The sequence below is a fragment of the Terrapene carolina genome, unplaced genomic scaffold (assembly GCF_002925995.2).
Source record: "Terrapene carolina triunguis isolate 2854851 unplaced genomic scaffold, T_m_triunguis-2.0 Scaffold580, whole genome shotgun sequence".
Classification (NCBI taxonomy): Eukaryota; Metazoa; Chordata; order Testudines; family Emydidae; genus Terrapene; species Terrapene triunguis.
The window spans coordinates 5,325,796-5,391,170 of NW_020664931.1; the positions used below are offsets into that span (position 1 = coordinate 5,325,796).

Below are 65,375 nucleotides of genomic sequence, written 5' to 3' on the forward strand. Positions count from 1 at the left end.
GGTATTGGCCTCCGGGAGCTATCCCACAGTGCACCATTGTGACTGCTCTGGACAGCAATCTGAACTCGGATGCACTGGCCAGGTAGACAGGAAAAGCTCCGCGAACTTTTGAATTTCATTTCCTGTTTGCCCAGCGTGGAGAGCTGATCAGCAGAGGTAACCATGCAGAGCTCATCAGCACAGGTGACCATGCAGTCCCAGAATCTAAAAAGAGCTCCAGCATGGACTGTAGGGGAGGTACTGGATCTGATCGCTGTATGGGGAGACGAATCCATGCTATCAGAACTCCGTTCCAAAAGACGGAATGCCAAAACATTTGAAAAAAATCTCCAAGGCCATGATGGACAGAGGCCACAACAGGGACTCAACACAGTGCCACATGAAACTTAAGGAGCTGAGACAAGCGTACCAGAAAGCCAAAGAATCAAACGGACGCTCCGGGACAGAGCCGCAGACATGCCGCTTCTACGCAGAGCTGCAGGCAACTCTAGGGGGGGCCGCCACCACTACCCCACCCCTGTCCGTGGACTCCAATGATGGGGTACTCTCAGTCACCATGCCTGAGGATTTTGCGGACGGGGAAGATGAGGAGGAGAAGGAGGAGGTTGAGGAGACCACACAGCACACCTTTCTCCCCAACTGCCAGAATCTTTTTCTCACCCTGACTGAAATACCCTCCCAACCCTCCCAAGGCAGTATCCCAGACCATGAAGCTGTAGAAGGGACCTCTGCTGAGTGTACCTTTGTAAATATAAAACATGGTTTAAAAGCAAGCGTTCTTTAATAATTAATTTGCCCTGAGGACTTGGGATGCATTCGTGGCCAGTCCAGCTACTGGAAAAGTCTGTTAATGTGTCTGGGGATGGAGCGGAAATCCTCCAAGGACATCTCCATGAAGCTCTCCTGGAGGTACGCTAAAAGCCTTTGCAGAAGGTTTCTGGGGTGAGCAGCCTTATTTCATCCTCCGTGGTAGGACACTTTACCATGCCATGCTAGTACAAATAATCTGGTATCATTGCATGACAAAGCCTGGCAGTGTATGGTCCCGGTGTTTGCTGGCATTCAAGCAACATCCGTTCTTTATCTCTCTGTGTTATCCTCAGGAGAGTGATATCGTTCATGGTAACCTGGTTGAAATACGTTAATTTAATTAAGGGGACATTCATAGGTGGCCGTTCCTACTGGGCTGTTTGCCTGTGGCTGAAAAGAAATCCTCCCCGCAGTTAGCCAAGCGGGGGGGGGGGGGGGGGGAAGCCCATTGGTGCTGAGCTGTTTGCGTTTGGCTAGCAGGGATCTTCCCTGATACCAGCCATGCGGTTGGGGAAGGGTTAAAGCGATTATCGCAGAGAAAAGGATGGGGGGGGCTTCACGCTGAGCTGTTTGCATTTGGCTAGCAGGGATCTTCCCTGATACCAGCCATGTGGTGCAGTGGGGGGAGGGTTAAAGCGGTCATCCCAGAGAAAAGGACGGGGGGTGTTAGTTTGGTTTCTGCTGCTGCTCGTTAACACGAAAACTGCAGCCCTAAATGCACAACTCAATGGGCGGATTTTGCTTGGTATGGGAAAGGAGGGCACTGCTGTTATGAAGGTTGCAGAAGCCAAAAGACTATGGCTTACCATGGCCGCCTGCAAGCCAAATTCTGTTGCCCGGCGTGTTTGATGTCTAAATACCAAAGCCGCAGGCACTCAATATAAGATGCAAAAAATGACCTTGTACCGAAATCACATGTGCTATGTAATGTGAATAGTGTTGTTCACAGTGAAAGAGTATACCCACTGTTCTGTAAAATGTATCTTTTTAAATACTTCTCTCCCTTTTTTTCCTCCTGCAGCTGCAAATGTTTCAAGCCTCCTTCCTCCGTCCCAAAGGCTCTCTCAGATAAGGCTGCGAAAAAAAATGCACACACGATGAAATGTTCTCTGAGCTCATGCAGGCGTCCCCACACTGAAAGAGCTGAGCACAAAGGGTGGAGGGACACAATAGCACAGGACAGGAAAGCGGCCAGTGAACATGAGGAGAGGTGGCAGCAGGAAGATCAGAGGATGCATGAAGCAACGCTGGGGCTACTGTGAGAACAAGCGGACATGATCCGGCGTCTGTGGAGGTTCAGGAACGTCAGCTGGAGAGACTGCTGCTGCAGCCCGTTTAACCGCCCTCCCTCCTCCCCATGTTCCATAGCTGCCTCCTCACCCAGATGCCCAAGAATGCGGGGGGGGGGGAGGATAGGCTCCAGGCACCCAACCACTCCACCCCAGTGGACAGAAGGCTGCCATTCAACAAGTATTGAAGTGGCCTCTTCCTTCCCTCCTCCCCCACCCCACCCGGGCTACCTTATCTCCCTGTTTTTATAATCAATTAATAAAGAATACATGGTTTTTAAATTATAGTGACTCTATTTCCAATCTGTGATCGAAGGGGGGAGAGCGGTTAGCTTACAGGGAATTTTAGAGTCAACCAAGGGGGCGGGTTTTCATCAAGGAGAAACAAATAGAACTGTCACACCGTAGCCTGGCCAGTCATGAAACTGGTTTTCAAAGCTTCTCTGATGTGCAGCACTTCCTGATGTGCTCTTCTAATTGCCCTGGTGTCTGGCTGAGCATAATCGGCCGCCAGGCGATTTGCCTCAACCTCCCACCCGCCATAAACGTCTCCCCCTTACTCTCACAGAGATTGTGGAGCACACAGCAAGCAGCAATAACAATGGGGATATTGGTTTCGCTGAGGTCTGAGCGAGTCAGTAAATTGCGCCAGTGACCCTTCAAATGTCCAAATGCACACTCTACCACCATTCTGCACTTGCTCAGCCTATAGTTGAACAGCTCCTTACTACTGTCCAGCGTGCCTGTGTATGGCTTCATGAGCCAGGGCATTAAGGGGTAGGCTGGGTCCCCAAGGATAACTGTAGGCATTTCAACATCCCCAACAGTTATTTTCTGGTCTGGGAAGTAAATCCCTTCCTGCAGCCATTTAAACAGACCAGAATTCCTGAAGACGCGAGCGTCATGAACTGTTCCCAGCCATCCCACATTGATGTTGGTGAAACATCCCTTGTGATCCACCAGTGCTTGCAGCAACATTGAAAAGTACCCCTTGCGGTTTATGTACTGGCTGCCTTGGTGGTCCGGTCCCAAGATAGGGATATGCGTTCCGTCTATCGCCCCACCACAGTTAGGCAATCCCATTGCAGCAAAGCCATCTACTATGACCTGCACATTTCCCAGGGTCACTACCCTTGATAGCCGCAGCTCAGTGATTGCATTGGCTACTTGGATCACAGCAGCCCCCATGGTAGATTTACCCACTCTAAATTGATCTCCGACTGACCGGTAGCTGTCTGGCATTGCAAGCTTCCAGAGGGCTATCGCCACTCTCTTGTGAACTGTAAGGGCTGTTCTCATCTTGGTATTCTTGCGCTTCAGGGCAGGGGAAAGCAAGTCACAAAGTTCCATGAAAGTGTCCTTACGCATGCGAAAGTTTCGCAGCCACTGGGAATCATCCCAGACCTGCAACACTATGTGATCCCAACAGTCTGTGCTTGTTTCCCGGGCCCAGAATCGGCGTTCCACGGCATGAACCTGCCCCCTTAACACCATGATGTCCACATTGCCGGGGCCCGCACTTTGAGATAAGTCTGTGTCCATGTCCTCATCACTATCGTGATCGCGCTGTCATCGCCTCCTTGCCTGCTTTTGCAGGTTCTTCACATACTACAGGATAATGTGCGAGGTGTTTACAATGCTCATAACTGCTGCCATGAGCTGAACGGGCTCCATGCTTGCTGTGCTATGGCGTCTGCACGGAAAAAAGGTGCGAAACGATTGTCTGCAGTTGCTCTAACAGAGGGAGGGGCGACTAATGACTAGCTATCCCACAGTTCCCGCAGTCTCCACCAACCATTTGAATTCTGGGTTGAGCTCCCAATGCCTGATGTGGCAAAAACATTGTTGCGGGTAGTTCTGGGTACATGTCGTCAGGCCCCCCCCCCTCCCCTCCGTGAAAGCAACAGGAAAAATTTGTTTCTCGCCTTTTTTCACTGTCACCGTATTTCTACTGGATGCTGCTGGCAGACGTGGTACTGCAGCGCTAAACAGCAGCATCCCCTTGCCTTGCGGACGGCAGATGGTGCAGTATGACTGGTATCCGTCATCGTCGTCCTGTGGGTGCTGCTGGCTGGCCTCGGTGAGGTCGATCGGAGGCGCTTGGGCAGACGTGGGTGCTCCTGGCCAGCCTCGGTGAGGTCGGTCGGGGGTGCCTGGAAAAAAAAAGGGAATGACTTTAGGTCATTCTCTCTTTAAGTTCTGTGTAATGGAGATTCAGTCCTGCCTGGAATATCATGCCAGCTGGAGGCTTCTGCCTCAGGCTGCTCTCCCAGGCGGCAGCACCGCGCGGTCGCACCTACCCCAGCCTACCCCTTGCTCCCATGGCTCATGAAGCCTGGACAGTAGTAAGGAGCAGTCCAACTATAGGCTGAGCAAGTGCAGAATGGTGGTTCACTCTACTTCCCTGTAAGCCAACCGCCCTCCCATCCCCCCTTTGATCTCTGCTTGCAGAGGCAATAAAGTCAGTGTTGTTTCCAATTCATGCATTCTTTATTACAGGGGTAGGCAACCTTTCAGAAGTGGTGTGCCGATTCTTCATTTATTCACTCTAATTTAAGGTTTTGCGTGCCGGTAATACATTAACGTTTTTAGAAGGTTTCTTTCTATAAGTCTATATTATATAACTAAACTATTGTATGTAAAGTAAACAAGGTTTTCAAAATGTTTAAGAAGCGTCATTTAAAATTAAATTAAAATGCTGATCTTACGCCCCCAGCCTGCTCAGCTCGCTGCCAGCCTGGGGTTCTGTTCACCTAGGCCGGCAGCGGGCTGAGCAGAACCTATGGCCAGGACCCCAAACATGGGGGGGGGGTGTTTCTGGGGTCAGGGCAGAAGGCTGGGGTGGGGTGGGGTTCAGGGATAAGGGCAGAGGGCTGGGGGGTGCAGGGCAGAAGGCTGGGTGTGTGTTGGGGTGGAGGTTCAGGGCAGAGAGCTGGGTGTGGGGGGACATTCAAGGGTCAGGGCAGAGGGCTGGGGGTATAGGGGTGCAGAGCAGAAGGCTGGGTGTGGGGGTGGTTGAAGGGTCAGGGCAGAGGGCTGAGTGTGTGGGGGGGTTCAGGGCAGAGGGATGGGGCTGTGGGGGTGCAGGGCAGAAGGCTGGTTGTGTGTTGGGGTGGGGGATTCAGGGCAGAGGGTGTGGGGGGTGCAGGGCAGAAGGCTGGAGTGTGGTGGGGGTTCAGGGATAAGGGCAGAGGGCTGTGGGGGTGCAGGGCAGAAGGCTGGGTGTGTGTTGGGGTGGGGGTTCAGGGCAGAGGGCTGGGTGTGGGGGGACATTCAAGGGTCAGGGCAGAGGGCTGGGGGTATAGGGGTGCAGAGCAGAAGGCTGAGTGTGTAGGGGGGCTTCAGGGCAGAAGGCTGGGTGTGTGTTGGGGTGGGGGGGTTCAGGGCAGAAGGCTGGGGTGCTCGCCTTGTGGGGGTGCTCCCAGGGCAGGGGGCTGGAAGGGATATGCCCTGTTCCACCCCCTTCCCCCAGTCTCCATCCCTACCTCTCTCTGCCTCCTCTACGGAGCTGTGTGCATGCTGCTGCTCTTCCCCCTCCCCCTCGCTAGGGCCATCAGCTGATTGGCGCAGGGAAGGAAGGGAGGAGGGGCAGGGAAGAAGCGGGGGAGGGGGGGAAGCTTGGCTGCCGCAGAACCAAGCTTCTGCCTCCTGCCCCCGCAGGGGAGAGCGGTGGGCGGGGGGGCTGAGTGGGGCTGGGGGCCGAGACCGCAGCAGGGAGCTGCGTGCCACTCAAAATCAGCTCGTGTGCTGTGTTTGGCATGCATGCTGTAGGTTGCCAACCCCTGCTTTATTACTTCATCACACAAATGGGGGGATAACTGCCAAGGTAGCCCGGGAGGGGTAGGGGAGCAGAGAAGCAATGGGTGGGGTTGTAGTACAGGCACTCCCTAGAATGGCATGCAGCTCATCATTTCTGTGGGATGTCTGGGGCTCTGACCCGGAGCGGTCATTTGCATCTGTGGTTCTTTAGTAGGCTTGCCTGACATTCTAGGCAGCACTGAATCTCCATTAGACAAAACTTAAAGAAGAGAAGGACCTGGGGAGTCATTCCCATTTTTGTCCAGGTGCCCCCAACCGACCTCACACAGGCCGGCCAGGAGCACCCATGTCTACCTAAGCGCCCCCGACCGACCTCACTAAGGCCGGCCAGGAGTACCCATGACAGCAGCAGACGGTACAGTATGACTGGTAACCATCTTTGCTAACTTGCAAAGGCAAGGAGCTGAGCTGCTGCTGTGTAGCACTGGAGTACCGCATCTGTCAGCAGCATCCAGTAAACATACGGTGACAGTGAAAAAAGGCTGAATGGGCTCCATGCTTGCCGTGCTATGGCGTCTGCTCAGGCAATGCAGGGAAAAGGGCGCGAAATGATTGTCTGCCATTGCTTTCACGGAGGGAGGGTTGACTGATGACATTTACCCATAACCACTCGTGACAAATTTTGGCCCCATCAGGCATTGGAAGCTCCACCCAGAATTCCAATGGGCAGTGGGGACTGCGGGAACTGTGGGATAGCTACCACAGTGCACTGCTCCAAAAGTCGATGCTTGCCACGGTACTATGGATGCACACCGCCGAATTAATGTGCTTAGCGTGGACGCATGCACTCGACTTTATATAATCTGTTCCCAAAAATCGACTTCTGTAAAATCAGAGTAAGTTCATAGTGTAGACATACCCCAAGAGTGGAATCTGAGTGGGCAATCACTTAAACAAGAAAGAGCAGTTAGAATAGCTGTGGTTCTTCAAAATGCGTTGTCCACAAATATTCCACAACCTACCCTCCTTCCCCATTTATTCAGGGTCCTGTTCCTATGGGATACTGCATTAGTGAAGGAACCGAGTGGTGATTGAGCACACTCTGCCCTTTACGCCCTTAGTCATGGGGTCACCAAGACATCCAATGCACAGGGCAGAGTCGTAAGAATCTAGGAGTCAGTATAGAAACGCAGGGTCTCCCCAGAGGAAGGCATCTGTGCCTGCAGAGGTTCTCAAGGGCTCTGCAGTGTGTAGAGGCTGAGAACCAATGTTCCCTCTAATTTTTCCCCAGTGTGGGAAATGAATTTTGTTATGTGCACCAATATCGAGGTATGTGCGCCACAAGTCGAAACAAAAAAACCTAGACATAATATATATATTTTTAAAAGTTACCATTGGGATAATTACCCCAGTTTAGGCATTTTAGAACTCACTAGTCAAAGAATTAAATTTAAACATAAGAGAGAAATAAAAATTATGAAATGCATAGACCAGTCAAAACACTACAATAACACACTTTGAAAGAATAAAATTACAGAGAATATATGTGCATTGCAGGAAGTACCAAGAAGTAAAAACAACAACAATACAAGTATATGTTGGGAGGTGAGCGTGAAAGAGTGTGTGTGTGTGTGTGTGTGTGTGTGTGTGTGTGTGAGAGAGATACAGTGACAGTGTGTATATGTGTGTGAGAGACAGTGTGTGCGCGCACTGGCTGTTGGGGAAGTCTATGAGAGACTGTGCGCTGTCTCTTTAAGGTACTCACTCACCACCGGAAGGCTCGTTCAGACTTTAGACCACAGCAGCTCTCCTGCTCCTGAGCCCTGTTCCCCCTCCCCCACTCTGTGGAGATGGGGTACTTAGGGGAGGTAGCGGGGGAGGGGGACACCCTGACATCAGCGCTTCCCTTCTCTCTCCACTCTGCACAGCAAGCAGGAGGCTCCTGGGAGCAGCTGGCCAAGGATTCCAAGGCATAGGGCAGGAGCAACACGGCTGCAAAGCAGCGGGGGAAGGGGCACCTGAACACATGCTGCTGGATGTGTGCGGCTCTGCTAATGAAGTATGCGGCACTTGATTCACTCCTGGGTGGCCGGGCAACCACGCAGATTAGAGCAGGGGTGGGCAAACTATGGCCCAGGGGTCGCATCCATCTCTCCAGATGTTTTAATCCAGACCTCAAGCTCCGGCTGGGGAGTGGGGTCTGGGGCTTGACCCGCTCCAGCCAGGGAGTGGAGTAGGAGGCTTGCCCCACTCCACATGGCTCCCAGAAGCAGTGGCATGACCCACTCCAGCTCCTACACATAGGAGCAGTCAAGAGGCTCCACATGCTGCCCCTGCAGTGCCCACTGGCTGGGAACCATGGCCCATGAGAGCTGCAGGGGCGGCGCCTGCAGTCAGGGTGGCGTGCAGAGCCGGCTGGCCACGCCTCCATGTAGAAGCCAGAGGGGGAACATGCTGCTGCTTCTTGGAGGTGCTTGAGGTAAGCGTCGCCCAGAACCTGCACCCCGAACCACTCCTGCATCCCAACCCCCTACCTCAGCCCTGATCTCCCTCCCTCCCTCTGAACCCCTCAGTCCCAGCCCAGAGCACCCTCCTGCACCCCCAACTCCTCATCCCCAGCCAGAGCCCTCACCTCCCCCCGCACCCACCCCCAATTTCGTGAGCAGTCATGGCCCGCCATAAAATTTTGATACCCAGTTGTGGCCCTCGGGCCAAAAGATTTGCCCACTCCTGGCTTAGAGGGAACACAGCTGAGAATCCCTGGTTCTTCCATGCGCCACCCACACAGATTTTCACATGGAAAAGTACTATTAAAGCATGTTTCATCAGTGGGGGGGGGGGGGATGTCTAGCAACAGCAGAAGCAACTTTACCAACGTTATATAATCAATTAACCTAATTACTGAAGCTATTTACCTTCAGATGGCTTTCTTTGCGATCATACTCCTGCCTTGCTCCTTCTGTAGCCAATAGCCCTGTGCAACATGAGTGTAAAACACTACCAAATCAGAATGGTAGCATTTTGTACATACTTTGCACAGGAGTAAATGATGCCACAAGGAGCAAGGCAGTGGAGAATCAGACCCATACTTTATTTTTGTTGTAGTCTGGTATTAATCTAGGTTGCAAAGTGCATCTGCTGTTCTTTTTCAGGCAGCAAATCACAGTTAATTAAGGGCACGTCTTCACTACCCGACGGATAGCAATCAATCTATTGGGGATAGACTTATCACGTCTAGTGAAGACGCGATAAAATCGATCCACGATGGCTCTGCCGTCGACTCCGGAAATCCACCGCGGCAAGAGGCAGAAGCGGAGTCGACGGCGGCGCGGCAGCGGTCGACTCGCCGCCATCCTCACAGCGAGGTAAGTCGACCTAAAATACGCAACTTCAGCTATGCTATTCACGTAGCTGAAGTTGCGTATCTTAGGTCAACCCCCCCACACACCCCCGTAGTGTAGACCTAGCCTAAGAAGATGAAATTGATGAAGCACAGTTAATGAAGACAAGTACAATTGAAATCATAGGAAAAAACAATATACATAAGTGTAAGAATAAGATAGGTATAGGGAAGTGGTTTCCTGCATTGTTCAGACTTATAGTCTTAGATTCTGCATACTTCACAACCTTATAGGGACCATTAGAAGCAAAGATGGAAAAACTTCCTACCCAGTTGTCCCATGTCATCGTCTTGGCATCCCAACAACAGATTGGATAGCCACATCTTTTTTTATACACCTTTTCCTATTCCACCTATATGTCCAGGATCATATTTGATAAGGTTTCAGCTGCTGCCCAAAGAAGTGTGGTTTTCCCTCCATACCAACAGGAAAACTCAGTCTATGGGGAAACCCCTATAGTTGGCAGGTCTGTGAACATGGTATTCAACCCCCTCAAGAACACAAACTTATGCTGACCATGCAGAGCAACTGAATCTGAGACATTTGCAAACTCCACCACCTGAAGTTTGGGTCACAGGAGTTCCCAAACTCTGCAGTGCAACTTAGTACCTATGCAAATTCCACCGGCCACACTGGCTGGATTGGAGGACTTTTTTTTTTTTTTAAATTACACCATGCTTATTTCCTGACTTTCAAACATTTGTTTTCTATATTACTATAACGTTCTAGTAAAGTTATTGCAAGTTAATGAGTTTCTATCTACAACCAGCCGTCTGTCAGGGTGATTTGCTTTTGTCTGTGCTATAGACATAGCAAGGGTTTCTCCATCATCCAGATACAGCATGGATTTCACTGCTGTTCCTCTAGAGAAATGCTTTTGTGTACAACAGACACATGTGTGTGTTAAACTGTATTGGCATTTGAGTCTACAATTGACATAATGTATGATCTAATTGTGGCTGTCCCTGATGTGAGAGTAACATAAATGACTTGTATTCTTTTTAGTTAGTGAAAGCCAAAACATTGTTCATTGCAATAACAGAGCACGTCTCAGTGGATCTAATAGTTGATGAACAATTTTTTCCCCCAACAATAAAAAGCTGCTATAACTGGCTCTATTATTCTTTAATCCTGCAGCAACTAGATATTTCATATTTGAATACCTTTACTTGGTTTAGTGTGGAAAATACTTTTCCCCTAGTATATCCACCAGTCACAGAAGAACATCATTATCTTTCCAGCTACTCTGCTCAGGAGTTGGGGGAGGGTACCTCAACACCCTCATCAAGGTCTCCAAACATTAGGCCTTACTGTTAAGAAATTTTCTTACATATTTTGAGCATAAGAAGGGGCATACTGGGTCAGACCAATGATTGATCTAGCCGAACATCCTGTCTTCTGATAAAAAGAACGAGGAGTACTTGTGGCACCTTAGAGACTAACACATTTATTTGAGCATAAGCTTTCATGGGCTAAAGCCCACTTCATCAGATGCATGCAGTGGAAAATACAGTAGGAAGATATATCTATCTACATGGATATATAGCTATAGATATATACACACACAGAGAGAGCATGAAAACATGGGTGTTGCCATACCAGCACTAATGAGACTAATTGATTAAGGTGGGCTATTATCAGCAGGAGAAAAAAAACTTTTGTACTAATAAAACAAAAGTTTTTTTTCCTCCTGCTGCTAATAGCCCACCTTAATCAATTAGTCTCATTACAGTTGGTATGGAAACACCCATTTTTTCCATTCTCTCTCTCTCTCTCTATATATATATTGTGGTAGCGCTCTGACCTTGTCCCCGTGGGTCCCGCGCTTCTAGGTGGTTTAGGCTAGCCTCAGTGGCTCACTGTGACCCTCCACATAGCCCTTCTCTCTCTAGTGCCAGGGTTACAGTCTACTGAGCCCTTTTCATCATAAGCCAGCAAGGAGGTTAGTGAGAGAACTCCCACAGTCTCTGTTGTCTCTAGGGCTTATTTCAGAACAGTTTAGCCTCCTGTCCTGACAGGGGCCTGTCTTCCCTTCCCAGGAGATGTTTCTGTAGTAGCAGGTTGAGGGGAACCCAGGCCCACCCTCTACTCCAGGTTCCGGTCCAGGGACCCTAATGGTAGCAGCTGTTGGCAGCCAACCTTTCACTGCCAGAGTTGCTACATTTCCCTGGGCCATTTCCCCACAGCTCTCCTGCTTCTCCCTTCTTCACCCTTACCTTAGGGCTCCCTTACCAATGGTTTGAGGGTGTCTTCATTAACCAGCCACACTTCCTCTCCTCTAGCTCCCTGGCTCTCCCCACCATGACTGAAGTGAGCCCTTTTATAGTATCAAAAGGGCCTTAACTAGAGTCAGGTGTTCACATTACCTTAATGGACTCACCTGACTCTTTGCAGGTTAATTGGAGTCAGATGTTCTCATTAGTCTGGAGCAGCCTCTGCTCTGGTCAGTCAGGGAACAGACACCTGCTTCTCCAGTGGCCAGTAGAGTATCTCTCTTTGACTCCTCTGCTGTAGAGGGAAGGAGGGAGAAGGCTGCTGTTGCTGTTCCTGCTGGGCCCTCACTACTGCTGTTGTTGCTGCTCCAGCTACTCCCCTAGCTGGGCTAGACACCTCCACCAACCACCTTTCTCTGTTACCTGCCTGCTAGCTGGCTAGTGGATGCCCCCCCCCCACACACACACACCCTTGGTTGCTGTCACTCTAACTACGGCTCCTTGGGGATGGGGGGGGCTGCTGGCTTGCTCCCCAGAGGAGGGGAGTGAGGGACCCCAGCTCCAGCCTTTGTTGCTGAGGACACCATCACAACCACCACCATCTGAGCGGGGTCCCTCCTGCCTGGCCACCAGACCACCACCACCTAGACCTGCTGTGTTTGCTGCTGGAACCCTGAGGAGGAGTAGAAGAGGACCACCCGCTGCTGAGGGAATGCATGGAGGCTTTGAAGACCACTGTGGAGGGGGCATTTCTGGACTGAGTATTTTTCAAACTGTGCTCTTGTGGTGGGGGTCTAGACTGTGTTTGTGGGGACACCGGGGGTGTGGCGTGGAGCCTGCCCCTGCTCTATCCGTGTCCCCCTTTACCCCCACCCCCACCATCGTTTGCCCCCTCCACCACTCCCACTGGCTGTTTTCCATCTGCCTTGTCCTCCTGCCTCTGGGACTGAGCTGCTCGCGTGGCTTGCCATGCCCACTTCCACCATTTGGGCCTGCAACAGCAGCCTGCCTAACATTGATTTTGCGTACAAGGGCTAGTGGGCCCACATCTCCCCCCCCCCCCACCCAGACTGACCCCCTCTCCTTTGCAACAAGCCCCCCCATCTTATCCCTTGCTGCCTACCCCATCTGCCCCTACAGCCTTTGCCCCTCCCCAGCCTCAGCTTCAGTTGGTTTGTCTGCCCCGCCTATTTCCCTCTGCAGCCCTGATTGTCCTGCCCCAGCCCCAAAGCTAGCCCCTTGGTCCCTCCGCCCCATTCCCAGCTCGATTCTTGTTCCCCCTACCCCGTAGTCCCCCCAGCTCTGATTAGTCCCCCCCTCGTGCGCCCATGCCCACTCCCATGCGCTTGTACCCCTCCCCTGTTTGAGTTTACCCTTGTTCACTGCACTCCCTTATGCTGTTATCACCCCCAATCCCCTAGTGCAGCTAGAGGAGCCAGAATTCCACTCTGAGTCAGTTACTGACACCCTCCCCCCCAAGTCCTTGATAGTTCCCCAAAACCCATTTAGCCCTCCCCTTCTGGCACCCTCCTCCCCTGCCCACAGCCTAGCGGGGAGGAGTGGTTGCCTCCTCTCCCTCCCCTCCCCTCCCCTCACTGTTTGTCCCCCTCCCCGCTCTCATTATGGCGGGGGACACGGCGGGGGGGACACGGCGGGGGGGACCCCTCACGATGATCTACCACCCCTCCTCCACCTGCCCCTGTGTCCATTCCCCAAGCCTCTACCTCAACCACCGCTGCCGACCCACCTGCTACCGCCGCTCCCCCCGCCCCCGCTGGGGCATCGGCAGCGGCAAGTACCGGGAAGACCTCCGCTGCTGCCTCGCCCCTTCCCATTTGGGGGGAGCCCCCCCAGCCGGCGGGAAAGGTCAGGGAAGAAAGAAGGGTAAGGGCCCCGCTAAAAAAACCGGGCCTTCCATGGCAGGGGCTACCCCCGCTGCTGCAGCCCTGCTACCGGTCGCGGCACCCCTCCCCGCTGCTCCCTCCACCAGCTCTGCAGGTGCCCCTCCCCCGGCCCCCAGGGCATACGCCCAGGTGGCGGCGGCCGCCCCGCCTGCTACTACTCCTCCGACCACCACCTCCACTACCATCTATAGCGGCCGGGGCCCCTTCCCCACCTTGACCAGGAAGCAAGGTGTCCGTTACCTCCTGGTGCCCGCCTCGCCCCACGTGGAGACCTATGTGCGGGCGTTGGCGAGGGTGGTGGGGCCCACGGTCATCGTGGCGGCCTCCAAAATGTATGGAAGGGTAGTCTTCTTCCTAGCATTGGAGGCCGCTGCCCAGGAGGCGGTAGAGACAGGCCTGGCGGTGGGGGGTGTGTTCATCCCCCTGGAGCCGTTGGAAGACCTGGGGGTCCGGTTAATCCCGACCTCCGTCCCTCCCTTCCTACCCAATGCCGCCCTGCTGCCTGCCCTTTCTACCCTGGGGCGACCTATCTCTGTTATCAGCCCTCTTCCGTTGGGCTGCAAAGACCCCGCCCCCTGCCTTTGTTTGATCCCGCATCCGCCTCCTTCGGGAGATGGATCGCGGCTCCCGCTTCTTCTACGCCCTGGAGAAAAAGAGGGGGGGGCCAAGAAGCACGTCACCTGCCTCCTGGCGGAGGACGGCTCCCCCCTCACGGATCCGGCAGAGATGTGCGGAAGGGCCAGGGCCTTCTACGCAAATCTTTTCTCCCCGGATCCGACCCATCCTAAAGCTTGCAGAGTGCTCTGGGACAGATTCCTGACGGTCAGCATGGGCGACCGTGACCGGCTAGAGCTGCCTCTCACTCTGGCCGAGTTCTCGGAAGCCCTCCATCGCATGCCCACCAATAAGTCTCTGGGCATGGACGGGCTGACTGTGGAGTTCTACCGCGTGTTCTGGGACGTCCTCGGCCCAGACCTAGTCACCATCTGGGCCGAGTCTTTGCAGAGCGAGGTCCTCCCTCTTTCGTGCAGGCGAGCCGTGCTCGCCTTATTGCCGAAGCGGGACCTCCGCAACTTACGGAATTGGCGTCCCATCTCGCTCCTCAGCACGGACTACAAAATCGTGGCAAAGGCCATCTCGATGCGGCTAGGGTCCGTGCTGGCGGACGTGATCCACCCAGACCAGACCTACACCGTCCCGGGCCGCACAATATTTGATAACCTGTATCTGGTCCGGGGCCTCCTGGAACTAGGGTGTAGGGATGGTCTGTCGTTCGCCCTCTTGTCCCTGGATCAGGAGAAGGCATTCGACAGGGTGGACCATGGGTATCTCCTGAGCACTCTGCAAGCGTTCGGCTTCGGACCCCAGTTTGTGGGTTTTCTCCAGGTGCTGTACGCTTCTGCAGTGTCTGGTCAGCCTCAACTGGACCCTGACCGAGCCGGTCAGCTTCGGGCAAGGACTACGGCAGGGGTGTCCCCTCTCGGGTCAGCTGTACCCTCTGGCGATCGAGCCCTTCTTCTGTCTCCTCCGTCGCAGGCTGACGGGGTTGGTGCTCCGAGAGCCAGAGCTGCGGCTGGTCCTGTCGGCATATGCCGACGATGTGCTCCTCGTGGTCCAGGACCTGGGCGACTTGGCGCGGGTGGAGGCTTGCCAGGCCATCTACTCGGCAGCCTCCTCCGCCTGGGTCAACTGGGTTAAGAGCTCTGGCCTGTTGGTCAGGGACGGGTGGCAGGCGAGCTCCCTCCCACCCACGCTTCAGGCCATCCGGTGGAGCGCGGGTCCGCTGCTCTATCTCGGCGTTTACCTTTCTGCCACACATCCGTCTCCGCCAGAGAACTGGCACGGCTTGGAGGGCAGGGTGACGGAGCGGCTCCGGAAATGGACAGGACTACTCCGGTGCCTCTCTCTTCGAGGGACAGCACTGGTGCTCAATCAACTAGTCCTGTCCATGCTCTGGTACCGGCTCAACACCCTGGTCCCGGCCCCGGGTTTCCTGGCCAACCTCCAGACAGCGATTCAGGAGTTCTTTTGGCCAGGAATGCACTGGGTCTCTGCAGGGGTCCTCCACCTGCCCCTGGAGGAGGGAGGACAGGGCCTGAAGTGCCTATACAGTCAGGTCCATGTCTTCCGCCTTCAGGCCCTGCAGAGGCTCCTGTATGGTGCAGGTAGTCCGACATGGAGAGTACTGGCGCACGCCTTCCTGCGCCGCTTCCGAGGGCTCCGATGCGACCGGCAGCTCCTTTATCTCCATCCGAGAGGTCTTCCGCGAGACCTCTCTGAGCTGCTGGTCTTCTACCACGATGTCCTCTGGACCTGGAAGCTGTTTTTAATGACCAGGTCCGTGGCGGCTGATCTCCTTGCAGAGCCCCTGCTACACAACCCTCAGCTTCGTGTGCAGGTGGCGGAGTCCCCCGTGGTGCACCAGAGGCTGGTCTTGGCAGAAGTCACCAGGGTCGGAGACCTCCTGGACTACGACCGGGGAGACTGGCTGGATCCTCTGACACTCGCTCAGCGCATGGGGATCTCCAGACCTCGCACTCCCCAGTGCATACTTCAGGAGGTGAAGGCTGCTTTACCGCCGGCTGCTCGGGCCTACCTCGATGGGGTCCTGCGAGAGGGCATGCCCCACCCACCCTCTACCCCAGGCCCAGTGGACCTTTTCATCGGGCCCCTGCCCCGTGGACCCAACCACCCCCCCCCGCCCTTCCACTGTGAGCCGGCTGCACGATCTGCAGCCGGTTCTGTTCCAGACCGCGCCAAAGAAGCATCTGTACACGCTCATGCTCCACACCCTTCACTTCCTCACTCTCGCGTCCTGCCCCGACACAAAGTGGCGGGACCTCCTGCCACCTCTCGAGGGTGAGAAACCCTGGTGGGTCTTCCTATACTCCACCCTGGTTCCAAGGCCCGCCAGGGATATCAGTTGGCGGCTCCTTCACGGGGCCGTGAGCACGGTCGTGTACTTAGCGCGGTTTACCCCTATCCCAAACACCTGCCCCTTTTGCGGCATGAAGGAAACCCTGGCGCACATTTATCTAGAGTGCGCCAGATTGCAGCCCCTATTCCGGCTCCTCTTAGATATATTATTACGTTTTTGGTTGCACTTTTCCCCTCACCTGTTCATCTATGCACTCCAGCCGCACTCTTCTACACCAGGGGCTGGAAGTGGCTGGTGTGGAAACCAGCTATGGAAGCTCTACTCTAGCTGGGGACTCCTTCATGCCAGAGCACCCCACTGGGAGAGTTCAGTGGCCTTTTCAGTGCATTTGTGCCACCAGGTGGATGCACAGAGGTTGCAGTGAAGAAAATAACCTGGTTCAAAAGAGATGCCCTAGTTATGAGCACCAGCCTATAGATTAGCCACCAGACGGAATCTAACATTCATTCCTGGACAGCAACTGCACATTTATCTTCCAGCAGCCTGAAAACAGGAGCCCTAAGTCTGCTCCTGTAACCAAATTTCCCACATAGTAAGAGTCATGCATTATATTTTATGAAGCTAGCTGACATTGGAATTGCAGCAGTGCATACAAGTAGACTTTGGTTCAAACATCAAAAGTAGAGATCAAGGGCTATCACAAAAGTTGATGTGAAGAATAAAAGGTGAAGTGCTAAGTAAATATTGCACACTTAAGAGATTAGATAATCTGTAAAATCATATTTGATTAGAATATTAAGAATGAATTTTTTAAAATTATATAAGCTTTGTCTCTTTAAAAATAGTCTAAGATAACACTTTCATCCCAAATAATTAACAGACGAAAGCATGGTCCTGAAGGTCAGCAGAAAAAGCTGTCATCTTTGGGTGGGATTTTTATTTTATTTTATTTTATTTTTTTTTAAGATGGACGGGAGGAACAGGAAAACAGAACTGAAACTCTTTATCCAAAGCCATAAGAGAAAAAAAAAGAGACAAAGGCTTTTATTCTATTCCAACTAAACCAAAGGCAAATCTATCTGGCTTAGTTTTTGCTCAGTACTGTGATCTGATAGCACAGGTGGAAATAGGACCATAGATGAGAATCATGTTTAAGGAGCATAGTGACTGATATACAAAGAAAGCCTGAATACTGTTGTGGGGGAAGAGTGGGAGGGGCTTCTGCTTGGTTTTTTGCATTAGAAGTACCAGGTCTTGTGCTCCCTATTTTGGCTCCAGCCCTTCCCTGACCTTGAAGGACGAAGAAACTAGTTTTTTGGGCCTCAAACATGCAGCAGTGCTGAATCTCTCTCTCTCTCAAAAAAAGTTCTTCTCTCAAGTGTTTGCCAAGAGTTTAAGTTAAATAGGTGTTAATAAAACCAAACTAAATTCAAGTATCAGGGGGTAGCCGTGTTAGTTTGTATCCACAAAAACAATGAGGAGTCCGGTGGCACCTTAAAGATTAACAGATTTATTTGGGCATAAGCTTTCGTGGGTAAAAAAACCCACTTCAGATGCATGGAGTGAAAATTAGATACAGGCATATTATAAATTACATATAATATGCCTGTATCTGTAATTTTCACTCCATGCATCTGAAGAAGTGGGGGTTTTTTTACCCACGAAAGCTTATGCCCAAATAAATCTGTTAATCTTTAAGGTGCCACCAAACTAAATTCAAAGAGTTTTAAATACTGTGAAAAAAATTCTCTCTCTCTCCCAGTTGCAGATTTCAATCTCCTCTGATCTCACACTAGCTCTCCAGTCTTCCAAAATGCCCCTCTACAAAAATTGGAAGGGGTGTGTGTGGATTTTCAGGCCTTTTTGATACATGATAAAGCAGCAGAAAGGACACAGATATTTTTTCTCCCCAGGTCACCTTGAAGTCCTTTGTTTTGTCTCATTTGTCAACAGAGAGAGTGACTCTGGTGTAAGGAAAGTCTTGAAAATTTGCAAACACCTATACCAGTAGAAGTCTCTCCTAAATCATCATTTCTGCAATTTTGCCTAAAACGATTCAATTTAACGAGGCTATCAAGAGGTGTATATGCCCTACTGAGTCGCTGGGTTAGCTTGATATTGTAACCCAGGTCCTTCCTCTTCCCTCTATGACCCTCACTTGTTTGTCAATCTGAATTTAGAATGTAAGCTACTCAGGTGCAGGGCTATGGGCCTGATTCTGCACTGCCTTGCACAATTAAGTCCAGTGAGAGTAAGGTAGCTGCAACTTGCCGTCAGATCAGAGTGCTAACATTTTACACTAATCTTATAGATGTGTTAATGACTCCACTGCTTTGCACTTTGAGTTTTAGACTCCAAGTCATTACTTGTTTCTGCAAAGCAGCTTGCCAACCACTTCTGGATACCCAAAAGTAATAAATAAGCTTATGAGCACCAATGAGGAGAGCTCAAGAGGACCAGACCAAAAACAGTTAAAAATAACTTTATTAGTAAACTAAATGCTCTGTGTGTGTCCTTAACACTACTGAACCCTTTCTGCATCCTACCACTTTTCATGTAAAAGATAGTATTTTTTTAAAAAATGCTAACAAAATTTCTTTAATTTCTTCTTGTAATCAATGCATACAAATCTTTTTTGCATTTTTCCATGGTATACCTTGTCTACATTTTACTGGCCTTCGCTTTGCTGTCATATAAAATAAGACTACAGTGCAGTTTTGCTTAACACCACAAGACATTCTGACAATGAAATGGGTTTGAGAAACATTCAGTGTTACTTATTGTTATCCTCCCACCACTTTAAGTATACTAAGAACCAAATCAGATGGTCACCATTTAAAGTTAGCGCCAACAACATTTTTTAACCTGAAATCTTACAAAGGATGCATCTTTTGCACAGTTTCTGAGCGTGTCTTTTCATTTCCTTTGAAAGCCTTTGAATCATAGGCCCACACCACGTCTATTCCTTCTCCAGTAGTATGATCTGGCATCCAATGTGGGAAAGGAAAACGGCAGGCAACAACTCTGGCATTGTGATCAAGTTCTTCTTCAAGCTTCTTCTCCAACTGTGGCATCTGTGGAGCAACAACAAAAGCCCTTCAGATGGTGTGCAAGACAGAAGCGTTCCCACTTGAAACTACTTCAGGCACTCAAAACTAATCCAAGGCTTGAAGATCCCTGTTTTAGTCTTAGAAAGCTTCCATGATGCAGGGTCATATGCGAACTTTGATGTGCAGGTACACAGTATATGAAGCCAGATCACGGTCTTTAATTTATTCTGATTAATGGTAAAATCAAGAAAGTTTTAAGTTTACATAACTTTTTAGAACTTAAATATCACATTTATTGGGAGCTAGATCATCCTCTACAGGGAAAAACTTGTGTAGGGGGACAGGATACTCCACACGTTTTGACTCAATTTAATCCAGCTCACTGGACTGGGGGTGGGGTTTGACCCTCTATGGAACATCCATGTGGTTTCAGACCCCTAAAGTTTTATGATGTTCCAGGATCCATACACATCTTGGAGAGTGCCTCTAAGCTGCTTCATGCCCCTATGGCAGCTTTTGGAGAAGTCAACGGATCCCTGATGGCTAATGATCAAATCAACAGGAGTGGGGGTTGGAAGGTGGAGTTACTGAATAATATTGTGGTTGAAGAGGAAACAATGCTACAGAAAGGCCAGTCCCCTTGGGTCTACCCTCTCACCTTGTGCAGGTTAATCCCTCCCACAATAGCACAGGGCCAATATGCATAACTCCCCTTACACCTACAACCCTCTGGCCCGAGATCCACTCAATCCAGCTTCCCTCCACTTGCAGAAGGCTGAGTATATAGTCAGGGACAAAGAAAATAGGATTTGCCTGACCAGAACAGACCAATGGTTCGTCTAATTGGTCATTTTACCTCCAACAATAACTTATACCAGATGCTCAGAGGAAAGTGAAAAAGATCCAAAACGTACCTAGACCTAAAAGGAATTCCTTCCTAACCCCAGATGCGCACCACTTTATGACCTGAAGCAAGAAGGCTGACAGACCTTCTAATTTGTATCCTGGCTCAGAAAAGGGCTCATGGTATGCATATACCTATCCAAGTTTAACTGTTTAGATTTTTGCCTCAAAATCTGCTTGTGGCAGTGAGTTATACAGACTAGCTGTAGTGCTGTGTGGAAAAGTATTTCTTTTTATCTACTATAATTTATTTTCTTTTTATTTTCTAAAATAATGACCATGCGTCAAAGAAGAAAAGACTAATTTATGCATATAAATAAGTTTAAAAAGCCACAAATCACAAATACAAATTCTGTTAAAAGGAACCAAAGTTTCTCAAAAATACAAAAAATGTTTTATATGGGATTCTCCATGTCATCAGTGGCCTCAGTCAGACAATAAGACATTCTTTCACTAGGACCAGAAGACAAATTTAGAGAAACGTTATCAAAGGTTGTAAATAGCGTCCACTATCAAAAACTTTTCTACAGCTGCAGAATACCTGTTATAATAATTCTATTAATAGCTAAATTAAAGTTTCAAATGGATCATTTCCTTTGAGGCAATGACATTAATAACTTAAAATGTACCAAAGAGAACTTTAAAATAATGTACTGTCCCATACTCTGATTTTGTTCATACAAAGAATGATTGTGAACATTCATGTTGATATTTCTTATAGTTTCCATTATTTTAAAATGACATTAGAATCTCAGACTGAGCCAAGATAAACCTGAAAATAAAGGAGCCAATTCTGTATAGAAATTAAATCACTAAAGCATGCATAAATATGCAACTAATCTAATTCTTAATATACAGAATACGAAGTGGTTGTGTGTCATGTCTGCATAATATCAGGCATAATTATGTTTGAGAGTTATATAAATTCATTAATTGTAACCCAGTTATAACTTTTATCCCTCAACTGACAAAGTACAGATATAAAAGATCTTAAAATAAACTGGAATTTACCCATAAAATTATTAGTAACAATAAATGTCTCAGACATTGACTGTTTAGATCAGGGGTCGGCAACCTACGGCACGCGAGCCGATTTTGAGTGGCATGCTGCCTGCCCGGTGAGAGGAGGAGGAGGAGGAGGAGGGGCAGGAACGTACTACGCCGGGGGGGGGGGGGGAAGCTTGGTCCTGCAGCAGCCAAGCTTCCCCCCTCCCCCGCTTCTTCCCACAGCTTGGTGCATTCCGGCCCCTGCCCCTGCCCCTCCCCCTCCCCGCGCCGATGGCCCTTGCGAGGGGGAGCTGAGCCGAACGGCAGCATGCTCACTGCTCCGTAGAGCAGGCAGACAGAGGTAGGGACGGGCCTTGGGGAAGGGGGTGGAATAGGGCATATCCCTCCCAGCCCCCTGACATGAGCCGCTCAGGGCAGGGAGCTGGGAGCACCCCCACGAGCTGAGCACCCCAGCCCTCTGCCCTGAACCTCCCCCCCACACCCAGCCTTCTGCCCTGCACCTCCACACACCCCCTACACCAGCTTTCTGCCCTGCACCCCCCCCACCCAGCCTTCTGCCCTGCACCGCCACCCCCCCTCAGCCCTCTGCCCTGACCCCTGAATCCCCCCACACCCCCAGTCTTCTGCCCTTACCCCTGAATCCCCCCACACCCCCAGTCTTCTGCCCTGAACCCCCCACATCCCCACCGCCCTCTGCCCTGAACCCCACATACACCCAGCCTTCTGCCCTGACCTCTGAACGCCCCCCCAGGTCTGGGGTCCCGGCTGCCAGTCGTTTGCCAGCCGGCATCCCGGCTGCAGGCCCCGCTCAGCCCACTGCCGGCCTAGGTGAACAGAACCCCAGGCTGGAAGCGGGCTGAGCAGGCTGACGGCGTAAGATCAGCATTTTAATTTAATTTTAAATGAAGCTTCTTAAACATTTTGAAAACCTTGTTTACTTTACATACAACAACAGTTTAGTTATATAACATAGACTTAGAGAGAGACACCTTCTAAAAAACGTTAAAATGTATTACCGGCACGTGAAACCTTAAATTAAAGTGAATAAATGAAGACTCGGCACACCACTTCTGAAAGGTTGCCAACCCCTGGTTTAGATAATTGGGTTTTTATAGAAGGATGCTGATTTTTATTTTGTGCCAGCACATGCTCATAGATTTATTTACTTCAGCTTAACAGACACTAAAGCAATAGGCACTATACAAATATATTATAAAATATATACAAAATTTTCACTGGATTAACATGTTTAAAAAAATTTCCCCAACCCATCCCAAAGTTCTCTTTCAGTTCACCCAATATCACAAAACATCTCCATCCACCACAGATAAGATCCTCACCCTTCAATCCACCCACACGCATATACTGATCGACCCTCTCCTTCAAAGAAAGCATGTGGGAACAGAGGTCTTGCTGTGTGGCCTGTGGATCAATAAATCCAGGCCCTGTCTTTGTAAGTTAGTCTTAGACATTAAATAGAAAAAAAGTAATATGCTCATGGCTTCAAACTAGGCCAACATTGTAACTGACCTTTCTATAAGTAATAAGATATATTCATCCACAGAAAAAATGAGAGAGAAAATGTGTTACAAAGCATCCTGAGGCTGGGCTCTCACAACCACGATACTCAAGTCAATGGGGGCATTCCACAACCATAAGAAGGCCCTCAGCATTTACTTCAGACATTTGGGCCCATTGCATTTATGGCAACATTTGTGATCATACCAAAAAGTATTTTATTACTGGAGGGATTAAGGAAAAAAAAAAAAAAAACCAAAAAACCCACCACAATATTGGATGAAAGAAGTAAAATACTCTTTTCTTCGCAAATGTTGTGGCTCTTCCTTCTCCCTTATTAGGCCAGATAGCAACAATGACTAATTTACCTCATCTTAGGCTGCTACTAATTCTGAAGTTTGTTCCAAACACATATGTCTAATCAATTTGTTCACATTTGTTTTTCTGTGCAACTGTTAACTTCTTATTTGCCAAATAGTCTTCCTGCCTCTGCACCTTTGCCCTTAGAGATTCTGCAATGCGACTACAGAATTTCTAATTGCAAATTCATATTTGTACTGGCAAGTGAACCAGAGTGTGATCATAATATCACTCAGTTCAGAAAGGGTGGTCTAATTTCTTCACAAATTAACTGCTTCAAAGAACAATTACTACATGACAGTCTTGTCAAAATCATGCAACTGAACACTTTGTTTTGTAATTACAGATATCCCTGTAACAAAGGCATCTGCTGCCCTCTCCTGGAACAAAGATTGCTACACTGCAGTAAATCAACCAAAATGGCTGGGTTATTACCCAGTCTCTTGGGAATGCATACAATAAAACTGCTGGAACACTTGATAATGCAGACTTTCCTTCAATATGCCAACTACAGAAGTAGAAATAAAACTACATTTTAAAATACACAGTTTTCAAAATGAGAGTGCTGTGGTTGGTGTCTGAATAAGATAAGCTTTTAGTCCTATTCCCTACAAGAGAAAAAAAGGACAGAAAACAAAACAGAATGTAGGTATTATTATGCTTCCTACTGTGACTCCCTGTTTATGTTACAACAATATTTTATCACACACTGTTCCCATTTTACACTATGACCATATAACACACTGCTCTGGCATAAACTCTTTACACATTCCATCCCACACAGTCGCCTGCCCTAAGGAATGAAACTACTTACAAACGTTAATGGGGGAGTGAAATGGAGATATCTCAGTGCATTCATAACACATACAAAGCAAGTGCTCTTATAATACTACTGACATAAAAGTATGTAAATGGAATAAAGAAATCTTATATTTTTACATTTTCCTTCAAAGGGCAAGAAAATACAACCAAATAGCCCTTGAAAAAAACACAAAAATGAATTTTAAAGTTTGAATAAGTCCATCTACTGTACCATAAAAGTGGTCTCTCTAGAAATACCATTTTCACAGTAATTTTAAAAAGCCATACAATTTCATCTGGAACTTGACATTATGGGTGATACACAGCTTTCTCAAAGTGAAAAACAATTTCCCTGTATGCTCTGCAAACTAGCAATTATATTAAAAGCACCCCATCTTACTAATCTTTACAAAGGCAACTGAAGACTATTGCAGAACTACGAACTGATACACCACTGAGGTACTTTCAGTTTTTGAAAAGTGCATAATCAAAGTTCAATACTCTGCTCTTTACCATATAAGTCCACAGAAGTGAGTTGAAACTAGTCAATACTCATCCTCCCTGAAAACTATTTTACTGAAAATCTGGAGAATGATCAATTTCAATGATTAAATGGAAATTGGAATTTCAAAATGGAATTTTGAACATTCCATTAACTTTTCAAGCAGTTTAAGCTGTTTGTAAGAGTTCACAGAACTATGGTTCTGAACTATATTGGAATTTGGACTTCATGAGGCAGTGCACAAATTGGAATTTCAGAACAGATAGACAATTGAGATTTATATCATCTGCACAAGTTTCAAGTTGTAACAACAGGTTGTATTATTTAGTCTATAAACTATAATCAGCATTTTGTCAAACCAATGACTTGAATGTCAAAGGTCCTGATAAGTGGACTCACTTTACAGATCAATATCTCTATGCTGAATGCCTTGCTATTATGGTCATAAAACACAATAAATACAATGAAAGAATGAAAAAAGACTTACCATTTGAGGTACCCCAAAAACAACAACATTTGTATACTGGCAAAAGCTAACCTATTAAAAAAAATTATATATTACCGTCATTGTGAACAATTAATATTTATAATATGAGTGGATACTGGAGGGAATGTTAGTAATAATAGTCTTCCCTTTATTCACACCCTTTTTCACAGCCAGGCCTCCTACCCCAGGGACAAGGACAGGAAATGATACAGAAGCCACTACACCAGCTTAACATAGCCAAGGATTCCCCAACACAGGGTAGCTTTGCACCAATTGAGTAGCACAAAACTGCTTCAATGTCACCAAGGCTCTGGCCCTAAGTTCCAGAATATTAATCAATTCAGAGAAGTTGCACAAGTTTACTCATTTTTACTCCTGTTCTTATCCCTAAGGAAAACATCCTAACTTTGCCACCTGTCAATTAAGTCTTTAGCAATATATCTAGAGTTAAAACTGACTAACCATTTCTATTCCACGTCTGTGTTTTGAGTCCCTCACAACTTTCTGCAGTTTTTAATTATTGGGAAGGAATTATCTGGGTCAGTTCTCTGCCTTAAGGTGATTTTTTTTAAAAACTCTCATTCAAAAATAATTGATCTGGGGGGGAGAGATACACTTTTCCCAGTCTATAAAATTCTTGCCATTCTTTTTCTTTATCGCTCAATGGCTGAAACAGCAAGGGGTAGGTAAACTGAATTCTTGCAGATAATTAATTTTTCACTTGACCAGAGCTCAGTGTTCTGATAGAAAATTATTCTGATTCATCTGAATTATGAGGTTTTTGAACAAAATCAAACCGTACTACGTTGCTTTAAAACAGCTCTGTTCAAAAATGGATTGAGTGCACGCGCATGCGCACATATTATATACACATATAAAATGAAAGATAGTGCTACATGACATGTATGCACAATAAGGAAGCTGCATATGAACATGCACTTCTTATACAGTGCCCATTGAGGCCTGATCCTGCACTATTACAGAGAATAGCCTTGCCACTGATTTCAGTGAATGCAGGATTAAGATCTGTCTAAGGCAGGACTTTGTAGCACCCAGCCTCATTCAGTAAGTACTTAAATGTGAGCAAAATACTCAATGAATCAGGGCTCCAAAAGAGCCCTTGCAAAGGGAGTATATCTGAGGACAAAAAAACAACAAAGCATTTAAGCTAGTGAGTAGTCATAGTTAGCATGTGCTTGTGTACTTTGCTGTATCAGGGCTTGAAAGAGCACATTATGGGGGACAACATTCCAGTGGTGTCTAATAAAATAATTCCAGATTATAAAAAATTTTTCTTTCCTTTTCTTTACAAGAAATACCTGAAACTTCCATTATTTAAAAAAAAATACTGCAATAAGAGAATGTTGAGGCTGCACAGTAGCATACTCAAGTCAGTAAATGCTAAAGTTGAACTTGCCAGTGGAACCATAACTCTTTTCCCTTGTGCACATGAATCAGTTACATAATACTACACTATTCTCAAATAATACAAAATAATCTAGTTAAAGTTGTAGAAACTATATATTTTTATACATTAGCATATTTAAAGTTGTAGAAAATATTATATGATATAGGGTATTATTTGAGAAACAGTGTGATTATCTAATTAATATCTGCATCATAATGCATGAGCACATTAGCTTTGCATCTTTACCTTTGGTATTTCCTGACTTTTGAATGCCTATATGTATAACATTAACATTATTTTAGCATAGTTGGTTTTTTTAATAATTATATTATCTGCAGCTGTGTGTTTTCAAATTGATCACTTGTAATTCCCAGTGAAATTATTATTACATACACCTCTACCTCGATACAACGCTGTCCTCAGGAGCCAAAAAATCTTACAGCGTTATAGGTGAAACTGCGTTATATTGAAGTTGCTGTGATCCACTGGAGTGCGCAGCCCCGCCCCCCTGGAGCACTGCTTTACCGCGTTATAGCCGAATTCGTGTTATATCGGGTCGCATTATATCGAGATAGCGGTGTACTTTGATTTCTATAGGGCTTTTTCACAGAACACATACCTTCCACAAATCTGAAATATAAAATTTGGCATTATGATGCATCCCTTCTCTCCAAGCACGATATCTGGAGTACCAGACTAGCCAGGGATTTAATTCATAACCAACAGCTTTGAATCCTTCTTTTGCAGCTGCTATCACCTACAAAAAGACAAAGTACTCTTCATTCAGGGCCAGAATAAACTACAGTAGGACACTATTTATGATAGAATTGTGCTTGCAGGAAACATAATAAAATTATACTATTCTCTTAACAGCAGAACCCCCCCCCCCATATGTCTTTATTAGTTGTGTTTATCCACCTTTGGCTGCTTGAATACTAAAGCCCCAATCTGCAAACAAACACTTACACATGTGCTTAACTTGAGTATCATGAGAAGCCCCACTGAAATCAACAGAACTACTCATGGTAGTGAAGTTAAGCACAGGAGTATTTGCTGGATCAGAGCATAAGGCCCCCATACTGCCATGACATATCCATATGCTCAATTTTAAGCATGCAAGTAGTTTCAGTGACTTACCTGTGAATTAAATGTACAATTGGCCAGGGGCATAGCAGTAAACACTATACACGTACATGCACTCACCTAAGATCAAAAATACAAAGTGACCTACCAACACTGAGTGATCTACAACCCATCCTGGACAATGATCCCTCACTTTCACAGACCTTGGGAGGCAGGCCAGTCCTCGCCCACAGACAACCCGCCAACCTTAAGCATATTCTCACCAGCAACCACGCACCGCACCATAACAACTCTAACTCAGGAACCCACCCATGCAACAAACCTCGATGCCAACTCTGCCCACATATCTACACCAGCAACACCATCACAGGACCTAACAAGATCAGCTACAACATCACCGGCTCATTCACCTGCACGTCCACCAATGTTATATATGCCATCATGTGCCAGCAATGCCCCTCTGCTATGTACATTGGCCAAATTGGACAGTCACTATGCAAGAGGATAAATGGACACAAGTCAGATATCAGGAATGGCAATATACAAAAACCTGTAGGAGAACACTTCAACCTCCCTGGCCGCACAATAGCAGATGTAAAGGTAGCCATCTTACAGCAAAAAAACTTCAGGACCAGACTCCAAAGAGAAACTGCTGAGCTCCAGTTCATTTGCAAATTTGACACCATCAGATCAGGATTAAACAAAGACTGTGAATGGCTATCCAAGTACAGAAGCAGTTTCTCCTCCCTTGGTGTTCACACCTCATCTGCTAGCAGAGCACCTCACCCTCTCTGATTGAACTAACCTCGTTATCTCCATACTGATTTATACCTGCCTCTGGAAATTTCCATTACTTGCATCTGAAGAAGTGAGGTTCTTACCCACGAAAGCTTATGCTTCCAATACTTCTGTTAGTCTTAAAGGTGCCACAGGACCCTCTGTTGCTTAGTTTAGACAATACATTTTCAAGATTTAAAATTGCCTGATAATTTAGCAAATGTCTTTCAATGAGTTAAATTCTCCTTGGTGTACTGATATGAGTAATCCCACTGAACTCAGTTGGGCAAACTAATCTAGTAAGGAAAATACGTTTTGTTCCCAAGTCTGCTGTATTTATTGATCTGTAGCATGAATCACTCTCACTCTCCATCTAATTTTTTAAATAAAGAAAATATACTGTAAATCTCACACACAAATAAAGCTGTGCATCCATGCCCTCATTTTTCAGAGGGGGATAATTAAAAACAATATAGATTAATCAGGGGAATATATGGTAACAAAATTAGCAACTTTCAAGATATGCAATATGTAGGATTTAAACTACTTGACAAGTATCTTTAAATAACAAAATGACTCAAATCATGTAAAAATAAAATTAAAAAATTCTGTATTAGAAAAGTAGAAAAGATTAAGAAAGTAAATATTTTGTTCCTGAATAAAACTAGTCAAATATTTAAATAGTTTATTCCACACATTTTGAAGTTTTCCATATCAATTAGTTAATGCAAATTTTTTCCATTATGCACTATAAAAAAAATTCACAAACATATTCAAATAACCTGACACTTTCATATTATTTGAAGAGTACTATTTTCATTATTTGCCCAAAGGTATTCCTGAATAAGTGTCAAACATTCTGAAGCCTGTAATATATACTCTTAAAAACAGTCCAATTGATTTTGTCTGAATTTTTGTGGGACGGGGAGGAAAACTTAACACAGGGTACAGAACCTTCACAAATACCAGGAAAAAGGGTTGCATAATGGAAAATATCTACTACAGTAGCTCACTTCTTTAACACTATTTGATGTACATGAATTTAGAGGAGCCAGAGTTTTATAACTTACAATACGTCCATCGCCGCTACCTATGTCAACCAGAGATCCACTTCTGTACTGTAACATTTTCAAAACATTTTCAATCTGAGTTGAAGTTGCAGGTACAAAAGGAAGGCAAATTTTTCTCAGTGCTGGAGTTATGAATGGAGTGGCAACAGCATACAGTACCACCAATGTCCCACCAACAATGCCAGTGACCAACAATCCCCAATTTATTTTTCTTGAGCTGTCATTATCAAGATTCATATGCGAAATGTCTTGGTTATGGCTTTCTCCTTGAAGTACTTTTGACATCGACAAAGTGTACCTGAAGAAAGGGAAAAACATATGTAACATGACTCCTTTGAAATGCCAAGTACATATCTATTTATTTCTACAGACAAAATCTTGCTGGTAAATAGCGTACAATAATAGAATCACATACTAAACTCTAAGGCTTAAGTTACACTTTATATAAAGCTTACCTCCTTTTGAGCTGGGATGTACTTATAAATCCTATTAACAAAATATTAAATGGCCTTGGAGAAAATCATCAGAAAATAATTGAATTTTAAAATCTGTTATTTCTACCATAATTGACTTTTTTGCTCACTTAGGGCCCTCATGAATGTATTGGAGAGCAAGGAATACATACTAAGAAGCACACAGCCTATTTTCATCCAGAAGACAGGGAAATTACATATTTACCTCCCATTAATGCAAATAGAAGTTAAGTACATAAATCCCACATACACAGAAATGAAAACAACACCTCCACTCAAAAAACCTGTTCTTGTGCATAATGATTGCAAAGTTTTTATTTTAAAGTATCAGTAGCGGTTTTCTCATCAAAATAGAACGGTTTTCAGTCATGAAAGGAGCAGGTTTTCTTCCACTTAGAACAGAGAAAAATAGGTAAAAAATCAAGTAGTTAAGAAAGCACAGTGCACAGCCTGCTAATAAACCTATGGTTCAATGTAAAGTGTACAACACATTCTTCATGTACTGTATTTAATATCCAAAGCTAGCCAAGCATTCTTTGGAATACTATGTTAGCACCCTGGTCCTTAAGGAACAAAGGCCTGGTCCACACTAACCCCCCACTTCGAACTAAGATACGCAACTTCAGCTACATTAATAACGTAGCTGAAGTCGAAGTACCTTAGTTCAAACTTACCGCGGGTCCAGACGCGGCAGGCAGGCTCCCCCGTTGACTCCGCGTACTCCTCTCGCGGAGCAGGAGTACTGGCGTCGACGGCAAGCACTTCCGGGATCGATCCGGGATCGATTTATCGCGTCTAGACAAGACACGATAAATTGATCCCAGAAGATCGATTGCTTACCGCCGCACCCGGAGGTAAGTATAGACGTGCCCACAGATACATTATTTCTGTACAACTGTTTAAGCCTGATTATTTTTCTTTCAACTCATTGTAATATCATATTAACACTCCAGAAACAATATGCCTTTAAAATCTTAGAGGGAATCTGAATATCGTATTTTTTATGTGACATAAATATAGTGCTCATGAAAGGTGTTGACCTGACAACCCTGTCTTATATTTTGCTATATAATATAGCAAAGTCAGTGAAAGTACAGGCTTCCCCACATTGTCCCACTGGTGGGCTTCCATCTTGACCAATTTCTTTGAGAACATCAAAACAGTTCATACGATGTTGCTAAACTTACATACACAGGAGAGCCCCCCCATGTCATAAGACATTGTCCATACAAGTGTGACATTTACCACTCATGATCCAGTACCACATGGTGTTGAGAGCAAGCTGCTTTGTGCCAAAAGAGCTATGGCATGATAGAAGTTTGAGTCCTTTGCAGAATCAGTGGCCAAGACTTTTAAAAATGAGTTCCCAAAGTGCCTAAGCTCTATTTTCAGGCACCTAAGTAACTGTCCTAATTTTCAAAACTGACGAGCAATTAACAGCTATTGTTGACTTAAAATAAGAACAGCCATACTGGGTCAGACCAAAGGTCCATCTAGCCCAGTATCCTGTCTTCCAACAGTGGCCAGTGCCAGGTGACCCAGAGGGACTGAAAAGAACAGGTAATCTTCAAGTGATCCATTCCCTGTCGCTCATTCCCAGCTTCTGGCAAACAGAGGCTAAGGACACCATCCCTGCCCATCCTGGCTAACAGCCATTGATGGACCTATTCTCCATGAATTTATCTAGTTCTTTTTTGAACCCTGTTAAAGTCTTGGCCTTCACAACATCCTCTGGCAAGGAGTTTCACAAGTTGACTGGGCGTTGTGTGAAGAAATACTTCCTTTTGTTTGTTTTAAACTGCTGCCTATTAATTTCATTTGGTAACCCCTCGTTCTTGTGTTATGAGAAGGAGTAAATAGCACTTCCTTATTTACTTTCTCCACACCAGTCATGATTTTACAGACCTCTATCGTATCTCCCCTTAGTCGTCTCTTTTCCAAGCTGAAAAGTCCCAGTCTTCTTAATCTCTCCTCATATGGAAGTCGTTCCATACCCCTAATAATTTTTGTTGCCCTTTTCTGAACCTTTTCCAATATATCTTTTTCGAGATGGGGCGACCATATCTGCACACAGTATTCAGGATGTGGGCATACAATGGATTTATATAGACACAATATCATATTTTCTGTCTTATTATCTATCCCTTTCTTAATGATTCCCAACATTCTGTTAGCTTTTTTGACTGCAGCTGCACATTGAGTGGATGTTTTCAGAGAACTATCCACAATGACTTCAATGGAAATTAATGTAAAGTACTTTGAGATCCTCAGATGGAAGACCCTACAGAAGTGAAAAGCAGCGTTACTACAAACATGTTTTATAAACGTGACTGTAAAAATATTTCTCATGATGACCTGCTCAACAGTCTTCTAGCAATGCAATGAGAGATATCCGAGGACTGCAGAAGGGGCAAATTTAGTACCTATCTTTAAAAAGGGGGGAGGGGGGAAGAGAACTTAGTGATTGACCGACGGGGCAGCCTAACTTTGATACCCGGAAAGATACAGGAACAAATTGCTAGACAATCCATTTGTAAGCACCTAGAACAGTGGTTTTCAAACTGTGGGTTGCGACCCAGTACTGGGTCACGAAAGGTAAGGCACTGGGTCACGGCAGCTCTGGTCAGCACCACCAACCAGGCCGTTAAAAGTCCCGTTGGCGGTGCTGCCCAGCTAAGGCAGGCTAGTGCCTACCTGTTCTGACATCGTGCTGCACCCCGGAAGCAGCCAGCAGCATGTCTGGCTCCTAGCAGGAGGGCCACGGGGCTCCGCACACTGCCCCCGCCCCGAGCACTGGCTCCGCACCCCCACAGGCCGGGAACCAGCCAATGGGAGTTGGGGGAGGCTGGCACAGCACGGTCCGCAGTGCCAGGACAGGCAGGAAGCCTGCTTTAACACCTCTGCTGCGCCGCTGACTGGGAGCCACCCGAAGTAATCCCACGCCTCAATCGACTGCCCCAGCCCAGCCCCCCCAAACCCGGAGCCCCTTCCTGCATACCAAACCCCTCGTCACCAGCTCCACCCCAGAGCCTGCACCCCCAGCCCACAGCCCTGATCCCCTCCCACACCCCAACCCTCTGCCCCAGCCCAGGGCCCTCCCCACACCCTGAACCCCTCGTTCCTGGCCCCACCCTGCAGCCCTCACCCCTGAACCCCATCTTTCTGCCCCAGCCCTGAGCCCCTCCCACACCCCAAACCCTTCAACCTCAGCTCTGTTGGGTCACGGGCATCAACAATTTTCTTCAACTGGGCCAAACCAGCCTAATTTTTTTCTTTGACTGGGTTACTGGCCTAGTGGATGGATGGGGGGGGGGGTGGAGAACAGTAGGTATGATGTATCTTGATTTTAGAAAAGCTTTAGGCAGTCTCATGAGACACTCATGAGCAAACTGAAGAAATACAGTCTAGATGAAATTATGAAGTAGGTATGCAACTGACTGAAAAATAATACTGAGTTATCAATGCACAGATACAAAATGAGGAATAACTAGCTAGACAGAAGTACTGCTGAAAAGAATCTGTGATTTATAGTGGATAACAAATGAGAGTCAACAATGTGATGCAGATGCAAAAAAGGCTAATATTTTGGAGTGTATTAACAGGAGTGTTTTAGGGGAGGGATAGCTCAGTGGTTTGAGCATTGGCCTGCTAAACCCAGGGTTGTGAGTTCAATCCTTGAGGGGGCCACTTAGGGATCTGGGGCAAAATCAGTACTTGGTCCTGCTAGTGAAGGCAGGGGGCTGGACTCTATGACCTTTCAGTTCTAGGAGATAGGATATCTTCATTCATTTAATTTTAATTTAAGACCTGGGAAGTAATTGTCACACTGTATTTAGCACTGGCGAGGCCTCATCTGAAGTATTCTATCCAGTTCTGGGCACCACACTTTAGAATACATGTGGATAAATTGGAGAGAGTCCAAAGGAGAGAAACAAAAATAATAAAAGGTTCCAAAAACCTGACCTATAAGGAAAGGTTAAAAAAACAGGCATGTAAAGTCTTAAGAAAAGACGACGGGGGACGGGGGGGTAGAGAATCTGATAACAGTCATCAAATATGTTAAAGGCTATCATAAAGAGGATGGTGATTAATTTTTCTCAAAGTCCACCAAGGATCAGACAAGAGGAAATGGGCTTAATCTGCAAGAAGACAGATTTAGGTTAGATACATCTCTACCCCGATACAACGCTGTCCTCGGGAGCCAAAAAGTCTTACCGCGTTATAGGTGAAACCGTGTTATATCAAACTTGTTTTGATCCGCCGGAGTGCACAGCCCCGCCCCCCCCGTAGCGCTGCTTTACCGCATTATATCCGAATTCGTGTTATATCGGGTCGCGTTATATCGGGGTAGAGGTGTATTAGGAAAAACTTTTTAACTATAAGGGTAGTTAAGTTCTGGAATAGGCTTTCAAGGAATGTTATGGAATTCCCATTAGTGGAGGTTTTTAAGAAGAGGTGAGACAAACACCTACGAGGGACGGTCTAGGTCAGTGGTTCTCAAACTTTTTTTTCCACAGTCCACTTGAAAATTGCCGAGGATCTTGGCAGACCACTTAATGATCTTTCCAAATGTTGTTTGTATTGTTAGCTAATTATTGTAAAGCGCTTTCGATAAACGCACTATATAAAAAAACCTTAATAATAATGTTTTTTGTTCTACAAATAAAAGCACACAACTCATCTTTTAATATCAGTAGTCTTACCTTTCTAATGCGATGGATATGCCCTCTCTACCCTGCCATGGCAGCACCCGAGCTGGGGCTGGGAAGGAAGGGGGCGGGGGGGTCTCTCCCTCTCTGCCCCACCACAACAGCCCCCAAGCTGGGAAGGAGGCGGGTCACTCACCCACAACAGCCACAGAGCTGAGGCTGGGAAGGAGGGCCATCTCTCCCTGGCAGCCACAACCCTGGAGCTGGGGAAAGTCACCTCTTTCTCTGGCCGCCACAGCCCTGCACATCCCAAATTCCCACCACCCCTTTTCTCACCCTACTGTCCCCTCCCACCTACCCCCATTCCCCCCCAAGGCCACCACCTCAGCTTAAATGTGCATCTTTCTCCAGGGTCCAGGCACCTAATTAGTGGAGCCACGCCTGCGCGGCTCCACTAATTAGGTGGGTGGCCCTTCATTTTCTTGTGTGCAGCTGCCAAGGTGCGCACCTTAGAGGGAACTGTCCACAGACCACTTGAATCGAGCTCATGGACCACTGGTGGTCCATGGACCACAGTTTGAGAACCTCTGGTCTAGGTTTACTTGGTCCTGCCTCAGTGTAGGTAGCTGGACTTAATGACCTCTCAAGGTCCCTTCTAGCCCTACATTTCTATGATTCTATAATTTAAAACTACAGTAGAACCTCAGAGTAACCAAGACCAGAGTTTCGAACTGACCACTCAACCACATCCCTCATTTGGAACTGGGAGCACAAAATCAGGCAGTAGCAGAGACAAAACTTAAAAAGAAAAGAGTAAATACAGTACAGTATTGTATTAAACTACTAACAACAACAAAAAGAAAAGAAAAAGCAGCATTTTTCTTCTGCATAGTAAAGTTTCAAAGCTGTATTAAGTCAATGTTCAGTTGGAAACTTTTGAAAGACCTACCATAATGTTTTGTTCAGAGTTACGAACAACCTCCATTCCCAAGGTGTTCATAACTCGGAGGTTCTAGTGTATTTTTAGAGAGAAATTATGTGTGGATAATCATTTTGCAGGATTCAAGGTTTTAAAAAATATGCAAAGACAGTTATTTAAAGCTATAGATCTCAATACTAAAACCCCAACCAATTCAAAATCCTATCGCAAACAAAAGTATGACATAATCCCACAAATACAAATGAGCTGGCTTTGCCCAAGTTTAGAACCCTACCTATACCTAACAAAGCATATATTAAAGATATGGAGGCTCAAGTGATCTTCAGTAGGATACTACCTGTCCCTAGAGGAGAAGAGAGAAGGCAAGACAATTATGATTAGGGCCCTACCAAATCCATGGCCATTTTGGTCAATTTCATGGCCAGAGGATTTAAAATTGGTCAAATTCACCATTTCAGATGTTTACATCTGAAATTTCACCTTGTTGTAACTGCGGGGGTCCCCTCCCAGAAGGGGGATCATGGGGAGTGTCCCAAAGCTGTTGTGGGGGGGGGGTCACAGGATTGACACCGTCACTTCTGTGCTGCCTTCAGAGATGGGCTCTGAAGGCAGCAGCTGCAGTTTTCTGCAGCTGGAGGAGGCTCCAGAGTTGGAAGTGGGTCCCATCTCCCCAATGCTGCAGGGAGCGCCCCAGCCAGGGGCTCCTAGCTGCTAGTCACAGCTAGTGGCGGACTAAAACAGAGGCTCCAGGCAGTACCCCGAGCCCTGGCAAGAGCCGCACGGGGGAGGGCAGCCACAGGGGGTGGGTGGAAGCCCCAAACACAGGTGCCCCGAACCCCGATAGGAGCCGTGTACCACACTCACTTCTGTGCTGTCTGTGGAGGTGGGTCTGATCTCCCCCCATAACAGCCATGCAGGGGAAGGATTTTGGGGAGATCAGATTTCACGGGGTAAGACTTTTTTCACAGTCCGTAACACGTTTTTCATGGCCATGAAATTGGTAGGGCCCTAATTATGATGATCAACAGATGGCTCTGGCAACGGTGCTATAAGGAGGGGTTTTAGATGTCTGGACATTCACTGGCCGATGAGTGTTCTCATGGGATGGACTCCACCTAAGTAGGGAAGGAAATAGACTTCTGAGATAGAGGGAAGTAATTAGGGAAGTGGACTGGACGGAAGAACTCAAGGATCTGAATGTGTACGAGGCTTGGAATTACTTTAAGTCAAACATGTTTTTACAAAATGGTAGATTGTGCCAGACCAACCTGATTTCTTTCTTTAAAAAGATAACTGATTTTTTAAACAAAGGAAATGCAGTAGATCTAATCTACCTGGATTTTAGTAAAGCATTTGATACGGTTCCACATGGAAAATTATTAAACTGGAGAAGATGGAGATTAATATGAGAACTGAAAGGTGGGTAAGGAACTGGTTAAAGGGAAGACTACAACAGATCATATTAAAAGGGGAACTGTAAGGCTGGAGAGAGGTTACCAGAGGAGTTCCTCAGGGATCAGTCATGGGACAAATCTTATTTAACCTTTTCATTAATGACCCTGGCACAAAAAGTGAGTGTGCCCTAATAAAATCTGCAGATGACACAAGGTTGGAAGTAATGCCAGCAGTCCATTCTGGCCTTAAAATCTGAGTCTATTAGCACTGGTTATAAGAGATGGAAGACTCCGTTACCACTGCAACAACATAGAAGACTGGCTATCAACCACTATTAACTAGCTACTTGCAACTTTCTTTACTTCACCTGAAGTAAAGTATACTGGCCACTATAATTTTAAAAAGTGACTTTTAGGTTTTCAGACTTTAAATAATCAATTTTAATCTTGTTTTACATTTGTACTTTTATATGTTCCTAAAGAAAGGTTGATTTGCACTGAAACATAGATTCATAGAAATGTAGGGCTGAAAGGGACCTTGAGAGATCATTCATCCCAGCCCCCTGCGCTTAGGTAGTAAACCTAGAACATCCCTCAGAGGTGTTTGTCCCACCACTCCTTCAAAACCTCCACTAAGGGGGATTCCACAACCACGCTTCAAAGCCTATTCCAAAGCCTAACTACCCATTGATATTCTATGATTCTATGATTCTATATAGTTAGAAAGCTTTTCCTAAATATCTACCCTGAATCTCTCTTGCTGCATGTTAAGCCCATAAATTTTTGTCCTTTCAGTGGACATGCAGAATTGATCACCATCCTCTTTATACAGGCCTGAAATTGGATCACTGTTATACCAGGTCCGCCCTCAGTCTTCTTTTCTCAAGACTAAACAACCCCAATTTTTTAAAATCTTTCCTCAGAGGTCAGGTTTTTAGAACTTTTTATTATTTTTGTTGCTCTCCTCTGTACTCTATCCAATTTATCCACATCTGTCCTAAACAGTGGCACCCAGAATTGGACAAAGTACTCCAGCTCAGGCCTCACCAGTACCAAGCAGAGCAAAATAATTATCTTCTAATGTTTGATATATGACACTCCTGTTAATACGCTCCAGAATATTAGACTTTTTGGCAACTGCATCGCACTGCTGACTCATTCAATTTGTGATACACGATAACTTCCAGATCCTTTTCAACAGTACTACCACCTAGTTAGTTATTCTCCATTTTGTAGTTGTTAATTTGACTTTTTCTTCCTAGTGTAGTACTTTGCACTTGTCTTTATTTAAGTTTATTTTGTTAATTTCAGACCAATTCTCTAATTCAGGGGTGGGCAAACTGCAGCCCTCGCGCCGCACCAGCAGCTCGGCCCTGCTCCAGTGATCCAGCTGGGGCGCTGGGTCAGGGGCTGCACCACAAGGCCAGGACAAGTAATTGGCTAAAACTGCAGCAAAGGTACATGCTACACATCAGAAGAAAAAGAACTTCCTGTCAGGGTGGTTAAGCACTGCCACAAATTGCCTAGGGAGGTTATGGAATCTGTCACTGGAGGATTTGAAGAGCAGGTTAGACAAGCACGTGTCAGGGTCAATCTCTAGAGAATACCTGATCCTGCCTCAGTGCAGGGGGCAGGACTGGACGATCTACCAAGGTCCCTTCCACTCCTGCATCTCTCTGGCAGCAACTTCCACTCTTAGGACTTCAATAGACGTAATAAAGGAAAAAACCAGCAGCCGGAGCCGGCTTCCCCCAGCGCGTCGCTTCAGCAGCTGGCGGGCAGGTCCCTAGTCAACGCGCTGGGGCGGCTCCACCATTAGCCAAGCCGGAGCAGACAGGCCCTGCCCCCTGGAGGGTGGGGGTCGCACGGACCCGGTCCCGCACGGAGGGGCCCTCTCCGCTCACCGAGGGGCCGATATCGCGAGACTCGGAGGAGCAGGCGGGAACTCCGACCGACGCAGGCGCAGCGGAGTGGACGATACCACCTGAAACGCGGGGGGGCCTCACCTGTGGCAGGCTGTATAGCACTGTAGAGTAACGTACCCTGCCTCGCAGCGCGCATTTGCGCCGTCTTTTTTTGCTGTCACTATAGTGCGGTGGACCCTGCGAATATGATGTGTGTCGGAGTTCCGCTTAGTGGTCTCTCCCACTCTGACTTGCGCCCTTCTTTCCGTCAGACGCTTCCAGAAGGGCTCAGTGGGGGCGCCACATTGGTCCCAGCTAAGAAATCCTTCCGGTAGTAACCCACTGCGCATGCGCGGCGCAGAATCTCCCGCCCGTTACGTTGCGCTGGGCGTGGTGGGCAGCAGCCGCGGCTCGTGCTCCGTCGGTTAGTGTCAGAGCGGCTCTGGTGCGGCAGGACCATGTCGGCGATGGGGACTCTCGCGTTCGATGAGTACGGGCGGCCCTTCCTGATCCTCAAGGACCAGGATCGCAAGAGCCGCCTCATGGGGCTGGAGGCGCTCAAGGTATTTGCGCATGCGCCACCGGGGAACCGCCGGTTGCTAGCCCTGGATCCATGTGCTTTCCCCCTCCCCCACTCCGGGATCAGAGCCCCCCGTGGTTGGTCGCTAATCCCCTTCCCCCTGTAGGGTCTGGAGCCGCTGGACCTTTGTGTGTCTCTCTCCCCTCCCCCCCCCGGGCGCCGGGCCGGGCCGGGAAAAGCCGTGACCGGTGCGCGGAGCTCGTAGCCCCGCCCCCATCGGGCCGCCCGGCCGCGGCCCGAGCGAAGGCTTTGATGACGCGCACTAGGCCGCCCAGAGCTGCCGCCTCGTGCGGATGGAGCGGGGCGGCTGGATCCGCCGGGCGCCTTGTTAAACGCCAGGGCCGGGCCCTGTGGTCGCTCAGTCACTAAACTAACGTTAAGCTGCGGCTTCCCCTTGAATCTCGCACACACTGAACCAGGCTCTTCTCCCCAGTGCAAACGTGCGTTAGTCTCTCCTGGCTTAACCCCCGCCCCGGTTCTGGACCCATCCTATAACCAACCGCATTGAGCACATTGTTTACAGCCCGTTTCCTCCAGTCCGCGTTTCTCTGCCTTGCACTCAACTGAAACCACTCAAAGTCTCTAATGATCTCAAAGCTCACAACCTGGATGTTATCCTCATTCTCTTTGACCTGCCAGCTGCTTTTGATACAGTTAACCACACTCCTCCTCTTGAAACGTTGTTCTCCCTTGGCTTCCTTCTCTTGGTTTTTCTCCTACCTCTCTAACTGCTCCTTCAGCATGTCCTTTGGAGGATGCTCTTCACCCCCCTTCCCCTTTCAGCTTTGGGGGGGAGGGTTCCACAGGGCACTGTACCTTTCTCTTTTCCCTTTACACCTTATCTCTGGGTAATCCATTTCATACACACATACAAATAAAATGACTACATGTATGTTGACAACTCATGCCCTGCAGCAAACCTGTCTCTTTCTGTCCAACCTAAAATCTTGGCCTCTCTCTTTGACATTTCATGGACATCTAGCTGTCAGCTCCAGGTGAATATGGCTAAAACAAAGCTCCTTATCTGCTCTCCCTGCTACTTCCTTTCTCAATCACTGTGGACAACACCACCATCCTGCCTGTCACGCCCTGAAACTGGGCATTGTCTTTGACTTGGATCTCTGTATTGGTCTTCATATCCAGGTGGTGTGTGAATCTTGCCAGTTCTTTGTGGCTAACATGGCTAAGATATGGCCTATCTACTCCATCCACACAACTAAAATTCTTGTCCAGGCTCTTGTCATCTTGCATCTAGATTACTGCAACATTCTTTTCTCTGATTTGACAGATGCAGTTGTGCTCTGTTCATATCCATTCAGAATGCTGTTGCAAAAATCATTTTTCTAACCTGTTTCTTTGACCATGTCAGTCCTCTCTTTGCTTCCCTCCACTGGTTCCCCCTTCTCAGTCACTTCAAACATAAGCTACTTGTCTTAATTTTCAAGGTGTTTCATGGTCATGCTACCTATTATCTGTCATAGGCTATTGAGCTGTTCATGTTCAACTCCAAACAGCCCATGATGTCAGTCTCCATTGCCCACTTGTTACATTTTTCGAAGTACCTTTGTCCTTTCTCTCATGCTGCCTCTCATATTTGGGAAGCACTCCTCATAAACGTTCTCAAAGCTACCTCATTATCCTGCTGATCCTTCTTCCTAAGGGCCTGTCTACATGGATGTGGATTATGGGGGTGTGAATTGCAGTGCACTATAGCGTTGCATTTAACTACCTAGTGTAAACCCTGCTAGCGTAAACTAAAAAGTACCCAGTTCCCATCAGCGTAGTCCTGGAAACATGAATTAGGGTTTACATAGTGCAGTTACAGTACAACACTTCGGGGCATGCGACTCATATGCCCGATAGTCCAAACTTCAAGGCTATATAGACAAGACCTAACATTTTGTTTTATCATGTTGCCTACGAAATACTGGGCAGCGGGTGTGCCGAGACCATGTATCGTCTCCTTGTTTACTTGTACTCCATTGTCTGTCTGCCTATATCCATCTGTTGGCTCTTGTCTCGTACTTAGTGTACATCTACGCTTAAAATGCTACAGCAGCACAGCTGCCATGCTACAGCGGCACCTCTGTTGCTCTTCAGCCCAGACACAGTGTACAGTGTCGAGAAGGGTTGTCCCATCACTGTAATTAATCTACTTCCTTGAGAAGTGGTAGCTAGGTTAACGGAGGAATTCTTCCATCGACCTATTACTGTCTACACTAAGGGGTAGGTCGGCATAATTGCGTCTCTCGGGTGAAGTTTTCAGTGTAGACCAGTCCTTAGGTTATAAATGATTGGGAGGGACCATATTTTTTTGTTCCATGTTTGTACAGTATATAGCACAATGGGGTCCTGGTCCATTATTAGGGCTCCTAAGCGCTTTGGTAACACAGATAATAAATGTGATACATTTCAATCATTCACCTGTTGCATCACTGAAGGAGACGAAAAGTATAATTTTAAAAATCCAGGATTTTTGGTGTTTTGCGCCTGCAGAGGTGGGATGCTCTTGTTGTATCCTAGTGGATAATCTGAGCAGTTTGACTATACTAGCAATGCAATGGTCTATTGAAAGGCCAACGGATTTTTAAAGAATGATTGAATGTTAACAATCCTTTATCTGGCGAAAGTCCTTCCCAGATCATCACTTTTGTATGAGAGAGTTAGAGTTCACAGGCAAAGGTCCAGCCCACTAGTCAGATGCCTTTAATGCATCTGCTAGCGGGAGGGCAAAAGGAAAAGTTTGGGTATATCAGTTATATATCAAAAAGAACAGGAGTACTTGTGGCACCTTAGAGACTAACACATTTATATATCAACACACATTTATATAACAGTTATATATCAACACACACAATTTACCTGATCTGGGTATAATTATAATATAAATTTTCACATAGTTTAACTTCTGCTTGAAATAGAGCAAAATCATCTGCAGCAGTTGTTTTGTATCTCACCTCCACTTAATGCTGTATTTAAAAAAAAAAAGGGGGGGGGGCTACTATTCCTTTTTCATTGCCAGTGCAAGTTTTATTCATATTTGCACCGATGGAAAACATTGGAGATAGGAATTGCTACTGGCTAAGCGATGGCCCTGAAAATACTGACACCTAATTTTCTCTGACACATAAGTGTACCTGCAAACAACTAGAATCAAAGGACTTTCTTTTTCACTATTTATTCGCATAGCGTTACTAACAAAGTATTGTATTTTTAAGGATGTGTCAAAATGATTGAATTTATGTTTGCATTTTTGTTTCATAGTCTCATATAATGGCAGCAAAGGCTGTGGCAAATACACTGAGAACATCACTGGGGCCCAATGGTAAGTATGAGAATTTAAGTTTAAACACTTTTTTTTTTTTTTTTTTGGTAAGGTTTCTTTGATTATTTATAACTTGTATACTTTTTGAACACTTGTTTTAGGTCTTGATAAAATGATGGTGGACAAGGATGGTGAGGTGACTGTCACGAATGATGGGGCCACCATTCTGAGTATGATGGATGTGGATCATCAAATAGCTAAACTTATGGTAGAGTTGTCTAAATCGCAGGATGATGAGATTGGGGATGGAACTACAGGAGTTGTTGGTAAGAGACATTTCAAACCTGTCACCTTTGAAATCAGGTTATTTAAAGAGTTGGCCCTACATAAACAATTAGCATCTCAAACAAACCTAGTAGAGTAGCTAGCATTTTAATTCTCTTGCAGCTCCTGTATTGCGGGCTCTCTATCAGAAGGATGGGGGAAGGGGGCTGTTTGTTTTTGTTTTTAAAAGGGTAGGCTAAATTTGCAGGCAGTATTGACACTTCATCCCTTGTATTAAATGCATCCATGTATTTATTTTTCCACATATCTTAAATAGTTTTCTTCCAATTCCATCTTCACTCCTTAAGAAAAAGCAATAATTGGGTAGTTTCCTCACTAAGATTGGTCAACAGCTGTTGATGAATTTTAGAAACTTGTGTCTGGCATAGTGTAAGCCTGCAAGGGCAAGTCTGTTACACACACTTTCTGTGCTCTAACAACGTATTGCAAGATTAAAATAACTTAGTAAATTGATGGAGGAAAGTAAATTCTTGTTTTTTTTGTTTTGTAGTTCTGGCTGGTGCATTATTGGAACAGGCTGAGCAGTTGTTAGATCGCGGTATTCACCCTATGAGAATAGCAGATGGTTATGAGCAGGCTGCACGCATTGCCATTGAGAATCTAGACAAAATCAGTGACAGTTTTCCAGTTGATCCACAGAACAGTGAACCTCTCATCCAGACTGCAAAGACAACTCTGGGTTCTAAAGTGTAAGTTTATACTGGGAAAACCTAACTAATGAAGTTTCATACTTGAAAGCATTTTTGGGAAAAATCATTGACAGTTGTTTGGCATTTTTAGCTGGAATATAAAATTCGTTACATTCCTCAATGAAATTTTTCCTTAAAGTTAAACGTCACTTTTTATTTTTATTTGGGCATAAGCTTTTTACCCACGAAAGCTTATGCCCAAATAAATCTGTTAGTCTTTAAGGTGCCACCGGACTCCTTCGTTGTTTTTGTGGATACAGACTAACATGGCTACCCCCTGATACTTTTTATTTTTATTACCAGTTAATTTCTCTACTGTAACTCCCTGATGCGGCAAGTTTAGAAGGAGGCATTAGTAAGCCATTCTCTTTACACGTTTGATGAGATGTGACAAGCAGCTGCAATAGAAATTCCTCTATGCTATCTGTCTAATTCCTTTTTTTTCCACTTCCATGCTTCCTAACTTCCCTTTATATATTTCTGTGTGGTTGTTTCTCCTCACTTTTAAAAGATGATAGTTTGCTTAAAGAAAAGATGACACTAGGTGGATTTCACATGTGACAAATAGCTAATATTATTATAACCTTATCTGCTACCTTTACTTCTATTAAGAGTAGTGACAGAGCAGATTATTTTTTTGGCTATAGTAAAATGGTATTTAGATAGTTAATTTGATACTCATCATGGGTTAATTAATGAAATGTGGCTCTTTAATTTGCCGGGTTAGTGATTTGATGGCATAATATGGTTTTCTGCTGACAAATGCGGATCAGCCCAAAGTGGTGCATGCATTTTAGGTGAGAGTCTCACAGTCTTTTCAGGTTTGCCGCCCCTTCTTTGAAGTCAAAGGTTTTCACTACCTCCTTTCATTTAATTTATATCAGTGATGATGATGATAAGCCTATATAATTTGTGTGTATGTTGAGAGGCCGACAAAGAATATTTAACCTTGAAAGGTAATGGAGAGAGGAGAGAGATACACCTCTACCTCGATATAATGCTGTCCTCGGGAGCCAAAAAATCTTACCGCGTTATAGGTGAAACCGCGTTATATCGAACTTGCTTTGATCCACCGGAGTGCGCAGCCCCGCCCGCCCGGAGCACTGCTTTACCGCGTTATATCCGAATTCGTGTTATATCGGGTCATGTTATTTCGAGGTAGAGGTGTATGTCCTTTGCTTTAGACTGTTAATAAATGTTCGTGACCCCTCGATTGATGTTCATGACCCACTAGTTAAGAAACACAGTATAGGGTAACCCAGCATGATGCATAAACAAGTATTCAACAAATCAATTGACCATTGACTGTTCTCAGTTCCCTTCTCAGGTGTGAGTTATCTTTTTGTGCTGGGCTGCCAGACGCTTTAAAACAAAAGTTATTTTTCCTTCCTTGGTATCCTGCTGTTAATTGATTCATCTCGTTAGACTGACCTCACACTTAGTAAAGCAACCCCCATCCTTTCATGTATTTATATCTCCTCCTGTATTTTTCACTTCGTGCATCTGATGAAGTGGGTTTTGGCCCACGAAAGCTTATGCCCAAATAAATTTGTTAGTCTCTAAGGTGCCACAAGGACTCCTTGTTGTTGGTTGTTTTTTTTAAACAAAAGTAATCCTGTTGTTCCTTCCTGTCGCTATTGGAACAAACGAAAAGCTACTAGTGATGCTTGACTTAACTGTAAATCTGATCAACACTATTTTGTTTGTTCTTAATGTAGGGCAGTTAAATCTGTGACATTTGCTGCTTGTCTTACATTAACGAACATTTCAGGTCTCTCAGTATATTGTTCAAGTTAGTGTCGGAGCTGGAGACAACTCTCCCCTTCCCCGTCTTTGGGGCATATTAAAGTGGATATATCAAACCATTTTGCTTTAATCTTAAAGAATTTAATCTAGAGTTTAACTTGTTCTGTGCAGCCAAAAATCTACATATGGTCCAGCACCAGTTGTCTATACCATGCTCCAATATATCAAGTATATGTAATCACATTAAAAGAGGTCCTTTCCCAGATGTACCTTGCGTGTTGTTTGGCATGCACCCTATAGGTCCCTTATTGGTTATAACTCACTTGTAATCAGTTAAGTGTGAGAGCCCCAAATCTGCCTCTTGGTAAGATATTCAAGAAGAGGTGTCCATCTCCACTTCACAGGCAGACAAATTCAATTCTTTATCTCCTGTTTTGTAGTTTAACTACCTTTTTCTCCTCTTCTCTTCTCTCATCTTCCTACAATGAACAAACATTCAAAGCTCAAATAACGTTTGTTCTCTATTAGGACAATTGTTCTCTTGGGGAGGGGGGACGTTTTGAACAATCGTAACTAACTTCATTACATTTTGCTTAAATTTAGAATTAATCGTTGCAACAGACAAATGGCAGAAATTGCTGTAAATGCTGTACTGACAGTGGCTGATATGGAACGCAAAGATGTTGATTTTGAGCTAATCAAAGTACAAGGCAAAGTGGGAGGGAGACTGGAAGATACCCAGTTGGTTAAAGGAGTGATTGTGGATAAAGATTTCAGCCATCCACAGATGCCTAAAGTGAGTCAGTCTTTTTTGGTAGTTATTTAAACCATCAAGGAACTTTTCTTTGCTCCTCTAACTGCTGTATCTGAACACCTCTCATGTACTCTAAAATAGAAGTTTCTCTTTCCTAGCTTGTAGAAAAAATAGCTTTATTAGTATGGGGTGGGGGAGGGGAGAGAGTGCAGATATTATTGAGGTCAAAATAATTAATCTTAATCTTTATTTTAACATGTAGGAAGTTAAAGATGCTAAAATTGCAATTCTCACTTGTCCATTTGAGCCACCTAAGCCTAAAACCAAGCACAAGCTTGATGTAACATCCGTGGAAGATTACAAGGCACTGCAGAAATATGAAAAGGAGAAATTTGAAGAGATGGTGAAACAGGTTAGAGTTTATAAACGTATTTATCCCTGATGACTTTTCCCCAGTGTATACAAGAGTGAAATATTTTGCTTTTCATGTATGATTTGACTAGTAGTCTCATAAGAAGCAGACCTGCTTGCATACATATACTTTTAAAAAATTACAACTGAATTACAAACTAACAACAACAAAATAGCTGTAATTAATTAATTAACAGACAGCAGTTTGAAATTCAGTTCCATGGTTAGTGTCTTTACGGGTCATCCTTTGTATCCACTGTATTTTGGTACTTGTGAGTTCAAATTAAATCCATTGTATTGCTTTTAACTTAGCAACATATATTGGAATTGCTTTCAGATTAAAGACACTGGTGCAAACCTAGCTATTTGCCAGTGGGGTTTTGATGACGAGGCAAATCACTTATTGCTTCAGAATGAGCTGCCTGCTGTTCGTTGGGTTGGTGGACCTGAAATAGAAGTAAGTAAACTTCTCTCCGAATTCATTTTGCATCTGCCTTGACTGGCTGACAAAGGATTTAACACATGATCACTTCAGAAGCTCTGGCTTTCAGGAGGAGAGCAGCACAACTAATATACATGAGTCTAAATGACTGATTGTAAAATAGCACTTGTGAGAAGGGCCCACTGTCAATGGGGCCATGATCCACAATTTAATCCTCTAGACACTACCCCAGTACAAATAATAACTGATGGATGGGAGTTAAAATTGAGCTTAAAAAGTGTGATGGGTAATAGGTGACCTAAGACTCCATGTTTAAAATTTCATTCCTTGCTCTGCAGAAGCAACTCATTCCCTGAAATACTCTGAAGGAGGGGAAGCATCCATTTCAGAGTCTAGTCCATAAGCTGGCCTTCTTCCACTTACGTCCCACAATTAAAAAAACCCCTTGAGAAAAAATTCTTTTCAAAATGACTTTGTTTTTTTACTTGTAGTTGATTGCCATTGCAACCGGAGGGCGCATCGTTCCTCGTTTCTGCGAACTCACGTCTGAGAAACTAGGCTTTGCTGGCATTGTCAGGGAGATCTCATTTGGAACAACAAAGGATAAAATGCTTGTTATTGAGCAATGTCAGAATTCCAGAGCTGTTACCATCTTCATTAGAGGAGGAAATAAGATGGTGAGATGCTCAATATGTAAATGAGAGTTTGAACATGTCTTCTGCTAATTCCTATCAGCTTGCAAAATCAGCAGGTGCATCCAAAAGAAGCCTCAGTGTTGTACTGTCTTATCTGAAGTGTGGCTAGACGGAGTGAACAAGTCAGTAGTCCACTTGACTGGGACAGTCAACAGTGATTGCTTGTTAAGAGTGGCAACTCGCTGTGCAAAGTACCACTAGATTCACGTTGTTTGGTGTTGAGTAAAACTGATGATCCTTTGTTATCATGCACTATGAGTAACTTTACTCTTGTGCCTAGTGCCTTTTACTTTTAATGGACTGCTCGTGCGAATAAAATTATATTGAATAATTTGGAGGATCAGGCACTTATTCATTTTCACATAGCAGTAGATATCTAATCTTCATCTGTAAGTCTTGGCTTGACCTTTAAATAAGAATGGTGTCTCCTGTACACAGAAACCAAATTTCAGAACTTTGCATTAAATCGATTGGTGTCTAGTGTGTTGCGCTTATCCTGCTGGTACTTAAGTCCTATTTGGAGCCAAAAGCATAAGAAAGAGGGGAAAACTGAGAGGGTACAAATAGAGTTAAAATAGATTTGTAATCTTTTTTTAAAAAAAAACTGCTTTTGAGGTTTGATTAGCTTTTTAAAAAAAAATAAAACGCATCAAGATATTAAATGGACTTTCTGAAGTATGAACCATAAATATTTTAGTGTAAAAACCCTTGTTTTTCTCTTGGAAATACCCCAGGCTTGAAAAGCGATTTGGTCATCCAAGTGAAGGGTTGAAAATCTTTTAAAATGTGCATGTGTAATTTCTAAGTATTGAAAAGCTGATTATTTCAAAATGTAAAGTTTCATGAAAACAGTGAATTAAAAAAATCTAGGTCATTACAACAATAGATTTCTATTCAGATATTACTTGGCTGTGTGGAGTTTCTGATTCTGTATTAGGAAACCTTGACGAAGTAAGATTTTCGGGACTCTCCTAACTTTACATACTGTAACATAACTTGTTATATTCTAAAATTCAAGATTATCGAAGAAGCAAAACGATCTCTTCATGATGCGTTGTGTGTAATCCGGAACCTGGTTCGTGATAACCGCATTGTGTATGGAGGAGGTGCTGCTGAGATCTCTTGTGCTTTGGCAGTTAGTGAAACAGCAGATAAGGTAACAAAAAACAAAAAAAAACCTTTTTTATCATTCTCCTGCTCAAGGAAAACATCAGCCTTTAGTATCTGTAACTGCAAAACAAGTGTATGTTAAGGAATTTCATGCTTTCACTTATGCACAGTGTCATGTAGTTTTACACATAGTTGCTGCTGCTGCTTCACCATAAAAAAGCAAAGCAGAAGAAGAAAAGCTGTTGTGCTTTAAAAAAAAAAAAAAGCTGTTGTGCTTTAGTAAACTACTTTGTGGTTACTGATTAAATGATAGCGTGAAATTTTCTATTGGGTTGCTAGCTGTCTTTCCAGACTGATGTACTGTTATCAGTGATGTTCCTTTTGCAATACTTATATTGTCTTTTGACAGATGAAATAGGACAACTTAAATTTATCAAAGTCATGTCTGAATTCAAGTACAGATGTTAGGGTTTGGTTTTAAAATGTTGTAACCTTAGCCAGGTCAAAATGTGCAGCTCCTGGAATGGAGACTATGGTTGTAGATGGGGCATTCAGTGGCACATGACTCCATCCCCTACCCCTAGACCCTCATTTCAATATGATAATAAGATTGCAGTCGCTCCCACCATTCATGCCAGGACTTTTACTGCACTGTAGCAGGGTCCATGTGATGAGTTACTGAGCGGCCAGCTGATGCATTGTAGAGTCACACAGTGAAATGGCTTGCCATGTAAACAAGCCATTTGTTCTTAAGACTGATGTAGGATGTATTATGCATATAAGTATGTTGGCACCACATATAAACATCCTGTTGGGTAGGATGGGCCATGTTTTTAAGGAACACTTGCATCTATAGTATATGGATAAATTCTTTCACTGTTTCAATGTGGTAACTTGGTTTTGCCAACAGTCTAATATAAGCCTGTACTCTCCTAGTGCCCCTCTTTGGAACAGTATGCTATGAGGGCTTTTGCTGATGCCCTAGAAGTCATTCCCATGGCGCTTTCTGAAAACAGTGGAATGAATCCCATACAGACTATGACTGAAGTACGAGCTAGACAAGTGAAAGAAAACAATCCTGCTCTTGGGATCGATTGTTTGCGCAAAGGAACAAATGGTAAGAAATCCTTAATACGTTGTGAATATTGTGGAGAGGAGCTAAATGGAAGGCATTTCTCAACAAATGTAAAAAGCTGTAATAGACTTACCGTGAGTACTACAAAGGCTTCGGAAAATGTCCTATGAAGAATTTAACTTTTTTGGGTTACTGTATATAATGAAGTTCTTGTTTGTGGCTACTTATTGGACTAATGTGGCTCCTCAATTTTCTGGTAATTTTTGTAATGGGTTAAAACACCTGTTGTATCTAATAGTAAACTATGGTTCTAACTTTTTCTTCATTCTTTTCTCTTAAAACACTTGTGTAGAAATTATTGTCCTCTCTCTAAGAAAATAGTGTTATTTATCCCATCAAATGTCCAGTTCAGGTTACTAGAACAGAGTTAAGAGTTTTTATAATCTGAACACTGGATCCCAGAATTGTTTTGGTACAGAACATTATAAGAGTAGTGATTTTTTTTCAGAACAGTATTATAGTTTACAACTTTTTTTTTAAATGGTGTTGTGAAAAAAAAATCAATCCTATTTTATACTAATACCAAGGCTAGGTCTGTGCTACGAGCTAGGGACGGGATTCCCCTGCTCGTGTACATGTGCTTGTGGCAGCTTGATGAGAGCTAGCAGTAGCATAAATAGCAGTGTAGCTTAGGCAGCTGCATGGAGACACAATCGAGCTATTCGGAGTACAAAGCCGCCTGAAACTGGTACATATGTACCATCCTAGCTCCACCACGCCTCCGTTGCCACTACCTATGTGACTGCATCTTCACTACAACATTGTTTCACCCATGCTGTTTTCCTACTTAAGACGTTTTTCAGAGAAGAAAGTAGTAACTTGAACAAGTGAGTTTAAGGCACAGTGGGAAGTTTTTCATAATATGGTATTTGCACGTTTATCCATACAAAATATACTGTGTAATTTTCTTTATGCCTGGTTGACTTCCTTGTGATGAAAGTACTTAAGCTTCTACATAAAGGACTGTTGTCGGTGTGCCTTATGGTAGTCTATCACTGGCACATGGAAGCTGCATTTATTCTTTTCTATGAAGTTAAAAATCATGCTAGAGGGGAAAGAGATGGGAATATTCAGGGGGCGGAATGTTAGAAAAGAGAATCTGGATCCTCTTATTTAAGATCACTGTGAAAGGTCTAAAAGTTACTCACTTTGTAAATAAATGTGTAGCTTGATGAGATTTTTAAAAATATCAGCAGTCACCTTTTGATCCTCAAGGTTGAAAGCACTAATCAAAATACATTGTAGGGGATCACATAGTAAATTACTTACTTTAATCCAAGAAATTTAAGAGTATTTTATGACATGTAAACAATAAAAAGTAAAAATGTTTTGAATCAGATGCCTTCAGGAGACCATAAGTTCTTTATTGCTCTGCTGAGCATTTTTGTTTTGTTTTAATTTAACCCCAAATAATTATTTGTAATGTTTGTTAAACTCACTTGTATGTGTGGTCACCCACAACATGTAAAAAATCAAGGCTGCAACAAACAGGTGAGTGTCCAAATGTATGTTTACGTTCTCCAAATTTGGGTACCTATTGACAGATTTTCTAAATGAGCTCCTAACTGGGATTGATTATTTGGATTTTCTGGGTGATTGACTTTATTTTGAAAAACGCTTATCTACCAACCATTGTCTATTACAACATGAATTTCTGAATTCAAGCTCTTGAAACATGAATTAATCACTTAGTACTTCTTCATATTTGAAGAATTTGGAATAAAAACCTTAATTTTATACCACATGAGCAAAACGTTTGGGCATAAGTAGAATGAGTTCAGATGAGGATTTGACTTGGAACTGTCTTTGCTTTTGTAAGTATCATGTTCCCTTCATTGTTTTCCTGCTGTGCCTTATTATCATGATTAATGTAATGCGTTGCCCTAGTGAATATAGAAAAGTTTAAAAAAAAAAACCTGTGCTCCAAGTTGGGAACTTTCAGCTCAAAGCAATTTTTGAGACTGAGATGTAAACCTGAAGTCTTCTTTTTTCAAGAAATGTCTCAGCTGTAGCATGAGCACTTGACTGGCCAAACAAAGTGTACAGTGTCAGAGAAATAAGTCAGCTGCTCGTACCGGCATGTTTTTCTTCACTATACCTTACTGTGATCTCTAAACAGCTGAAAGGGAATAATATGCATGTAGAATAAAATTCTGAGTTTTGGTAGAAGGGCGTGATTGTACGGTAGTAGAATTTTAAATCTGAAATGTGATTTGCACTCTGCGGGCTCTTTTAATGTGTCTAATTTGGTGGGTTTTGACTTTTGGGGGGATGTCTAATTATTTCCCCTCTTTTGACAGATATGAAGAAACAACATGTCATAGAAACCTTAATTGGTAAAAAGCAACAGATTGCTCTGGCTACTCAGATGGTTAGAATGATTCTAAAGATTGATGATATTCGTAGGCCAGGAGAATCTGAAGAATGAAGGCTGAAAAACAAGGAATAAAATGTAATAGAGCCACTGCACTAAGAAAAATCAGTGGGATCTCAACAGTTCATCTTCAGCTATTTATTTCTTGACAACTTTTCTTTTTGTTTTAGATACTGTAACTGCTAGTTGTTGAAGACAATAAAGTACCATTTAGCAGTTGTGGCTTCAAGAGTTGTTTGAGGCATCATTGTCTGTTCTTACGTGTTTCCTAGCAAATATTCACATCCTTTTATATTGACATGTGTCAAGAAAGATAGCTCAGATGTTCTATTGTTCAAATTATTTATGGCCCTTCATCTATTGTCCCTGCAGCAGACTCCTCCTGTTGCCTGTAGGCAGAATCTCTTACCATTGAATGTCCAGTGGTCTGGATTCTCTAGCTCTTCAGTGCAGCAGACTGGAAATTCTGTGTCAATTTACATAAACTTTAAAAATGGAGTCTTGTATGGAATTAAATATGCACATGAATAATGCAGTATTCTTTGTTCACATAATAAATTTGATTTTACACTGTCCATCCTCCCTAATTTTCAGTTTGTTGCAGAATTTTGTATTAGTCATAGCTGCATTTTAGAAATGTAGAAAGTCCAGTCCTTTCATTTTCCTCTAAAATTGGACTACATCATTTGTTCTTATCTTTATTTTGGCTCAGTTTCAGCAAATCACTTAAATCTGTGCTTAACTTTAGTAACTGGGACTACTTGTGCTGAAAATTACGTATGTTAAAGTGCTTTGCTCAATAAAACTACTTGTATGCTTCAGTGCTTTGCAGAATTAGGGGTCTTTGTAGCTGGTCTGTTTTAAAGCTTCCATTTCCCTTATGTGAGCATTTAATTTTTATTGTTCTCTAAACTAGTAGTTTTAGCTGCTTTTACTTAACAGTATTTCATTTTAAAATGAAAATTTGTGATCAACTTTAACAGTGATTAGTGCTACTCCCTATTGTTGCCACTTGGGGTACAGCTACACAGGGATAAAAGACCCACAGCATGGCCGTGGTTGACCCGGGTCAGCTGACTTGGGCTTTGGGGCTAAAAGTTGTTGTGTAGATGGTTGAGCTCAGGCTGGAGTCAGCTCTGGGACCCTTCAGCCTCACAGGGTCCCAAAGCTCAAGCTCCAGCCTGGGCCCAAATGTCTACATAGCAGTTTTTCAGCCTGAGCCTGTCAGCTGACTGGCCAGCCATGGGTTTTTATACCTTGTAGACATACCCTTGAATGCTGACACATGATGAAACACCACCTCACAGGAGAAACTAAAGACTAACATGATAAAACTCCGTGGAGACCCAACGGCAGTGTTTTACTGCAGTTTAAGAAGGCAAGATTAAATTCTTTCACTTGAGAAATTTAAATCACAAAGTTCAAAACCTACTTTCCTAATAATTAAGTATGTCACCCATTTCTAATAAATGAAGTAAAACTGAACTTCAACTTCCATGTGCTTCAACTGCACAGAGGAGCTTTCTACTATGGAAAGTGACATACTGAAGAATAATCTACACTATGCTTCAGTAATGGCTATTTATAGTGTAAACATTGAGAGGTGTGGATTCTGGGTTGTTTCGAAAATAAATTATCAATCATGCCAACAGCTCCAGTATTGTTTTCCAGAAATATTGTAGCTGTCATTTCAAGATATACTTGTTTCAAAAGTGTTCCAGTACTGCATAGCATATTGGGAATGGTACAATAAAATTGCTCAGAAGACCTTAAATGAGAAATGGCTGGCAAGTTACTATTCCACTGTAAGTTATTTGTGTGTTAAATCTCAAAAGGTGTAAGCTAATATCTAAAAGACCTTTTCATTGGTGCCTACCTGTTAAATAGATCTTTAAATGTGCAATTCTATAGGAAGAATTGAGTTGTTGACTCAAGTCCAAACATTAGATTAACATCAAATTATATTTTTTTAAAAAATCAAATGCCCTAAAGTTTTAGTTGAGGCTTTAATAGGGAAATTCAGTTTATGGTTTCCTAACTCACCTGTGTTAACTGCATGCATCCATTTCAATAGTTACCATATAATTGTGCTGTGGGGGGCCACCACAATCTGCCTGAGCATTAGGGCTGTCAAAAGTTACGGGATCCTTCATGGGCCTTGCCCTGCTACCATGTTTCCATAGTTGCATGCAAAGTGCTAGCTTGGTGCTTCCAAGGAAGCCTCTGCCAGATTCTGAGGCAGCAGATAGATATAGGAGCAGCTGCCTTGTATAGTGTTTGAGGCTACAATTTCAAGCTCCCCTTTTTTGCTACAGAACTTATGTCAGCTCCCATACATGGGTAACATGTTTCGTTTTTGGGGAATGCCGAGATGATCAGCCAGGAAGTAGGGGAGGAAGAAGACAAAAGAAATTAAAGCCCTCAAATCTTTCCTCCCAAAATATTAAATTAACAAGTGAGAGAAAATAAGAGTGGAGCTAGTTCACATATGTGTGTCACCCATCTACGCAGCCTTTGGAAGGTAGGGGTGGAGAGGGCTCCAACAAAATGGGTTGTGAATCATAAGATTAAAGTGGAGTTTCTTTTATGTTGTATTACTGGCAGGAGATTGTCTTCTTGCTTACTGTGTGATTCTGTACTCAAAAGCTATTATAGGCAGGGCTGATACTACTTCCTCTTAAGGCTGCCTGATACTTCCCATTATAAGATCCTGTGTTCAGTTGCTTAAACTTTGCCAAACTTCAACTCTTCAGAGTGAAATTTTCCAAGGCAGGTGTCAGCCTCAGGCTGAATATCTTTGGAAAATGTCAGACAAAACTGTTCTGTTTCCAAGAACAAGTTTAGAGATTAGTCCAATTTGCCCATATTAAATTGTGGAAACCTTTTCTTTGAGATGGTCTAGCACCTCCAGGCCATAGAGTAGGGCTTTTGCCATGCCTGTGAAAATTTACCTAAATTTGGCCAAGTGCTATGCGTTTGAAAAATTGCAGTTTGCACATTCTTGGGGTGATGTGGGAGCTTGGCAGCTAAATTCCCTAAAGCTTCCATTTGTGCTGAGCAGGACTTTCCCTGCATTTGTAGCTGTGGGCTCTCGCTTGTGCTGTCAGTGCCTTCCCTGATGACACAGCCACCATGGAAGAGGAAGTTAACTGCTTTGAATGCAAAAGGGGAAAGAGCCACAGTTTTTCATGGAGATGGGGGAGATTTGGAAAAGGATCCTTTGTGAAGGGGAGAGTGACGGGCTGGACTAGGATGCTGGGACTATGAAAAGAAGTCTGAGGAGTGGAAACGAATTGGGTAGGCAAGATGGGACTGGCATGAGGAGCCAGGGGTATGGAAGTGATAGGACAGGGACAGATTGGAGGGAATAGAGCGGAAGTGTCTGTTCCCCGCTACGCTACAGAGCCTGGAATGGAACTGAAGATTCCTGCGTCTCATCATTCCTCTGCTGTCAGCAAATATCTGTGAAACCCACAGACAGAGTCTGTGTCTCTCCCTCTTGTAATGCTGGTCTATGTGGAGGATGACAACCTACTGTTACTATCAATTATTCCTTTAGTTCAACTGGCAGGGGTCTGTGCAGTGAATCTAAAGGTTCCAACCCTTCTGAAAACACGGGCTCAATATGGTTCCACAAGACAAAATTTGATTTTTATTTTGTTTTTTTAATTTAGAAAATTATATTAAAAATATATTTAAAATGTTGCAAAGTCAAGCACTCAAAAGTTAGGAAATGCCAGAGTTAAGGTTACCAGTTTGTGTGCAGTATGACAGTATTTAATTACATGATCACATATAATTTTTCCACAAGACCATTGCCTCATTCAGTGCACAGACTGGACTCTGCTCTGGGAATGAATCAGGGTTAAATACTATGTAAAGTACTGGTACAGGCAAGTCTGGGCCTACCCAAAACTAAAGGTCCTTCCCTTCAACTAAGGGAGAAGAACCACTAAGTCCAGGCGCCAATTGATTATGGAGGACAACAAAGGAGAAAACAGGAACACCAGGGAGGTCAAAGTTTAAAAATCAAGAAACCAGAAGGGGACACCAACAAGAGAACCCCAGACAGAGCCCACTGTCCCTCAGGCTTTTAGGGAGTCAGTGGGCACTGCCCAGAGGAACTCTGCCAGGAGATGTGATAGGGTAAGGGAATGGAAACAGGCCCCACAGTTGCAAAGTACCCACCCCCATCCTGCTTCCTCCTCCTGGTACGGTAGATGGCCACCATGGCCAGTGTCAGGAGGAAGTTGATGAGGAGGTCCCATGACTTTGTGGGGCCACGGATGGGGTCTGTAGAAATCAGACAATGCAGGGAAAAGTGAAGCCAGAACCTCAGCAAGAGATGCTGCAACCTGATACACCATACCGAGATCTCCCTCTTCCTGCAAAAGGGACAGGTGTCCGGTGAGTTCACGAACCACAGCAGGTACACACACCTGTGCTCAAGGTTCCATGAAGGTGCTGCCAGCTAACATTCCTGGAGGGCCCACCAGGGTTCCTCACCCTCCTTAGGTGACAACAGGTCCTGCCATTTTATGTCAGGGTGGGACACAAAGGCAAGAAAGTGGATGGTGTGAAGCACGAGCGCATACAGATGTTGTTGGGTGCAGTTCAGAGGCAGACCAGCTAAATGTTATGCAGTCAGCTGAGGTGGCATGTTGGGGACACACAGGGAGAGTCGTTGGGCAGGGTACCAAGGGGGAATTCTGGAGGGCCAGAAGTGAGGCATGGGTGGGGATCACCCTCCCACAGGACCCACTTGTGGAAAGTGAGAGAAACAGGAGACAAGGCTGCCCTCATTTCCTGTAGTACACAATTTGCGGGAGTGTTGAGCATCCACAGCTGCAATTAATGTCAATGGGATCTGTGCTTTGTACATTTAAAGTTCTATATAATGCTGAGTGTCCACATGCTCTGTTATGTTGCTGTGGGAACCTTACATTCTGAAGTCTTTGACTAGTGATTAAAATCTCAACCTTAACCTTGCATATACGTAGTGATGTGCATGTACCAATTTTTTCAATGTGAACATGAAAAAGAAAATACTAGAGCTACAGTTAGAACTGCAGGGGGCAGTATAACTCCATGACTCCCCTCTGGGTGGAACCATCATACACACTAGAGAACAGAAATACATTTACAACAACTTTTGTCTTGTTTCTTACCAGAATCAAACTCTTCTTTAAAAAGTTCATTTCACAACCAGAATTGGGTTATAGCTCCTAATCATGCTTTACCAACAAGTATAATCCTAACAGTCAAACCCTGTTAAGGTTATGGACATGTAAGCTCCATGTGTGCCTATCAGCAATGTTCTGACAAACTTTTCTTGATCATTATGCTCCTGGTTGCCTGACCTTCCTGCCCCTACTTGCATGCACTTCCCATTAAGAATTTTGTGTGCACAATGACTGCAGGATTAAACCTGGAAGAATACCAGCCTGATAATTAGTTGCAGGTCTACCTTTATTTCATCACAATACAACTTAATCATTTTTTAAACTAATTGGAAGTTGTGTAATGTTTTTAAATTAGTTTGTAATATTCCAAAACCACCACCTTTAAAAATACCATTAGAATACTGTTTTAATAATGGAATGGTGTCAGATTCAGGTCAGTATTAAAGTGAAAAATTAAAGTAATTTCTTTTCTGTGATGCTGTGCATTTCATCTATCTTGGACAGTGAAAAGAGACAAGGCAGTTTAACATTTGTCTATACTCACTGTGGGTGGGACCCACAAAGGGATTTAGGCATTGCAATGCTGAGCATCACGGTGCCTAACTTTCAGGTGCCTAGGAAATCACAGGTTCAGCACTGAGGTCCACAAGCCTAGGCTCCCTTTAGAAAGAATGGGATAAGATAGGCACCTTAGGTGAGGTCTACAATCCCTCTCCCTCTCCCTCTAACTCGGGCACAGTTTGTCCCAGCTGCGCAGTCCCTCTGAGGAGTACACAGGGGCTGAGGGCTCTGTCCTTGTAATTCCATTTTTTTAAGCTCATACTGCCTTTTTCTTCTGTTTTTCTTGGGCTGCCATTTCCCCTCCTCCTTTTTTTCACAGGCTTCTGCTACCCACTTTCACTCTTCTGCTTCCAGCTCTTTTGCTGGGGTCAGCATTTTCCTGTCCTGGGTTCTTTCCACTATATCCAGTTTTATGACATGGCTTGGCCCATTCTCCCTTTCACAACAAGCTATTAACCCCCTCTACCTGTCTCAGTAAACACCAGGCCCTATTGCAAACTAACAATCTAGCTCTGACAGTGGTGTTTTGCCAGCTTTTTAATATTGCCATATAGGAGGAGGTGATTAAATTGTGGGAAAGCAGCGTGTTGATCCTCTGTCCTCTACATCGTCGCTCTCTGCATAGAAGTGCTTCTGCACTTCCGCTTTTGGAGGGGTTCCCAGAAGCTCACCTGCTGCCAAGAGAACATTTCTCACCCTGTTAAAGAGCCAGTTAAATGGAGTGACAGTGTTTGGATTAGAACTACCTCAACAAATCATCTCTGGTGCAACAGGCAGTGCACTGAGCTGGGTGGTGGTTTGAACCCATCCAGGGATGTAGCCACTTCCTCTGTTTGTAACTGATCGTCCTGGGATGGCTGCCTTCTGCAGGCGGGCACTGCCTCACACACTTGTGCTGTCAGTGTGGGACCTCTGTGTGAGTGCTGCTAGAACTAACGTTCACCAGCAACAGTTGGCTGGGAGTTCTTGCTGGGAAATGAAGTTGTTATTTAGTATACTTAAGAAGAGGTTACATGGTGAAAGAACTAATATGAAGACAGGTACACACTCTCTCTCTCTGACAGTGGCCCTCCTGAGTGGCGAAGGGTAGGTGAGGAATTGTTCCATTATTGAAGAAGACTGGGGCAGAAGTCTTTTCATTCACTCCGTGCAGTGTGGTGTGACATTACAGCCCCCACCTCCAACTCTGTGCAGCAGCAGCTACTCCAGGTCTTTCAAGGGAAGAGGTTAGGTTACATGAGAGTTTTAAGTGTGAAGCTGCAGTTTAACCCATTATCATGCTTTCTGCTCTTCAAGGGCTTCTACTCAGCTGTGTGTACAGGCTTTGGTCACATTAGGGGACATCCTTCTGGCTCTGTGTGAATGCCTCTTTGTCCTTCTTTCTATAGCTGGCCTGCTCCTTCTCTCTTCTCTGCTTTCTTCTTGTGCCAGGAAAACTTGCCTTCACCTCAGTCAAACTCAACCCTAGCTTGGTGGATAAAACACTCCCCCTATTTTTGCCCATCTGCAGATGGTTACAGGAAATGAGCTCATTTATTCACTGAAACCCTGCCGGGGGAAAAAGAGAAAGCTTGTCATGCTTTTATTTCCCTAGTTTGTGCTTTTTCCCCAGTGAAGCCCCAGAATGCTGAGCTGATCAGTGGCTAGAAGAGAGCTCCGCTAAATGACAAGCCACAGCTCCATCTTTATGTTCATTGTTCTATAGCCAGGTGTCATGTGCGCACTCCCCATATCCCCCAAAGTCTGGGATGGCCTTAGGGCCAGGCAATCAGGGAATCACCCTAGGTGCCAACTTCCAGGGGTGCCAAATCAACATCTAGCAGGAGTACCACCCACCTACTCACTCACTCAGCTGTTTGTTTTATTTTTCTCAGGCACTTGGGGCACCAAAAATGTTTTCCTGGGCAGCAAAACACCTAGGGCTGGGCCTGCCCACTCTTCCTTTAATAACAACTCTTCCACCAGGCCAGGTGCTAATGGCTCTAACTTGCTCTGATCTAGCTCTGTCCAGTGCATTTTGGACCTGCCTTATATGAGACTAAGTGTGAGGGGTGGGTGCAGAGAGTCTTTAAAAGCCCTGGCTCAACTATCTCTCTAAAGAGCCAGCACAGCTTATCTCCCAGGTTCTATTACAAGGAAATGGAATGTACAATTGGAAGAGCGTCTAGTTTCATTCCCTCATAAAGGGCAATGAAAATGTGAGGGTGAGGTTTGGGGACACTGCTGGTTGATCTTCTGTCCTCTAAACTCCCCTCTCCCCCGCCACAGGCAAATAACTCCAATCTTCACATCATACAAGGCTGTCAATAAACTGAGCTGGAGCAATAGTCTCCCATTGCCAGTTCCATCCCTCTAATTCTTCTTACTTTGGTAAAATATTGGTGGCACAAGAGATTGCATTTAGCTCTCAGCAGGTTTGTGGTTGAGCTCCTCCAAGCAATCTTGCCATGGCCTCTCTCATTGCAAGTTCTTGGTTTGTCCATGGGCATCGCCTCGCCACTGGCTTGCTGATCTCAGATGGGAGCTTGTGGATGCTAACAGCGACATTAACTGGCAACAATGTTCTGAAAATGTATCATTACCATAAATGACAACTTGTCTGAATCACCCAGATGAATAAAGAAAATGGACCCGAGGCCAAAGGGCAAGAATCAGAAATGAAAGATTCTGTCTGAGGGCAGTGAGATGCTCCTTGCTACCCCACATCACATGGGAACCTGGAGAAAAGGGAACAGCTAGAAAAGAGACTTGATGCCTGCCATTCCTGAAGGGAGTTGCTCCTTGCAAATGCTCTCTCTCTCATATCAAGCACACATTCCTTATTGCTCTGAGCAAACAGCTCCAATTCCAAGTCTTCCTCTCTGCCTCCTCCCTCCCACTATCCATGGGGGCTGGGGTGATTATGGATAATCAGCAATTCACCTGCATCACCCACAGAGCACTGAGATTGAGCTAAGGGTGAGTACCCTGCAAATTATAAATAAGAGAGCAAAATCCTGCTCATTCTAGCCTGCTTGTTCTCTCTCACCTGCTCCCCTCATTTGTACAGCTGCAATTGCTGGATGCTTTTGCAGCCTAGCCCAGGCAGGATCCTGGGAGCAGGGACTGAAGACAAGTTCCAGAATGCCCGTGCTTCAAGAAACAAAACCCAGAGCAAAGCTATGGGTCTGAATTGGCCCTAGAAAAGCTGGGAACATGGGAGCCACCATGCCCCATGACCCCGGCCTGCCCCAGCACTGGAGCCTCTGAGGAGAGTGGTGAGGTAAGTGCTAAAAGTTGGCAACTTGAGCTCCAAACAGAATGAGTAGGTCTATTTCAGACAAGCTGAAAAAAATCGGGCCATAACTGGAGGGAAGGCTAAGAGCAGGGTGTAACACGGTATGATTGAAACATGACTAGTTATATCATTAATATTGCCACTGTTATCAAATTGCAACAAATCTTGTATGTCATGTAAGGTATCTATGGATAAGTTACAATCTATCAAATATGATTATCCTTTTTGTATGCATGTATCCTCTTTATATCTAAAATTATGAATATTGACTATGTACCAGTATTCTAAATGTGTTCTCTCCTGGGGTAACACCCAGAATGTAATTTACATCCAGTCTGGCCAGCACATTGTGAATGGACTATTCAAGTTGATGGCTATCAAAGAACACTTATTTCCCACAATGGATATAGAAGCGGCTCATCTCTGCCCGGTGAGCCTTCCTGTACATGTTTTAGCCAGAATATGGGTAATGGCTACTCCTATGAGTCATCAAAGCATGCAAGGGCATGTGACTCGCTCATGTGACCCTGGACTCCATTTTGTGCCAGTAATTTTCCACAAACAACTAAGACTGAGAGCATCCCCTCCACATGGGAGAAAGTATAAAAGGCCCTTGGAAGCATCTCCATTTTGCCTCTTTCCTGCTCTGATCTCTGGACGTACGCTAAAAGAAGCATTCTGATCAATAGACTGAGAACCTTCCAATCTTTTGGAAGTTACCAGAGACTTTACAAGCCAGCAGTTTATTCCATCAATGCTTCAAACTCTGATACAAGAACTTTGCAACAGTTGTATGTATTTGATTCCTTTGACCATTTAAACTCTCTCCTCCTTCGTTTTTCTTATAAATAAACCTTTAGATATTAGATACTGAAGGATTGGCACCAGCTTGATTGTTGGGTAAGATCTGAGTTATATATTGACCTGCTATGTGGCTGATCTCTTGGGATTAGAAGAACCCTTTGTTTGATTAAATTGGTTTTAAATAACCACTTTTCATAAAGTCTAGTGTCTGGATGACGAAACAAGGGCTGGGATGCCTAAAGAGACTGCAATTTGGACTTCTTGTTAACCAGTGTGGTGAGACAGAAGATTACTTTTGTTTCTGGCTGGGTATATTTTATGGAAGAATAACCACCAGTTTGGGATGGGTCTGCCCCATTTATCACCAGTTTGTCCTGAATCTGGTATTCTTGGCTGCGACCCACTGAGGCACAGTGACACAGGGCTAGTTATCATCACCTTATCTCCTATGGGAATCTAGTTTGACTGGACAGAGAGTAGAGGAACAGAGAACTCCTCTTAAGCAACTTTCTTCATCTGTGAATGTAAATGTAGGATAGGAATGAGACCCAAACACCTCGTTTTTGTCAAGATTTAGTAAGGGGGTTTGGATGTACATGTGTATTAGAACTTGTGAATCTCCAGCTGGCCAGATGACCAGCTTCTTATTCTACAATCTGTGGTCAAATAATAAACTTCTTGAGTGAGGTAGCTGAAGGTTTCATTAGTGTCTTGTTGTAGTGATTAATTCTGTGCAATCAAAATCATTTGCCTTTTTCTTGTTTCTTTCATATTGTGTTCTGTGTTGTCATACTCCTGGCTGGGCTGTTCCGTTGAATTCTAAACTATTCAATGATGAGGAGGGGCAGTCTTGTCTGTGGTGAAGGAATGCACTCTGATTTGGGTGTCCTAATTCCAGATTGCTGCATGAGCAATAAAAATGACCTTACTAGAGGAACCCAGTGTTGACACAGCAGATAATGCTCCATGGCCATAAATACAGAAAGGGATAGAAGTTAAAACATACTCTAGTGAGTAAATCAATGATTGAATCACTATAGTATGCTGCTTTCACTCCAAAATCAACTAGCACCCCTATAGGCCTACACAGCACTGCACTTTAGTGTGGAGGTAATTACAAACTTGTCCAACAGGGGAAATGCAGGGAGGCAGCGTGTTGCTAAACAGAATATGCTGGCATAGGCCAGAGGCAGAGCTGGGCTAGTCATTCCATGCAAGCCATATTTCTTGTTATATTAGCCCTTCCTCCTATTCCTGAGTTGCTCAGGACCCACCCCTGGTTTCTGCTAATGTGTTTGTTGTTCACCAGTGGTAGGGTTACAGGAAAGCAACTGTGAAAAACCGGGATGGGGTGGGAGGTAATAGGCACCTATATAAGAAAAAGTCCCAAAAAACGGGACTGTCCCTTTAAAAATGGGACATCTGGTCACCCTAACCAGTGGGAACAATCCCAGCCCATGGGACATTTGCCCCCAGTCACTTGACTCTTGGCTGTGGTCTGTCACCTATAAATTGGCTGTCTTCTGAGTGTTCCCACCCAGGAAACATCACTGAACAAGACAGAAGTGAAGTGCACATAGGGTTGCATTCTGCTGTCAGACAGCTTGGCTCAGGACACCAGCAGTCACAGCCCAGCCATCACAGAAAGGGCCATAGGATTGCTTGTCCAAAGCCACCCAAAAACTTGTGGCAAAGCCAAGATTAAAAGTCTGGCCCTCCTGAGTTCTAGCCCGAGTCTTCACTGTCCAGAACACACTCTTTCTAAGGAAGATAGCCCTATGGCAGTGGTTCCCAAACTGGGGTTCCTGAATCCCTGGGGGTTTGCGAAATGTTACAGGGGGTTCAGGGGGGGGATCCCTTAATGGCAGACAGAGCTGTCCCTAGGGACCCCGGGCAGCATGGGGCCAGCAGTCCGGAGCTCCTGGACTTCCAAGAGCTAAGCAGATCAAAGCAAGCATATCTATCACACTGAGGAGATTTAAACTTCAAGACTCCTTATAAGAAATGGAAAGGGAGCTGGATATTTTTTGCTGTTTTTAAAATTAAATAGGCAGTTAGTATTGTTTTTAAAATGATTATGAAGAACAAGTTTAAGCTTTGTTGTAATGTGTGTTGTTTGCCTGGACTGCTCAAGACCTGAATGCTTGTGTAGGAGGAACTCTCTGAGGGCAGGTCTTCACTACGGGGGGGGGGTGTCAATTTAAGATACGCAAATTCAGCTACGCGAATAGCGTAGCTGAATTTGACGTATCGGAGCCGACTTACCCCGCTGTGAGGACGACGGCAAAATTGACCTCCGTGGCTCCCAGTCAACGGCGCTTACTCCCACCTCCGCTGGTGGAGTAAGAGCGTCGATTCGGGGATTGTCGCGTCCCGACGAGACGTGATAATTCGATCCCCGAGAGATCGATTTCTACCCGCCGATTCAGGCGGGTAGTGTAGACCTAGCCTGAGTTGGCTTCTTAAATACCTTCATGCTGTTTCACATCTGATACTCCTTGATGAAACATAGGAGCCTTGTCTTTTAACAGGCTTATTCAAAGTGATACAAGCTATGAAAGTGAGATCTCGGAAGAGTGTTGCCGTTTTCATAATGTAATAAAAATACTGTAATGATAAATAATAATAAATAGTGTGTAATAAGCATATCATAAAAACAAATTTTATATTTCCAAGATCACTGCTTTTATAAGTTATACTCAGGTAAAAGAGAAAATCCCTGGAAATATTCATTTTGAGGAGAGGGTTTGCAAGATTTGACATTTTAGTGAAAGGGGTTCACAGGTTGTTAAAGTTTGGGAACCACTGCCCCAGGGGAAGCACCTTGTGCTTCGGCAAGGAGGGGCACGGCTTTTGGCTGAGGCTGAGCACCAGTGTCACTGCAAAGCCAAACCCTCAGCTCATCTTGGAAATAGATGGAGCTTCTTGAGTCTCACTGTGAGATAGTGGCGTAGCCAGCTTCTCAGTGCAGGGGGAGCAACCATAAAAAAGGCGCCCCTCCTTGGCTCCTCCTCCGGCCACTCCGCGCCCCCCCCCCTTGGCTCCTCCGGCCACGCTGCACCCCCCCTCGGAGGGGCTCGGGGGGGGGGTAGGGCGCGGAGGAAGGGGTGGCGGGCGGGCGCTGTTCGCTTCTCCTGGGGGCTGGGGAGAGCAGAGCAGTGGGGCGGGCAGCAGCTGGTGGGCAGATCCCCTCTCCCCGGCAGCTTCCTGGTTCCCTCGCCCAGGCAGCCCAGCATTTTTTTCAAAAGCGAAGCCTGCCGGGCAGCCGCTGGACTCCTGCAGGCAAGTTGGGGGGCAGCACGGCCGGACTCCGGGGGCGGGCGCGGCCAGAGGAGCGAAGTGGCCGGGCTCCTCAGCCATCGCGCCCCACGCTCAGCGCGGCCGCCTCCTGCGGCGGCTCAGGGCTCGGCGGCCGAGCGCTCC

At 45.1% G+C, this 65,375-nt stretch overlaps 2 protein-coding genes across 3 annotated transcripts; one reads left to right on the plus strand and one right to left on the minus strand.

Moving 5' to 3' along the window:
• Nucleotides 1–18,760: 18,760 nt before the first annotated feature.
• On the minus strand, nucleotides 18,761–38,757 carry ATPSCKMT (ATP synthase c subunit lysine N-methyltransferase). 2 transcript variants are annotated; one of them, XM_029913305.1, is made up of 4 exons: nucleotides 38,684–38,757; nucleotides 29,222–29,519; nucleotides 26,911–27,048; nucleotides 18,761–19,328 (listed from the first exon to the last, which is right to left on the minus strand). In XM_029913305.1, the coding sequence occupies exons 2-4, from the start codon at nucleotides 29,504–29,506 to the stop codon at nucleotides 19,128–19,130; spliced, it is 624 nt and encodes a 207-aa protein (XP_029769165.1). In that variant the 5' UTR covers nucleotides 29,507–29,519; nucleotides 38,684–38,757; the 3' UTR covers nucleotides 18,761–19,127. The 2 variants fall into 2 exon arrangements, with proteins under 2 accessions (XP_029769165.1, XP_024055228.1); XM_024199460.3 differs by lacking the exon at nucleotides 38,684–38,757 and adding an exon at nucleotides 38,285–38,591.
• A 180-nt stretch (nucleotides 38,758–38,937) lies between these two features.
• CCT5 (chaperonin containing TCP1 subunit 5) lies at nucleotides 38,938–52,702 on the plus strand. Its single transcript, XM_024199457.3, has 11 exons — nucleotides 38,938–39,144; nucleotides 42,426–42,486; nucleotides 42,588–42,752; nucleotides 43,262–43,460; nucleotides 45,810–46,002; nucleotides 46,223–46,372; nucleotides 46,709–46,828; nucleotides 47,305–47,490; nucleotides 48,527–48,664; nucleotides 49,555–49,735; nucleotides 52,054–52,702. The coding sequence occupies exons 1-11, from the start codon at nucleotides 39,040–39,042 to the stop codon at nucleotides 52,179–52,181; spliced, it is 1,626 nt and encodes a 541-aa protein (XP_024055225.1). The 5' UTR covers nucleotides 38,938–39,039; the 3' UTR covers nucleotides 52,182–52,702.
• Nucleotides 52,703–65,375: the final 12,673 nt, after the last annotated feature.

Coding starts and splice junctions, on each gene's coding strand:
- ATPSCKMT (XM_029913305.1), bottom strand. CDS start 29,506: ATGTCAAAAGTACTTCAAGGAGAAAGCCATAACCAAGACATTTCGCAT. Junction 27,049..29,221: donor GTAGCGGCGATGGACGTATT/GTAAGTTATAAA, acceptor GTCTTTTTGTAG/GTGATAGCAGCTGCAAAAGA. Junction 19,329..26,910: donor ATATTTCAGATTTGTGGAAG/GTATGTGTTCTG, acceptor GTTGCTCCACAG/ATGCCACAGTTGGAGAAGAA.
- CCT5 (XM_024199457.3), top strand. CDS start 39,040: ATGTCGGCGATGGGGACTCTCGCGTTCGATGAGTACGGGCGGCCCTTC. Junction 42,753..43,261: donor TGGAACTACAGGAGTTGTTG/GTAAGAGACATT, acceptor TTTGTTTTGTAG/TTCTGGCTGGTGCATTATTG. Junction 43,461..45,809: donor ACAACTCTGGGTTCTAAAGT/GTAAGTTTATAC, acceptor GCTTAAATTTAG/AATTAATCGTTGCAACAGAC.